The sequence below is a fragment of the Phodopus roborovskii genome, unplaced genomic scaffold (assembly GCF_943737965.1).
Source record: "Phodopus roborovskii unplaced genomic scaffold, PHOROB, whole genome shotgun sequence".
In the NCBI taxonomy this organism is placed as follows: Eukaryota; Metazoa; Chordata; class Mammalia; order Rodentia; family Cricetidae; genus Phodopus; species Phodopus roborovskii.
The window spans coordinates 19,828,124-19,900,212 of NW_026126485.1; the positions used below are offsets into that span (position 1 = coordinate 19,828,124).

The following is a 72,089-nucleotide window of genomic DNA, read 5'->3' on the forward strand; positions in this document are numbered from 1 at the left end:
GAGGACCTGCACTCAAACCTCAGCACTCCATCAAAGCCAGTAATAAAGTACTGAGCATCAGAGACAGGAGCACCCCTGGGCCTTGCTGGCTAGCCAATCTAGCCAAAGCAGGAAGCAAGGAACAATTGAGGAAGACACACAGCACTGACCTTTGGCCCCATGGGACCATGCACACATGTGTGAATGCACACTGACACACACCAAGTGTTAGGAATGCTACAAACAAGGAATAAGGAAATAGAATGGTTTAGTTTTAAACCTTTTAAATCACTTCACAAGTTGTCAAAGTATTCACATGTGCAAGAGAAGTTTGCAATGTGTTAGCCACTCACCACACTGAGAACAGTATCTCCGTGAACAAATGACAACACAGGCCACAGTGGTTTCATGGGTCTGCATCTAGAAATGTCCATTTAAACTACGCACAGGCTGAAGGAGGACAATTCCCCTTCATTGCTCTGTGATGGGTCATTTCTAGTTACTGTCAGAAAGCTAGACATTATAGCTACTTTTTTCCATACAGTCTGTATCAGTGTCCAGATTTACGAGACTGGAAATTCATAACCGAGAAAGGGGATGTCAGCATGGGTAAGAATTAGAAGGGAATCTGGGAGTGCATATCAGGTTTTAAAAACACATTAACAAAAATCAGGTTTGGTCACGAAGGCTGATAAGTTAGAAAATTTCAAATAATAGTAAAGAAATTTAGGTTGATGCTGGTTCTTTTTCTTTTTTTTTTTTTTTTTGAGACAGTCTCAGCATGTAGCTCTGCTGGCCTCAAACTTGAAATCTTCCTGCTTCAGTCTTTTGAATGTTGGGATTGTAAGTGTAGCCGCTATACCTGGCAGATGTCTGAGTTTTTTGTTTTTCTTTTATCTTCTTTTTCTCTGTTTGTTTTGGTTTTGGTTTTTTTGTTTTGTTTGTTTTGTTTTTTTTCTTTTTTTGAGACAGGGTTCCTCTGTGTAGCCCTGGCTATCCTGGAACTCTGCAGACCAAGCCTCAAATCCAAGTGCTGGTATTAAAGGCGTGTGCCACCACTGCCTGGCCAATGTTGATTCTTAAAGAGAAGTTAAAACAAATAAGGGTTCTTCTCAGTTATCCTGAGAGCAGAGCAGTGCAGGTGATACTGCTGCCCTAAAATCAGTCATAATTCTAGGAGTTCTTTGTTGGGATAAAGCTTGAGGGGGGCCTTGTGTGAGGGACCTTGGCAGATTCCATGGCAGGCGAGGGTGACTGAGTCAGAGGGACAAACATTCCCAGCAGACAGAGCTTAGTGAGTTTTATTAGAAAGGGGAGGGAGGGTGTAGTGAGATAGTCCTTTCGGAGGGGGCCAGGAAGGCGCTCTCTTTCTGGCGTGACTCAGACAGGAGAGGATTGGGTTGAATTTCCTGGTGTTCATCTGTCTAGGTTGTAAGTTATTTCTCCCTGAATAAACATCTATTCAGCCTGTTTATCCTGATCCTTATTTACCGCAATAGGAAGGGAAGGAAAGAGAAAAGAGATAAAGAGACACAGAGACAGAGAGAGGACAGAAGACAAGAGGGAGACAGGAAAAGCCCAGTCTGCCCCAGGGGAGCAGTGGGAAAGAGAGAGCGGAAAGAGAGCATAAGTGGGCAGAGGTCTTTTATTTAAAGGGGTCCTTTGCACCTGGGCTGACCAGGGTACTGCCCGAGTGCATTCTGCCAGGTAACAGGGGCAAGCCAGCATAATGCCTGAATCCTTATATGCCTGACACCGGAAATTTTGCACTGGGAGAAACAGTGACAGGACTTTCCTTGCAAAAGAATCGACTGAGTTCTTTTTTAGATGATAATTTTTATTCTTTGTACACTCCATGCAGTAGTACGAGGCACACTGATCATAACCATCTACTCGCCTCCAATTCTCCCTAATGTCCTCCCATCCCACCTCCCTCCTAGCTTCATGTCCTCGTTTCATTTACTTTTTTGCTATTAGTGACCTCCTAAGTCTAACCAGTACTGCCCATATGTACATGGGGATGTAGCATCCATTGGGGCGTGAACAGCTACTACTAGACACGGATGGCGAATGGTTTGCACTACCTCGTCAGCACTGATTGCCAATGCCTCCACCAACAGGGGTAAGCCTCAGAGTTCCCTCCCATCTGTGATGGAATTCTGACGGACTTGATCTTGTATACACTTGATCTTGTATGCTGTGTCGTGTCATGTCTAGAAGATGCTGTTTCATAGCACTCACTCATCCTCCTCTGCAGCTCTTCCGTTCTTAATGCCCTCTCTTCTGTGGCTCTCCCTGAACCCTGGATGGCTGGAGGTTAACAAGATGACTCACCCAGTGCTGGGCCTCCCAGCTATTTACTCTGCACTTTGAGCAAGTCTTTGTACTAACTGCTACCCACTGCCAAAAGAAGTTTCTCTGACCAGTTGCAAACAGCTCAAATTTACTGATTCCCTTTTCAAAATGTATTTTATCCATTCTTTGAGAATTGCATACAATATGCTCCGGTCATCTTCTCTTGCCCCCAATCCTTTCCTTCTCTCCATACTGAGTTTTTAAATCATGGCAAGTATGGAATTCAAATTTGGTAAAAGCCAAGTAGGACTTGTCCTGCCCATGCCGAGCCTGCCTTCTCTTATTACCGAAAGTAAGGGTTCTGGGGAGGAAGCGGCATATCAGACCTGGTGATCTCACAAGGCAGAGGACATTCCTGGGGCTTCAGCCACAAGGAAGGCAACAACCTTTCTCCTCCCTTGCTTTCTTCCTTTTCCTTTTCTCCTCTTTTTTCTTCTTTTCTTTCACTTTCTTCCACCAGTCTTTGCAAACCAAGAAGAATCAATAATGGCAAAGGGCCAGACTACATGAAATCTTGAATAATTTCTTCATGTTACCACTTCATGTTGCCTCAAGAATTCCTGGGCCCAGTGGAGCAGCAGAGTTGAAGATTTAGGGACTTGTGGGAAATTTTCTTAACCTGTTGACTGCAGTCACCACATGGAAATGTTTCTTGAAGTAAAAGGGGGGTAAAGAAAAGAAGAGGCATATCTTTAGATCGAGGTACTTAAGAAATGATGAAAACAAGTCTAGGCACGTGGGCTTACTAAAACCTGGCACTCTACACGTGAACGAGTGGGTCTCTGACTCCTGTGCCTTCTCTTGGGCTCTTTTCCTTCCGTTTGTTTTGTTCAATGCCAATTGATAGTTTTTGTTTTGTCTTATTATATTATATTATTATCCCTTGGAAGCCTGTTGTTTTCTAATGGAGTTTGATATGTAGACTAGGCTGGCCTTGAACTCAGTGATCTGCCTGCCTCTTTCTCTGTCTCTCAGACTGCTGAGATTAAAGTGGTGCACAATCACGCCCAGCCCTGTGGCATCTTTTAATCCAGCTAGCAGCTGGAGAGAGAAGTTTTCCGTTTAAATAATCCTTATATTAGAATTTGTATATTAGTTAAACTTGGCTGTGATTCTTTCAAAAGACAGAAGACAAATGCAGCTCTTACTGAAAGAAAAAACAAAATACCTTCCATTTGCTCTGGGCCATGTATTTCTGCAGCAATAGTTGGGATCTGAGACGAACCTTGGCTCCCAAGGCTTTCGTGGGCAAATGGTTCAACCACTCGTGTTTCAGGCACTGTGTGGCGCTCATCCTGCAGCTGTGGAGTCAAATGCAGTAGAACGTTTGAGTGGCACCAGCCTTTTAGAATCGTCTGTAAGTGTTCTTCTGGGTAGGGAGTCTGAGTTGGTGGGACAGGTTCATGACTCAGGCAGATTCATGCCTTGCCCCCTAGGCACTCACCTCCTCACAGAGCCAGAAAGCTCTATGTTTCCTGACCTCCAGGGAAGCTTATCCCCAGTGACCCACCCCACCTCTCCAGGAGGCTGGGAAGCTAAGGCAGAGTAAGGGAAGACCGATTTGGATTGCTCTTAGAATGTGATGATTGAACAAACAAAACCCATCTCTCCTGGTAGAGTCTTCATCTGAATTACAGGGTTTCCACTGAGAATGTTTCCACAGTAAGAAACTCTGAAGATCAGAGAGCAGTGAGCTTTCCCAAAGCACTGGCTCTTGGGCCTTTCTCCTGGAGGTGCCCTTTTATTGTCGTTGGTTATTTTCGATTGTTCAATGTCTGAGTATCAAAAAACTGAACATCTCCATCTATGACTTTGAGCTGCTGTGCCAGCTCATTTTAAGTCAACTTGACCCAAGCTATGGCTATCTGAGAGAAGGGAACCTCAGTTGAGAAAATGCCTCCTTAAGATCGGGCTGTAGACAGGCCTGTAGAGAGTTTTCTTAGTGAGTGATTGATGGAGGAGGGTCCAGCCCATTGTGGGTGGTGCCATCCCTGGGCCCATGGCCCTGGGTTCTATAAGGAAACAGGTTGAGTAAGCCATAAGGAGCAAGCAAGTAAGCAGCACTCCTCCATGGTCTCCGCGTCAGCTCCTGCCTCCAGGTTCCTGCCCTCACTGCTTTGGATGACTAAGTGTTATATGGAACTGTGAGTGAAATATACCCTTTACTCCCCCAAATTTGCTTTTGGTCATGGTGCAATCACCCTGAGACACTGTAAAGTCTAAAACGGTATTTGTGACCAAGAAGGGAGTACTCAGACCTATATTCTGAAGGATATCTTGTTATGTATCTTGTTATGAAATATCAGTTTAACTATGTAATGATGTGTTGCATTTGTTTACCTTGCCTGCCTAAGGTACCTAATTGGTCTAATAAAAAGCTAAATGGTCAATAGCTAGGCAGGAGGTATAGGTGGGATCTCCAGGCAGAGAGTAAGTAGGAGGAGGAATCTAAATTTGAGGGAGACAGAGGAAAAAAGAGAGAGACACCAGAGAGATGCTAGGGGCCAGCTAGCTAGACAAGTAGGAATCAGGATAGAGCTAGTGGGACAAGCCTAAGCTAAGGCCAAGAATTCATAATTAATAATGTCATTATTTGGGAGTAGGCCAATGGGTCAGAGAAAGAGCTGGGCTACAGTATCTCAACTTTTGTTCAGCATTAACTCCTTATAAGTGATAAGTTGAGAGTAAGACTCACTTGTAATATATACCACTTTCTATGACTCTGTCTTGCATGCTTGTTATTAGAGTGATTCTAATTGTCCTGTTGCTGCCCCTTTTAATGTTCCACACAAGTAACAGACTAAGAAATCCCCCAGGAAGAAAGGATTCAGCATTCCGGCTCAGCACACAGATCAGAGTCCACTGAGTGTCCAGCCACAACAAATACCTCTTCTCTTTGACCAGCAACCGGGCAACAAAGTCCTTGGCTTCCTCTGACAGCCCTTTGAAGGTGTCAGCATCGAAATCCCAGCTACAGTTCACAATAAAGTTCATGGTCTCTGCATCTGTTTCCCCTAGAAATGGGGACAAACCACTGAGTCTGTGGAGGAGAGAAAGGACCATGAGTGTGTGTGTCACAAGCGCTATTTCCATTACTTCTCCATGCACATGGTCCCACACGTTCTCATGAAGGAGGTGGATGGGGGAACATCTATCAAGTTAAACCCTTTCCTTGTCTCTAGAGCAACTGTAAACTGGAGTCTAACACAATGTGTCCACTTATCAAGTGTGTGTTTATTTATTGTTGTTGCTGCTTTTGTTTTTTGAAACTGTGTCTTTCTAGTTAACTCTGGCTGTCCTGTAACTCATTATATAGACCAGGCTGTCCTTGAACTCACAGGGGTCCCCTACCTGAGTATGCCTCCTGAGTATGAGGGTTAAAGGTATGCACCACCATGCCCTGCTTTTATTTCTCTGGTACAGCCAGGTTCTAATAGCTACTATTGTCCTTTAAGCCAATGAAATATTGGGTTTACTATGCTCAGGCTAAGGCAGGGAGACAAGATAACCTAACTGACTGATTCTTAGGCCTTAAGTTTCCCCAGCCTGGTATAGCAGACACAGAGTACAGCAACAGTACAATACAGTAAGAATAAGATAAGAAGCTAGGAGATCTAGTCAGAGAGAGAAAAGAGGCCGCTCTGTGTCGGAAGTGGCATAGTTAAACAGCACCGTAATGCATCAGCACCTGCATTCCTTCTCTTGATGTCTTTCCAATTGAAGCTTCTTTTCACCACCCAGAAATATCGGGAAATTAACCCAGGCCCCGCACTTGAGAACAACCCACAAATAAGAACTAGCTGTGGTTGTAAACACGCAACTCTTTCACCCCTCTGATAAAATAGCTCTGAGGGGTGTCCCGCAATGGATTCCTAGCTTTGCACAACTGCACCCTACTTCTGTGCTATTGACACCTGAGTTACTTTTAGTTGTTAATGTCAGGTCTCAGAGAAACCCTGGAGTAGTCTCACTCAGTACCTGTGGCTCCTCCCAGCACTTCTCACCCGGCCCCCTACCCTAACCCTCTTCCTCCTAGGGGCTGAGCTTCCTTTCTCCCAGCTTCTCTTCCCTATATAACTTGGCCATCTTGACTACAAGCTCTCTCCGCTCTTGGCTTCCTTCTTGCTTTTCTTGGTTCCCATGGACCCTCTTGGTCTCTCGGCTTGCTCTTGACCTCTAGGTGTGCAGCTCCTCTCTTGGTCCACAGGATTGGCATAAGTGAGCTCCCTTCCAAGGGACTCGGCCTCTCTAAACCAAGCTGTTGATCTGACTATCCTGTGGAGTGCATTGATCATTTGTTTCCGCTGGCTTCTGCCACCCACCGTGTTTGACTCCGAATTCTGGAGTCTGCCTCTTAGCTTCTGTCTGCCTGCTCTAACCATTCGCCTTCCTCGGCTACTTGGTAAGTGTTCTCTCTCTGGCCCCTGGAGTACCCACCACATGGGCATCTTTCTACTAAGAAGCTTCCTACACCCTCTGGGGCCCCACCAGCAACATTTACAGGTCTCCCTTTATTGGAACCTTCCTGTTTCCCAAAAGCCTCTCCCAGTCCACAGCTCCAGCTGTTTCCTCCTCTACTGGCTCTAACCACTCTTCTCTCCTCTTCTACTGAGTGGTCACCCTGGAGCTTTGTCTGCTATTACTACAAAGGCCACGCTGGTGTTCCAGGGAGCTCCTCTCACCCTACCCAGCCCCTGTCATGTGGACAGGGAGGGACACCTCTGCTCTATGTTTGGGGCATTTCTCTCTGACAAGTCTCTCGGTCAGCTTGGAGATGCCCTGGATTGAAATTCTTGTCACCTCAACACTTAACCTCCTCTGTTCCCTTTGCTCTCAGCTCTTTCCTGGAGCACCCTTACCTCCCCCTGGAGCCGCAGTCCTGCAGCTCCTCTACACCCTTTCGGCCTCTATGAGTCCTCACTCAGGCAGAGTCCCTGTTCGTGGACCTTGTCCCCCATGGCTATACTGTTCCTCATCTCTCAGCTCCCCTCTTGGAGCTTACTGGAACTTCATTTTCCAACTCTTTTTCCTTTCTGTCTTGCATTCAGAGGTTTTATTAAACCCTCACTGTCTTATTGCAAATAGCTTGGCCTCAGTACAGCTCAATCAATGACCAAAAATTGACACTCAATTTTCAAATTCTCCCAAGTCATAACAGCTTCTGCCACCATTCAAAGGGCCCCAAAATCTCATATATCTAAACTTTGTCTACTCTTTAATCCCCAAAGTCTCTACTTTCTACTCTTCAAAATCTCTTATCTCTACGATGTCTCTGCACTCTGTCCTCAAGAAATATTCTAAGGCTATTACTTTTCATCTCAGACTGTGTTTAAAAAAATCTGTAAAATCTGTAACAAAAAAAAATAGTTTAAAACTCATAACAAAAGGTTTAATATCAATTTGCTATATGTAATTCAAGCCTTATTTAGAAAAATAGATGTGCTTACTGTATATGTAACTTGAATTCAACTCTTGTTTAGGAAAGCAGACGTTTTTAAATAGCAACATGAGACTAGCTTCCATCTTGGCTGATGACCTCATTAGGATGGAAGCAGCCATGTGGCTGGCAGTCATCTTCACTAAGGTTAAAGGCTACATGCCATGTAACTTCACCACCATCTTCATAAGATGACCACGTGGTATAAACCAACTAAAGCAGCAATCCTTAAACTTCTTAGTCCTACTAGTCCCTCTGCTTATCACTGTATCTCCTTTTAGATGAGGGAAGCAACAACAAGTCTCCAAAATATCTTGGATTAGAATGGGATTTTGTATGATGATAAATCCCTATAGTTATAAAGGTCTACTCAGGTTGCTAAGCAGTGGTGCCTTTAATCCCAGCACTCAGGAGGCAGAGGCAGGCAGATTTTTGCCAGCCTGGTCTACAGAGTTAATTCCAGGGCTACACTGAGAAACTCTGTCTTGGAAAAACAAAACAAAACAAAATATCTACTCAGGTTAATAGAAACTGACTTAGAGATGTATGTGTAACAACTACGTATGTTTTTGCTAACTGTTCAACACCTGGCTTCTAGAAAATTTAAATAAAGAATAGTATGCTTGATAAATAAGGTTTATAAATTCCTAAGGTATATTTGGGTTGACAGTAACTGACTTGAAGATATATATCTAGCCTCTTTGTCTTTGCTAATTTAGTTAAACTTTAGCTATTTGGAATAACCGAGGCATACAAGAAACTGTGGTATTCTGTAATCATGCATTTCAAAGGATCAAGAAAATAAGGTCCCTAATCCCTCTGTGGATTGTATTTAAAGTCCCTAGTATCTCCATGAATTTTATTTATGGTCTAAAGTTTTATTTTGATGCTAAAGAATCTTCAACTCAAAATCTTAAGGCTCAAACTTAACAGGGATAAAGCTAAACTCTTAATCTTATGAAAGCTACTAACTTGTAAACTGTTAACAGTCAATCACCTTATAAAAATGATCAAATTCTTTCATGTGCTCAGAAGTAGGCTCATGGTCATGCTAAGTACAAATGTAATTCATTTAGTGGCAAGCTTTATTTAGTGTGCGTGTATGTTCTCAAGGTTAAGCCTAAAGCAAGTAACTAAAAACAAGTAAAGTTTGTTTAGATCGGTATACTTAATAGATAATGGTCCTCAAACTCTTCAGAGATCTACTGAATATGACCTTTAAAGTGTTTAATGAAAAATAGCTTCCCATAATGGAAATGCCAGCTCCGAGCAGTGACCTTAAGGTCTCCAAAGAAGACAATGGGGAACAGAGGACTCCACATGCACTGTGGTAACTCTGACCACTGGGGAAAAAATTGCCCCATGCCTTACCTGCTGCTCAGACCCTGCCCACACTGTGGACACTGTTGGGTTGATTGCCCTGGTCTGCCTTGACACAGCTAGTCACCTTTCTCAGGCTTCTCCTCCACAGGAAAATCTAAGACCTTCTGGATCTGGCAGCTAAAGATTCTGTGCTGTCCTGTATGACAGCCAAAGACCTACAACCACTGCTCCAAATGAAGCCATTGAGACCAAAGGAGGCTGGGGTAACCAGGTAGAGGTAAGTCACTGCCGTTTTAATGGGTACATAGGCCATTTGGATTATACTTCCTGCTGTAATTTATCCCTCTTTGACCTCTGATGATATTGACAGCTAACTGTAGCTTTATATGACCAGCAGCAAGCACCCAGATCCTCCCTCTAAGGCTACTGCTGCCTATTCTGCTCATTTCATATGTAAATCAGGCTTCATTTTTCTAGAGCTACTAGGTCTCCATTGAGAGGCGGACACAGTTTACCTTGCCCACAGACTTCACACTGAAAAAGATAAACTCACAAAAACAGGCTTCAGGATACTTTTTTTTTTTTTTTTTTAACTTTTCCTTGACTGCTCTCAGTAAGCAACCACTTATGTCTCATGGTAAATGATTAAATGGAAAAAGAAAAGGTTTAAAGTTTAGGTATGCTGTGAGTCTAAGAAAGTGAATGCAAGCTGTAGAAGTCCAAGTTATTTAAAAAGAGAGAAATGTTTCAGACTTCTTTCCCTCCCAGTACTTTGTCACACTACAACTTCAAAAGTTTAGAGTTTAGCATTAATCAATGCTATTAATCTAGCCCTGGCAAGCATTGCTACTATTATCATAGTCATACGCTCAAATTTCTAGATTCCTTTTGATTGTCTTCTAAGTACGAACTTAAAAGTGCTTCTCCTTGTGCTAAAAGCATCTCTGTCGTATCTATGTATCCAGCCCTCTGGACAGAGGAAAGAGTATTAATGCTTTAAAGCCAGAATAATTTCTTTGGATCCCTAAGCTTCTACTATGACTCAAAAGTGTGAGTCTATTGTTTTTTCTACAATATAGATCTCAGTACAGATTAGAGACAGTGGGAATGCTAATTAAACTTTTATCTCATTTTTGTAAACTTAAAAAGCTTATGTAAACTTCAGGAACTCAGTTTGGATCTGCCTCTCATAGGTCAAAGGGACTCCAGAGAAGCACTCCTATCAATCAACAGCCTGTTTCCCCACCTACCTGTTCCTGAGGGTAGGATTTCCTCTAACCCCTCTATCCCTCCCCCTCCTTCTCCCCCTCCCCCTTCCTCTTTTCGTCTCCCTTTGTCTCTCCTGGTCTTGGGACTTTCCTGCCCTAACTACCAGGACCATGGACCTGGAAGTTTCAAATGTACACCAAAGATAAGTATTTTCCCCCAAGCTCCCTTCCCTAGTCTGTATCTGTCCTGGCAGATTTACAGTCCACTAAAGAGTACAAACTGCTCCCACACTGCCTGCAAAGCAAGGGCCTCCGGTGTTCCTTCAGAACCTGCACCCAGATTGCTCCAGAGAGGCCTGCAGAACTTGGTCAATGAGTGAAGCAGATGTCCCAAGCCTCTCTCCTTTCCTGTTCTTTCATCATCATTCCAGCCCCTCTAGGCTCCTGACAGCCCCAATTTCATCCCAGAAGCAGTTATCACCAAAAAAGACTGGAATGTTAGGTCTCAAAGAAACCTGAATCAACGGCTAAATGAAGGCTAAAAGAATTGCCTATTTAACATATCTGAGTGGACTCTGGCCAGCTTTCCCAGCATCCCTCAGTACTTGTGGCTCCTCCCTGTTCTCCCAGCATCTTTCAGTGCCTGTGGCTCCACCCACTTCTCACCCAACCCCCTACACTAACCCTCTCCCTCCCAGGGTCTGGGCTTCCCTTTCCCCAGCCTCTCTTTCCTATATAAACTCAGCCATTTGGCTAAGCACTCTCTTGGCTCCTGGCGCCTCTCTTGGCCTCTTGGTCCCCTTGTCCCCCACTTCTTCTCGTCCTCTCTCACTCTTCATGCATTCCCATGACCCAGTTCAGTCTGGACTCTTGGATGTTCTCTCCCTCAAATCTGCACTCATACCCCTTCTCGTCAACCATACTTAGCAACAGTCACGTTCTGATTTTCATTCAGTATCTGGAAGTTAAGATCCATTTGTAACACACCCTTAGCTGACTGCCTTTCTTCAATCTCACCACCCTGCTCCTCTATGAATGTTCCTGAGAACTCTTCCCACGTTGTGTTTTCCTGCCAGCAAGATAGATGGCCGAAGCCCCGCCCAGAACGAGGCCCCTCAGTACTCACAGCATGTAGGTGATAACTCCCACACTCCACATGTCTGTCGGGAATGAGACAAACTCATAGTTAACAACTTCTGGGGCCAGGAACTCCGGAGTACCAAAGTTCACCTTTAGCTTCTCCCGAGGCTTGTATCTGAGAAAGAGAGTGCAGTGCACCATGGGAGAGAATATGTGAATACAGATATTGCCTGGACCTGACACTCACACTACAAACAAAGTTCCCCTGTACCCTCATGCCTTCCAGCCTTTTTAAGTTAGTGATAAACCAGAAAACTACACTCCTTCTAACCACTCACAATCTGAAGATGAGGAGACCAATATATCTTACTTGGCATGCAACCACATGAATGAGTACAGACAAATGGAGCAGAGCTTCGGGACAGTGACCGCTTAGTTGGTGTACACAATGTGCTGGAAGGGTCACAGTAGAGAAAAGAAACAAAGCTCATCAACCATCATTAGGGAAATACAAATTAAAAGCACAACGCGGTTCCATATGCACTTAGATAAATGTGTGAGGGGGGTGGGAGAGACTATGTAGAGCAGGTGCGGACTAGAATGTAGAGAATTCAGAACCTTTGTGGAATGTAAGTGAGGAACTGAAGTGGAGCAGACACTGTTGAAAACAGAAGAGTGGGCAGGGTGTGGTGTCTTAAAGTGGAATTCTAATACCCAGGAGGCAAACACTGCAGGATTGAGGCAAGGATGTGTTACACAATGAGCTTGAGCAAGCTTGGATGACAGACTCTGTCTCAATGAGGCGAAATCCAGAGGGGTGGCCAATCAAAAAATTAAAAACAGAATTATGTGATCTAGCAATTTTTGAGCATGAATTCAAAAGAATTAAAAGAGGAGCTCCAGGAGACAGTTGGGACTTTCCTGAGTCCCATTTCCACCCACTGTGTCCTGAGATATCATATTCCTTCCACTAGAAGTGGAAATGCCTTGCTCCATTCCACAGATGCTGGGGCTGGTCACAGGAGTAGCTTTCGTCAATGGCATTTGAGTAAAATATTACAATGGGTCAATACCCAGCTAGGCCATAACTGCTCCTGTGTTACCACCACAAGACAAGAAAGAGAGACAAGGCACATCTGACCTCACTGAGGGGCTGGAGAGATGGCTCATGGTCAAGAGACTGACTGCTCTTACAGAAGACCCAGATTCCCAGAACCCATATGGTGGCTCATAACCATTTGTAACTCCAGTTCCAGGGAATCCTTTTTCTGGCCTTGGTAGACACTGTACACATGTGCACAGGCATACATACAGGAAAAAACACCCATAGACAGACAGACAGACAGACAAAAGATAAAGCTAACTAAACTGAGCCAGCTCAATGATCTCAAACAGTGGTCTGTAGGTGTATGTTCAAAATTAGCTGTCCAGACTTTTTAAGACTTTATCTGCAGTAATCGCCAGTTTGGGTGCTATAAATCCTGATCTTCCCATGCTAGTGTCAAGGGGCCATAATGAAGTTACTGAGTGGTAAGAATCAGTGGTCTACCAAATAACATTCAAGCTTTCGAGCCCAGTATTCAGGATTCTTCCATAATGCTCTTATGCTCTACTGTGTACTCCTTAGCTTAGCCTGCTCATGCTCACACCTGTTCTCGGGTCATGACTAATACTGTCTCCCCTGACTTCCCTCTGCAGCTCCTGTTCACACTGGCTCTGGCTCTCAGGAGAGCACCAAAACTAATGGTTTTCACCAATTTGTAAAAACTGGAAAAAGTTACAAATCAACCTGTGTCCCCATGTCCCTTCCCTTCTGAGCTGGCAGCTGACCATTTGCCAGCATGTCACTCCCTGCACATGACAAGTCCTGTTCATGAGAGAAGCCTCCTTCCTGCCACGAGCTTCCTGTGGTGGCTTCTTACTCTGAACTCAGTATATCACTGTAAGTGGTCATATGACAACTGGCATTCAAGTGTATCCTGAAACTCTTATATTGCATGCCAGTAAGGATCCAAAACAAGGGACTTTGGAGGAATAAAAATATTTAGCTATTATGGCTTTGCCAGGGGCTACAGAACAAACACAAATACACAGTGCTTCTATGGCATTGCACTCCATTGAGGGGAGGACAATGTGAGTATGGGAAAAGATCTTAAAAGGCCAGCTGGAGGCAAATGGCAATGATGAGAAATGGGTTGAAAAGCACCACTCTCTTGTATAAGACACACAGTATATGCAAAATAATCCCAACCTGTGAGACAGGTTTTCTACATTATAGTTAGAAGATGATTTTCAACTGTGTGGGAGAGGGGTTTTATTTTGTTCAATGAAGGTTAAGTAACAACATGTGGAGAACTAAAATGTATCTTCCACTCCTATAAATAGGAACACTTCAATGGATGGAGAAGTAACCCCAAAAGACTGCCACTGCCTTCAAGATGTCTTGGCAGAAGACAGAGGATAACTGCAGGTGAGTAGCTCTGCTTCTGTTTGGGAAGGAGAGGAGAGGATACTTAGCATCTCTCAGAAAGCAACAAAGACAGCTCCTGAGAGAAACAGCCAGCAAGACTACAGAAAATCTTGCACAGAGGCACACACAATCATCTTAGCACTCAGGAGGCTGACGATGGAAGATCACAAGTTTGAGGCCTGCCAAGGGCTACATAATAAGACCTTGTCTCAGTAACAAATGGATAAACCAAACTATGTGGACTTAAAGGTCGAGGTCATCCTCACTGCAGAACCATTTCCTGTTGCCTGCAAGATGCACAAACTCTCAGCTACTTCTCCAGCACCATGTCTGCCTAAACCTCTGAAACTGAGCAAGTCACCCCAGTTAAATGTTCTTATACAGGAGTTGCCATGGTCATGGTGTCTCTCCACAGCAATAGAAACCCGAACTAAGACAGCTACTATATTCAGAACTCTCCAGAAACTATGTGATTCTCAAAGAAGAGTAATTCTTGGAGGAAAGAAAGCCAGAGGAGGGAAGCTTGGAGGATGGGATACAACTAGAGAACCAGTTTTATTTGGCATCCTAATTGAGACTAGAGGTTTGGTAGGCAGTCTTCCCAGAATCTACGGATTTGCTGCAGCCCCTTCTGGGAATTCCTGCTGCCAGCTGTGCCTGCTGTGGGCACGAGACTGCCAAGACTGGGAAGCAAAACTGGGCACACTTTAGGCTCTATGGATTTTGAGGGTCTTCAAGATATTCTAAACATTATATACAAGGGGGGACTAGAGAAATGCCCAGGCGGTTAAGAGCACAAGTTCAGTTCTTAGGACCCATACACAGGAAGGAAATATCAACCTCCCAGAAGCTGGCCTCTGACCTCCACACAGGATAGTAGCATCCTGCTCCCACATAATAAATGCAACAAAAATTTCCAATTGCATACAATATTTACTTAATGTACTGAAACGAGGATGTAATGGAGTTTGCAGTAGCATATAAGATCCCATTTAGCCATCATGACTGTGTCCATGTGAGCAAGAATGTCATTGTGTCACACAGTACTAAATTCTAATCTAGTCTTCAGTGGCCCCAGATCCACTTATCATGGCACCACCCTATTCTGTGACATATGTGTTTTCCTATGTAAGCTAGAGAATTCCCAGAGTGCAAGGATGGCCGTAGATGTGTGGCCTAGCGTGGCCCCTAGTCAAATGGAGAACTGACGGCATTTAGTCTACCTTGAACTGTGTTCAGCAGTCCCCTGTAGCTATATTCTTCTTCTCAGACAGGTGATTGGAAGTACAGTTAATCCTGCAATCTTTTAGGACAAGCAGGACCTGTACTACAACCCCACTGCATGAACAAGCCAAAGGCCACCAGTCTCTCTATGAGAACTTTCTTGCATCCATCTCAAAAAAAAAAAAAAAAAAAAAAAAAAAAAAAAAAGGCTATATCTCAGACAGGTAACTACATTCCAGACATTCCAGAGAGCTTTGGTGCCCCTGAAGAAGGAATTTTGTCAAAATACAGGAGCCTTACCTTCTAGCCAGTCCAAAGTCAATGATCTTAATTTGATGTCCTGTCTGGTTGACACACAGTATGTTCTCCGGCTGGAAGACAGAAGGAGTGGAAAGACATTTTATCCTTATTACCCTGGCCGAGGAAGCCTACAGCTCTCACACTTCTTTGTCCATAAACCTCATTTCCCCAGAATCCAAGGGAAGTAAATGACTTAGGGCAGTCATGTGGGGCTAATAACAATAAATGAGCCCCACCAACGAAACAGTTGTTGGCATAGAGGGGTGGAGAGATGGCTCAGTGGTTAAGAGCATGTGCTATTCTTGCAGAGAGTCTGCTCAGTTCCAGAACCTATGTTGGACAGCTCACAACCACCTGTAACACCAGCTCTAGTGCATCTCACATCATCTTGTCTCAAGGGAAAACTTCACTCACATGCACATTCACACACACTCACACGCACACACACACTCACACACACTCACACGCACACGCACACACTCACACACATGCACACACTCACACACACACTCATGCACACTCACACTCACACACTCACACACACACACACACACACAGAATTAAAACAAAACTTTTTTTCCAAAGTGTTGGTATGGACTGTGAGGAAGTAGGAGTTTTGTCCCACGGAAATGCGGACCCTGCTCAGTACCATTCACTTCTCACCAAGAAGGAAGCTGGACACAGCAGAAGAGAAGTTAAAGACCCAGATTTTGGGTGTGAAGATTCCAAGTTTTAAAATGTTGACATTGAAATAAAATGGAAACAAACAGGCATCATGTGAGAACCAAAGCACATGCCTCTGTGGTAGAGATTTGGCCCACAAACTGCTTGTATAAGATTGGTTTGGGGTAATGCTTCTCAACATGGGCTCACATTAGAACCAAAAGACCTATGTTTGTTTTATTTATTTATATTTTTGGAGACAAAGTCCTTATGTGTCCCATGCTGGCCTCCAATTTACTGTTTAGTCAATTTAATGTCTGATCCTCCTGTCTCTACGTGTGAATGCTGGGATTTCAAATGTATGCCATCACACCATTTCATATGGTACCCAAGCTCAAACCCAGGGCCTTGTGCATGCTAGGCAAGTACTTGCCAAGTGAGCCTCATTCCCAGATCCTCATCAGGGAATCTTCTGAATTCCCAGACCTTAGGTCCCTCATCTCAGGACTGAGGCCAAAGCAAGGTTGGCTTGGCCACAGAGCACAGGACTAGCCAGATGTGGTGTGCATGCCTCAATCCTGGCACTGAGAAGGCTAAAACATGGAGTGTTGCCAATTCAAGGCCCTCCTGAACTACATAGTAAGTGCCTCATCTCAGGAAAAGGAGGGAGGGGCTGTGATACAGATCAGTAGTAGAGCTCTCACCTAGCATGTGAAGGTACCATCCCCAGCAGGGAGGTGCAGCATCTGCAAGTTTGCAATGACTGTGACCCATGGGGCTGGGAGTAATGACCTTTACAGATTTTCCTTTTTAGGTCTTTCAGATCAACTCTGAGATACTGAAAGAGTCTAACAATGTTTGCTGAGTTGGGATGACAAGTTGTGGGGAAGGAGATGCTGAGTGAAGATGGAGAACTTACGATAGAAAGGACCTAGAAATCTAGCATCTAACGCCTAGTCCCAAAATCCAATTGCCTGGGTCCTTCCAATTCCTCAACCTCAGTGGCTACATCTTTAAAATGAAAACAAAGACTTTCTCCTTGTCTTCCTGGGAGGGTTTAAGAACCAAGTGATACAATATGTAAGATGTACCGTGATACAATATGTAAGATGTACCATGCAGCTTCTATAGCAAATCCCAGGTATTAATTCTCCCTGCAGAGGCCTTTGTTATAATGAGGCAATGGGGCTGAGCAATTCCTCGGGTGTAATAGAATGCCACGTGGAGCCTCAATGTCTTCTTTATAATGTCCAGAACAACAATAGCCAATAGAAATATAAGGTAAGAGTCATCTACAATTTAAAACATTCCAGTAGCCACATCAAAAGAGGAAAAGAAATATGAAAAAGTTTATATCAGTATTGAAATGTCATAATTATACTATAAAATTCACCATTTTAAAATAAACAATTCGGTGAATTTTAGACTATTCATTGCAGTGATACTTGCTACCAAAATGTAAAACATTTTAAGCACTTTAAAAAAAATGAACAGTCACTACTCATCCTTCCCTTAAAGTATTTTTATTTGGTTGAATTTTTGTTGGTGTTTTGTTGAGACAGAATGTTACTATATAGTCCTTGGCTGGTCTGGAATTCACTATGCAGACTAGGCTGAACTCACATTCGTAGAGACCCATCTGCCTCTGCCCCTGCTTCTGCCTCCCAAGTGTTGAGATTAAAGGTGTGCACAACCATGCCCAGCCCCTTAAAGTGCTTTTAAATGTCATTTTTTAAAAATTTATTTATCTTTATTGTATAAACATTAGTGTTTTGCCTATGTATATGTGTGTGAGGGTGTCAGGGCCCCTAGAGCTGTGGTTATAACAGTTGTGAGCTGCCATGTGGGTGCTGGGAATTGAACTCAGGTCCTCTGGAAAAGTAGTTAGTGCTCTTAACAACTGTGCCATCTCTCTAGCCCTTTTAATTGTCATTTTAATAATATTTTATTTTAACATAGTATATCCCAAATGTTATCATTTTAACCTTGTAAAAATACAACATAAATACATTATTTTCCTTTTTTCACATTAAGTCTAGAGTCGGTATCTGCACAGCACTTCGGGAAGAGAGGCATACCCCAGTACCCCATTTTGTGACTGATAAACTCTAGGGATTTCCCCAGGTCTCACAACCAGAAATGGGCCTCGGTAAATGCTGTTTTCTCTTCTACAGAGCTGTAGGTCCTCGATCCAGACCTCAGGTCAGAGTTCCAAGCTTTGAGGACTCTCTCCCAAAGGCCAGTCCTTGACCCAAAAGAGCAGATCAGAATTCCAAGCTTTCCCTAATTGCTCACCCTGCAGAGGCTCTGGTCGAAAGCCCTGAAATTAGCTCTAGTGACAGCTGAGGCCAGTTCCCCTCCCTGCCCAACATCTTTCTAAGTACTTAGCCTTAGATCTGATGCCTACCAAGAAAGGTGGTTGGCTGGAGTAGGTACAGCACCCTACCTCTCTCATCTTCTGAAAGAGAGTCACGGAAATGCATGCCTTTCCTGAAATGGGTGATGGAGAGACACCCTCTTGTGGGAATAGCATAGTAAATCTCAGAAAGGACCATATGTGCTATGCCTGGGACTGAACATACATGGCAGCCAGGGACTCCCCTAGGAGACAAAGAAAAGTGTAATGTGTTCATGTGTTCAATGAAATATCAGCCAGCTCTTTAAAAACATGGGGAAAAAAAGAAATATACAATTACTGTTTACAAAAAGAAGCAAGCTTAGAAATAAGGCGCAAGCCTACCAAAATGGCTCAGCTGGTTAAGGCTCATGCCACCCAGCCTGATGACTGGCTTTGACCCTGGAAACTACACCATGGAGTACAGAACCAACTCATGAAAGTTGCTGTCTGACTTCTACATGATGCATTGTGGCAATGTGTATCATGGAATATACACACCTGTACACACACACACACACACACACACACACACACACAGGTTTCTGTTCTGTTCATGAAGACTAGTTGGGAAAAACATATTTTGCATACTTTTATATCACCCGTACTTGCTACCACAAGTGTATATCCCCTTTTAAACTGTGTATGTGTGCGTGCACGTGTGTGTGTGTGTGCATGTATGTGTGGTGTATGCATATACGTACATGTTTGTGTGTAGGTGTGCATGATTGTATGTGTAGCCGTCAGAGGTCAACACTGAGTGTCCTCCTCTACTGCTTGTACCTTATTTTTTTGAGCAAGGTATTTCACTGAACCTGGAGCTCAACTACTGGCTGAAACTGCCTGGCCCCAGAATTGTCTGTCCCTAGAGGGATTACAGATGCAAGACACCACAGAATACTTTTTACACAGATACTGGAATTCTGAACTCAGCTCCTCATATTTTCATAGCAAGCACTTTGCCCACTGAGCCATCCCTTGAATTAAAAACCACTTTTATGTGTTTAGTTATGTGTGGGTGTATGCATACTCCTGGTCACAAGCACTGAACTGGAAGAGGGCATTGAATCTCCTCTGTCATTCCACCTGTCTTCTTTTAAGGCGGGAGTCTCTCGCTAAAAGCAGGACTCCTGTTTCCCCAGTTATGCTGGGGCCAGTAACCCCAGCAATCCTCCTGTTTCCACTCATCTCAGTGCTGAGGTACAGGCATGCCACACTGTGGTGTCTGGCATGGGACACTCAGCTTGTTATGTGGATGCTGGGGCCTGAACTCTTGAGTGTCATGATTGTGTGACAAGTGTTATTAGTACTGTGCCATCTCTCCAGCCACTCCAAGTGTTCTTATTTATTATTTCACAATTTTATACATGTATACAATGTAATTTTTCATTATATTCACTATCCCTCCAATTCCTCTGGGATTCTCCCCTTGAACTTTATTTTTTAGTTACATTTGTTTATATGTTTACTTATGTGTGGGGGTGAGGCAGGGGTACATGTGCACCCATGTGCTATGGTACATGTATGAAGGTAGAGGACCCCTTGGTGGAGTCAGTTCTCTCCTTTTACTGTGTGGAACCCAGGGGTCAAACTCAGGTCATCAAGCTTGGCAGCATTTCTGCCGAGCCATCTTATAGGCCCAGCCTTGAGGTTTTTAAAAAAGCAATTTTATAGATTTGTTTTCATTTGTATGTAGCTATGTCTGTGAGAGTGTGTGCCGTGTGTATGTAGAGACCAGAAGAGGGTATCAAACACCTCAAGCTGGAGTTATAGACAGTTGTGAGCTACCCAGCGTGGACACTGGGAACTGAACTCAGGTCCTTGGGAAGAGCAGTAAGGACTTTTAACTGCTGAGTCATCTCTCCAGATGAAAAATTAATTTTAAGACATTCCTAAAGAAAAAGGTTACTGTATTATTTAATGCTCAACACTTAAAGAGGCACAATTACCTACAAGTCACAAACAAGAGTAGAGAGGTCTGTTCTGGATATCAGAACTAGGAAACCGCAGAGGGAAGCCACAGGGAGCCTGGTGAGCTGGGCGCCTGCTGGCGCCTGCACGCCACTGACCTTGAGGTCCAGGTGCAGGATGTAGTGCTGGTGCAGGTAATGCACGCCCTCACAGATCTGCTTTGTGAACAAGACCACGTCCAGTTCAGTGAGGTGGTACTTCTCATCAGTGATCCGCTCGAAGAGTTCACCGCCATCCACACTGGCAGAGAAAAGTGAGAAGCAGGGTGTCAGAGTGAGTGAGACTTTCACAGGGCCTGAGAGCAGCCAGTCGAGGTGTGCCCAAAGTCAACAACAGCTCGCAAGTCCCCGAGGCTGATTACAAAGGGCCCCTGACGCTGCTCTATGGGGTCCTGTTGGGTCCTTTGTTTTGGCTTAGAACCTGGATCATCTAAATTAGGGTTATAAACTCAGCGGCTTGGGAGTGCCAATAGTACACACATGGCAAGAAGCCTAAGAGAGCCTGGCATGGTGACCCACAGCTATTATCCTAGCACTTGGGAGGTGGAGAACAGAGGGTCCAGAGTTCAGGACCATTCACAGCTGCACAATGTTTCAGATATGCACTACGTGAACCCTTGTCCCAAAAAATAAACCAATTAATGAGTTAATTAACTGAAAAATTAAAACAAAGCCTAAGTATGCAAATTAGATCACTTGTGAGACAAAAGTTTTCCTTTGTTTTTCTAAACATTTTGGCCAGTACTAGTGACTGAACCTAGGTCTCACAGCCCACTACCCCTGAGCTCACTGTTTTTCCCACTTTTAATTCATATATGCTACAACAAATGTTTTTCTCTATTATCCCTGTCAGAAGGTAAGAAGCAACACAAGCACAAAGATAAATGGCCCTTAGTGTATGGCTTAAGTGTTCAGAGTCTGTTTCTGAGCCAGAGAGAAGTCTCAACCCCACAAGGTGAGTACAATACACCAGTAGCTGCAGTATCCTCTACACAGGTGAACTGTAGTACACCTCTACACAGAGTGAACTGTAGTACACCCCTACACAGGTGAACTGTAGTACACCCCTACACAGAGAGAACTGTAGTACACCTCTACACAGAGTGAACTGTAGTACACCTCTACACAGGTGAACTGTAGTACACCCCTACACAGAGTGAACTGTAGTACACCTCTACACAGGTGAACTGCAGTACACCCCTACACAGGGCGGCACCCCACACAGACGAACGAGACACCTCACAGGTGAACTGTAGTACACCTCTACACAGAGTGAACTGTAGTACACCTCTACACAGAGTGAACTGTAGTACACCTCTACACAGAGGCTGGCCACCCCTCACAGGTGAACTGTAGTACACCTCTACACAGGTGAACTGTAGTACACCCCTACACAGAGTGAACTGCAATACACCTCTACACAGAGTGAACTGTAGTACACCCCTACACAGGTGAACTGTAGTACACCCCTACACAGAGTGAACTGTAGTACACCCCTACACAGGTGAACTGTAGCCCCCACACAGGTGAACTGTAGTACACCTCTACACAGAGTGAACTGTAGTACACCTCTACACAGAGTGAACTGTAGTACACCTCTACACAAGGTGAACTGTAGTACACCTCTACACAGAGAGAACTGTAGTACACCCCCACACAGGTGAACTGCAGTACACCTCTACACAGGTGAACTGCAGTACACCCACACAGGTGAACTGCAGTACACCTCTACACAGGTGAACTGTAGTACACCCCTACACAGAGTGAACTGTAGTACACCCCTACACAGGTGAACTGTAGTACACCTCTACACAGAGTGAACTGTAGTACACCCCTACACAGACTGAACTGTAGTACACCCCTACACAGGTGAACTGTAGTACACCCCTACACAGGTGAACTGTAGTACACCTCTACACAGAGAGAACTGTAGTACACCTCTACACAGAGTGAACTGTAGTACACCCCTACACAGGTGAACTGTAGTACACCCCTACACAGGTGAACTGTAGTACACCTCTACACAGAGAGAACTGTAGTACACCTCTACACAGGTGAACTGCAGTACACCTCTACACAGGTGAACTGCAGTACACCTCTACACAGGTGAACTGCAGTACACCTCTACACAGGTGAACTGTAGTACACCCCTACACAGGTGAACTGTAGTACACCCCTACACAGAGTGAACTGTAGTACACCCCTACACAGGTGAACTGTAGTACACCTCTACACAGAGTGAACTGTAGTACACCTCTACACAAGGTGAACTGTAGTACACCTCTACACAGAGTGAACTGTAGTACACCTCTACACAGAGAGAACTGTAGTACACCTCTACACAGAGTGAACTGTAGTACACCTCTACACAAGGTGAACTGTAGTACACCCCTACACAGAGAGAACTGTAGTACACCTCTACACAGAGTGAACTGTAGTACACCCCTACACAGAGTGAACTGCAATACACCTCTACACAGGTGAACTGTAATACACCCCTACACAGAGTGAACTGTAGTACACCCCTACACAGAGTGAACTGTAGTACACCCCTACACAGAGTGAACTGTAGTACACCCCTACACAGAGTGAACTGTAGTACACCTCTACACAGGTGAACTGAAGTACACCTCTACACAGAGTGAACTGTAGTACACCCCTACACAGGTGAACTGTAGTACACCTCTACACAGAGTGAACTGTAGTACACCCCTACACAGGTGAACTGTAGTACACCCCTACACAGGTGAACTGTAGTACACCTCTACACAGGTGAACTGTAGTACACCCCTACACAGAGTGAACTGCAATACACCTCTACACAGAGTGAACTGTAGTACACCCCTACACAGGTGAACTGCAGTACACCCCACACAGAGTGAACTGTAGACACCCTACACAGGGAACGTAGAGAACTGTAGTACACCCCTACACAGGTGAACTGTAGTACACCCCTACACAGGTGAACTGTAGTACACCTCTACACAGAGTGAACTGTAGTACACCTCTACACAGAGTGAACTGTAGTACACCTCTACACAGGTGAACTGTAGTACACCCCTACACAGGTGAACTGTAGTACACCTCTACACAGAGAGAACTGTAGTACACCCCTACACAGGTGAACTGCAGTACACCTCTACACAGGTGAACTGCAGTACACCCACACAGGTGAACTGCAGTACACCTCTACACAGGTGAACTGTAGTACACCCCTACACAGAGTGAACTGTAGTACACCCCTACACAGGTGAACTGTAGTACACCTCTACACAGAGTGAACTGTAGTACACCCCTACACAGACTGAACTGTAGTACACCCCTACACAGGTGAACTGTAGTACACCCCTACACAGGTGAACTGTAGTACACCCCTACACAGGTGAACTGTAGTACACCCCTACACAGAGTGAACTGTAGTACACCCCTACACAGGTGAACTGTAGACACCCTACACAGAGTAACACCCCTACACAGAGTGAACTGTAGTACACCCCTACACAGAGTGAACTGTAGTACACCCCTACACAGAGTGAACTGTAGTACACCTCTACACAGGTGAACTGAAGTACACCTCTACACAGAGTGAACTGTAGTACACCTCTACACAGGTGAACTGTAGTACACCTCTACACAGAGAGAACTGTAGTACACCGCTACACAGAGTGAACTGTAGTACACCTCTACACAGAGTGAACTGTAGTACACCTCTACACAGAGTGAACTGTAGTACACCTCTACACAGAGTGAACTGTAGTACACCTCTACACAGAGTGAATTGTAGTACACCTCTACACAGAGTGAACTGTAGTACACCCCTACACAGGTGAACTGTAGTACACCTCTACACAGGTGAACTGTAGTACACCCCTACACAGAGTGAACTGTAGTACACCTCTACACAGAGTGAACTGTAGTACACCTCTACACAGGTGAACTGTAGTACACCCCTACACAGAGTGAACTGTAGTACACCTCTACACAGGTGAACTGTAGTACACCCCTACACAGAGTGAACTGTAGTACACCTCTACACAGGTGAACTGCAGTACACCCCTACACAGAGTGAACTGTAGTACACCCCTACACAGAGTGAACTGTAGTACACCTCTACACAGGTGAACTGTAGTACACCCCTACACAGGTGAATTGTAGTACACCTCTACACAGAGTGAACTGCAGTACACCTCTACACAGGTGAACTGTAGTACACCTCTACACAGAGTGAACTGTAGTACACCTCTACACAGAGTGAACTGTAGTACACCTCTACACAGGTGAACTGTAGTACACCTCTACACAGAGTGAATTGTAGTACACCTCTACACAGAGTGAACTGTAGTACACCTCTACACAGGTGAACTGAAGTACACCTCTACACAGAGTGAACTGTAGTACACCTCTACACAGAGTGAACTGTAGTACACCTCTACACAGAGTGAACTGTAGTACACCCCTACACAGAGTGAACTGTAGTACACCCCTACACAGGTGAACTGTAGTACACCTCTACACAGAGTGAACTATAGTACACCTCTACAGAGTGAACTGTAGTACACCCCTACACAGAGTGAACTGTAGTACACCCCTACACAGAGTGAACTGCAGTACACCTCTACACAGAGTGAACTGTAGTACACCTCTACACAGAGTGAACTGTAGTACACCTCTACACAGAGTGAACTGTAGTACACCTCTACACAGAGTGAACTGTAGTACACCTCTACACAGAGTGAACTGTAGTACACCTCACCCCTACACAGGTGAACTGAAGTACACTCCTACACAGGTGAACTGCAGTACACCTCTACACAGGTGAAGTATAGTACACCTCTACACAGGTGAAGTATAGTATGCCCTTACACAGTGTGAGCTATAGTACACCCTCACAAAGTGAGCCATAGTACACCTACCCAGAGTAAGCTGTACTACACCCACATGGAGAGTGCTGCAATGCACCTGTACAGAAATTGGTGTGTATCCAATGTAACGAGATTCTTCATATTTTCATGGAATCCAGATAGAAAGATTTTCCAATTTCTCTCCACATTTCCCATTTCCAACTGTTAATCTCTCATTCAAAATCACTAAAAGTTGCTTAGGACAAACTTGCATAACCTCTGCAAATCAGATCAGACTTGCTGGCCACTGATTCGTTATAAAATGACTTTGTCCTCCAAATTCCATGCTCAGATTCAAAGCAGTAAACAAGGGTGGGTGGCATGACTCTGGGCACACCAGTAAGAGCAGAGAAGCCACCACCCCACCTCTGAGATACTCACTACTCCATGATCAAGGTGAAGCTGTTCTTGCTCTCAAAAGCATCGTAGAGTTGGATCAAGTTGACATGGCTGAGCTGGTTCATAATGTTGATCTCATTCTTCACATCCTCCTTGTGGGACCAGAGGAAAATGGTTTTCCAAGAAAACAGATCAGGAAGAGAAGACCATTTGCATCTCCCAAGATGTGTGCATGCCCACACACAGGCACACACTCATATCCATATACAGACATGCTCAGTTCACACACATTCACACACACACTCATTCACACATTCATACATTCACACATATACTCACACACTCACATGCACACAAATGTTATGCTTCTTCCGACTCCTGCTGCCACAGCAGGTCTCCTTGACTTGTCACACAAAGTGTGTTCTTATAACAGAAAGGACCTTGATTCAACCCACCCACTCATTACACAGGGGGCCCAAGAAGGAAAAGCCCTTGTGTCCAAGGTCCTGCCAGCATGTTGGCAGAGCCAGCCAGGCTGTCCACATACGTGAGGTCTGGACTAAGGAATGTGGGTGACTAGTGAGTGGTGTGTAAGAGTCAAGGTCAAGAGGAAGGGAGCACATCAAGTTTCCCGCTTGGCATGGAGAGGACTGGAGCACGGTGCTAGAGAGAAAATGAAAGATTCTGGGCTTGGCTAGGGGATCTGGCTGGCTCGGGGCAGTTGTCTTACCCGATCTTTGATGTTCTTCACTTTGATGATCTTGGCTGCCAGTGCTAGGCCTGTGGATCTCTCTGTACACCTGTGTACCTGGCCAAACCGGCCCCTGTAGAGACACAGGGACACAGTAAGCTATAGAGACTATGAAAAGCTCACCAAATTGGGGAGGACAACCATTCCCCTCCTCATACATACCATGTGGACTGTCCTGCACCACAGGCTATTGTCTTAGTCATCACTCACTCCTGGGCTAACCCAGCATCTAGAAAATCACTTCTTCACCACCCACAATCATGTGACATACTCTGCAACCTAAATGGAAACCTCCTGACCTTACCATGAGCTATTCTGGATATGGGAATGGCCCCCTACCCACTCTACATCATCCCAGCCTACTTAGGAACCCAGGCCTAGCACTCCTGTTCCCTCAGGAATGTTTCCCATGCCCTACTTTGAGGGCCTCCTACACCTCCCCCCTCATATGTGCAGCCACCTGCACCCCAGGGAGAGCCCTGTCCATTCTCTATGCAGGTAAGCCTCCATGTTCCAGTCCCTGCTCCCCGGCCAGGTGGATGCTGCACTCACCCTCCCAAGACTTCATGTTGGGACACTGTGTAGCCTGTTGAGATGGAGGTACCCTTGACACTCACTACCCGATGTTCAAAAGGGGCTGGGGGAGCGGCACTGTCATCTGTAGAGAAACAACAAAGAACCCTTGAGTCTCCTACAACCCTCCTAAACTCACTAAATGTCACTTGGGTTACCAGGTGGCAGCTAGTACTTGGAAAGACCACTGCGTCAGGACTGGGCTTTTTCTTTTTAATTTTATTACTCTGTGTGTGTGTGTGTGTGTGTGTGTGTGTGTGTGTGTGTATGTGCATGCATGGCATGCATGTACACATGGATGTCAGGAGCTAGTTCAGTCTTCACCACATGTGTCCCAGGCAGAAAATGCCTTTACCTGCTGAAGTGGCTCTGGGTTTTTATTTTAATTGGATAATATAAACACCCAGAAATGTCACATGAAATTATTAGAAGAAGAAGAAGAAGAAGAAGAAGAAGAAGAAGAAGAAGAAGAAGAAGAAGAAGAAGAAGAAGAAGAAGAAGAAAATGTGCAGCAGTCACAATGCTACAAAGCAGCACAAATGTCTGGCTGGAAGATTCTAAGGCTGGATCCTCGTCTGTTCATGCTTGTCCTGGGAGCATCCTGCGTGCTCCCTGAGTGCAAACAGTGCTCCACAGACTCCCAAATGCTTGGAGTGGAAGCTCTTTGTCATAGCCGAACACAGACACCTAATCCCCTCTGCAATGAATGACAAGCAGGTCAAAAGATCACCACTTCCACCCTATTGCAAGTGGCAGCTGGAATGGCTCGCTGTGTCCTACACCTGTCAGTGTCTTTTCTTATTTTTCTCCTCTTCTCCGCCCCCTGTCTGAGGGGAGAGCATTATATGTAATCTAGGCCTACCTCAAACTCATTCCATAGCCATGGGTGACGTTGAACGCATCCTCTTGCCTCCATCATCCACATGCTTGGATTAGAGACATGCAACACCACATTTGGTTTTATGCAATGTTGGGGATCAAACCCAGGGCTTCAGTTTTGTGCATACTGGGCACACATTCCAGCAACTGAACTATATCTCTAACCCTCATGCTTTTTTGCACTCTTGCCTGCCTTCATTTAAAATGACGCCAGTGGTGGAACCCTGAGGTAGGAAAGTTGCCTTGAGCAATCTACGTAGCTGGGCCATGGAGGTTTGAGCTGCCAAACCATCAAAGCCAATTCAAGACCCAAGTGTATTTTGGACTTAACTAGCCAGAGGCTTCCTCAGAACCTCATAATCTAGGGAAGGTGTTGAGCTGAGCCTTGGCCCCACTTACCTAGAACTGTGACGGCAGCCTCTGCAGCAGACGACATCCTCCCTCCGGCTTCAGTTCCCCCTGAACCCTTGGCTGCATGGTCCTTCCAGGGCTCAGGCTTTTGCGTTCCTGGATCTGTGTCTTGCTGCAGGTCTGTGGTCCCAACAGCCTCTTCTCCCCAGTCCCTCGTGGTCAAGCTTGGTCCAGCGAGAGGCTCAGACCCAAGCTCCACCTCCTCCTCTGTATTCATTCCTCCATTGTTGCTACTCCTCTTTGGCAGGGGTAGAAACTCTCTGGCTCCTTTAGGGATATGGTTTTCCAACTCAGTCCCAGGGTCTTTGGGATGTGGGTCATGCTCATCAGGTTGGGTAACTTCTAGAGCTTCTGTAGAGGCTGTGGGGCTGCCCCTTTGTGTCTCAAGCAGCTCCCCAGGAGTATCCATCTCTTGCACGTGGGCAGAGATCCTGGGCAGAGAGAAATATGGCCCTGAGGTTCAAAACAAGGAAGTTCAGGGGATGAAACTCAGCAGGACAGCATTGCTTGGTGCCACAGTTAGCTTCAGCTGTCAGTCAGCTTGACACAAACTTAGAGTCACCTGGAAATAGGAAACCCCCTATGGAAGAATTGTCCAGGTCAGATTGGCCTGTGGCCATATCTATGAAGCATTTTCTTCATTGCTAATTGATGTAGGAGGGCATAGCCTACTCTAGGCAGCACTCTCCCTACACAGATGAACCTGGACTATGTAAGAAAGGTAGCTGAAATGCAGAGACCTACAGCCAAACATTAGGTAGAGCTCAAGGAATCCTGTCAAAGAGGGGGAGGAAGGATTATAAGAGTCAGAGAGTCAAGGACACCATAAGAACATGGTCCATATAATTAACCAGGCTGGGCTCATGGGGCTCACAGAGACTGAAGGGACAATCAAGATCTCTGCATGAGTCTGACATAGGTCCTCTGCATGTATGTTACGCTTGTGTAGCTCGGTGTTCTTGTGGGACTCCTAACAGAGAGAGCAGGGGCTGTCTCTGACTTGTTTGTTTGTCTTCAGAGACAGGGTCTCTCTATATAACAGTTCTGGCTGTCCTGGAAATCATCCTGTAGACCAGACTGACCTCGAACTCACAGAGATCCACCTGCCTCTGCCTTCTTAGTGCTGGGATTAAAGGCGAGCATCACCACTGCCCAGTTTGTCTCTGACTCTTTTGCCTGCTTTTGGGACCCTTTTCCTCCTACTGGGTTTCCTCATCTAGCCTTGATATGAGGGTTTGTGCCTAGTCTATAACTTCTTATGCCGTATTTGGTTGATATCCCTGGGAGGCCTGCTCTTCTCTGAAAGGAAACAGAGGAGGAGTGGATCTAGGGAAGAGGAGAGGTAGGGGGAGGGACTAGAAAGAGAGGAGGGAGGGAAACTGCAATCAGGATGTAACATACGAGAAAAGAATAAATAAATTAATAAAGAAAAAAAGAAAGGCCGCTGAGCAAGCCAGAGGAAGGAAGCCACTAAACAACGCTCCTCCATGCGGTCTGCTTCTATTCTGGCCTCCAGGTTCCTGCCTTGGCTTCCCTCTGTGATAAGCCAAATGAGGTTTTCTTTCGTTTTTGTTTTTGTTTTTCTCCTAAATTGCTTTCAGGCATGCTATTTTTCACACAATAGAAAGCAAACTAAGACACTTAGCATATGCAAGTTCCTGGCTTTAATCCACTGCCTTATCAGAACTGTGTGTTCTCTGGATCATGGTAGTCCAGTTTTCCTAATAATTTTGTTTTGCTTTAAGCCAACTGATGAAAGGATCTGTTAGGATTTCAAAAGTGCTAGTAAAAAATAAGACAAATACAGATAACAAAATTGCTTCAATAATGTTACAGTGTTTGAAATAATAAGAATACTAAAGTATATTTTCTAGCCATAATTTGTACAATTTTAGGCCTGACTTATTTTTATTTAGTTAAAATATAGTTACATTATTCCTCCTAATATTTGTTGTTGTTGTTGTTGTTTTGAGACAGGGTTTCTCTGTGTAACAGCTCTGGCTGTCCTGGAACTCACTCTGTAGATCAAGCTGGCCTTGAACTCACAGAGATCTACCTGCCTCTGCCTCCTGAGTGCTGGGATTAAGGCGTGTGCCACCACTGCCTGTCCCTGGCCCATCTTAACCATTTTTTTTTTTAATTTCTTCTTAAAATTCTAAAACAGCCATATCTGTGTTTCATTTTGTAAACATTTTTTTAAACAAAGACAAATCTCTTTATCTATTTGTTTATGTCTGTGCATGCATGTGCACTTTTATTTGCAGGTATGTGTGCCTGTGTACATGATGTCAGAAGAAGACATCAAGCATCTTCCTCCACTGCTCTTCGCCTACTCTTTAGTGGCAGACCCTGTCCCTGGATCTAGAGCTCATGGAGTTTTTGTTGTCATTGTTGTTTATCTTTGTTGTTGTTTTACTTTTGCTAGACTGGAAGCCCCAATGACCCCGTTTCTGCCCCTGTAACAGCTGGAGTTATAGGAGTCATGAGGTGCCCAGATTGCTGGGTGCTGGGTGCTGGGGTATGAACTCCAATCTTTGATTGGCAGCCATTTCTCCAACCCCAATGTTTTTAGAGACACCTAATTTCAAACTTGGAGGCTAATTTTCCATAAAAGAATAAACAGAGAACTAAAATGTTATTGATCTTTCCTTATGGTTGTATAGCATTTACACTACAAACTCAAAGTTTCATCTTCTATTGCACATTAAAAATTATTAGTGGCCAGGTGGTTGTGCACGCTTTTAATCCCCACACTTGGGAGGAAGAGGTGGATCTCTGTGAATTTGAAGTCAGCCTAGTCTACAGAGTGAATTCCAGGACCCTGTCTCAAAACAAACAAACGAAAAACCAAACATAAAAATAATAAAATATGACTAAAATTCAAGTTTCATGGATGGGGGGTTGGTGCAGGATCCTGCCTCAATTTGTTATACCAGACTTGGTTGACTCTCCCAAAGGAAGCCTTACTGACTCTGAGGAGTGGATGGGCACGGGGTAGGTGGAGGTAGGGGAAGGGGGAAAGGGGAGGAGGAGGGAGGGGGAACTAGGGCTAGCATATAAAATAAAAAAAATTTAAGTAAAGAAAGGAAAAAAGAAGATGGGCGGGGTGAAGTGGCAGAGCCTTCATCTAACATGTACCGTAAGTTCCATTCCCAGCTACATACACACAGACTAAGATGGTAAATTGTGTGTTACATGTCCTTTATCATAATACAAATAATAAAGAAAAATATAAGTCCTCTCTCCAGCAGTTGAAAGCCGAGGCTCTTCTCTTAAGTTTAGAACTTTAGGTATGGAAGCTGACCCCAAGTGGTGCCGTTGCGAGACCTGTCAGCCCATCTACAGTTGGTTGAGAGACCTGTCAGCCCGTCTACAGTTGGTTGAGAGACCTGTCAGCCCGTCTACAGTTGGTTGAGAGACCTGTCAGCCCGTCTACAGTTGGTTGAGAGACCTGTCAGCCCGTCTACAGTTGGTTGAGAGACCTGTCAGCCCATCTACAGTTAAGCACTGAGCAAGAGTGCTTGGGGCTCGATGGGCTTCAGTGATGGCAGCAGGATGAAAGGTGGTACCCAAGTTAAGTCCCTTGAGCCTGTCTCAGACCAAGGGGCTCCAAAAATCTTGACAAGCCAGTCAGGTAGTGGTGACACACATCTTTAATTCCAGCACTTGGGAGGCAGAGGCAGGTGGTCCTCTGTGAGTTCTAGGCTAGCCTGGTCTACAGTTCGAGTTACAGGACAGACTCCAAAGCTACAGAGAAACCATGTCTTGAAAAAAACAAACAAATAAACAAACAAAAATTGGCAAGCCAATTGCTGGAGGAGTAACCAGGTGGTCAGTGGAAAAGGCTATTGGCCACTTCAGTCCTCTCTGGTCTTCTCTTTCAGTGGGGTAGGAGGTGATCCCAGTGCCACACAGCTCTATGTCATGCTTGGTATCCAAAGCTTCCTTACCTACTGCATAGCACACCTACCACAGGCATTGCCAACTGACAAACTCCATACTGCCAAGTTCAGGTATGGTCTCAGGATACCTACAGGAGCAGCCCCTTCTGGTCATTTTCAATCACTTTCCTCAAAAAAAAAAAATAACACATCTTGGGGAAGGAAGGGCAGGTGGTGGCCTCCCACTTCCTGAGGCATGCTTCAGGTCTGGTGGGTCTGAAATTCAGCTCAGGGGTGACACTGGGGTGGGAAGCACTTCTCACTGAGGGGATTTTGAGGATCCCTAACATGGTTCAGGAAATTCATCCCTACTGCAACAGTTGCTACAGTCAGACCTTTGGCCTGCATCCAGACACGTCTACCAGGAATCCCTCCTTCCAGTCTGTCAAGGACCCTGGGACAGAGGTGGCAGGGTGGGTGGGGCCCCATTTCCTTCCAGAACCTATCACCACAGCACAAAGGAGGCTGGATAATCTCCCAGTGCTAAGTCTTGTGGTCTCTGTGACAGGTTAAGGGAGTTCAGGCAAGTGCAGAGGACATCAAGAAACTACGAGAAGCCTGGAAAGCCAGGGCCCTCTCAGACTTTGGACACGCTAATGCTGCACCACAGCACTGAATACAGATGGGATACAGCAGCCAGATCTCCCTTCTACAGTTTCTACTTGAGCACCACATAAACCTCCCCAAAGCACCTGCCCCACCCTTCTCTCCTCAGGACTTAATGTTGGCCCGAGGAAGTGGGTGTGCAGTTAAGCACATTGATTGGTAAGCTAGTCTCAGATCCCAGCTTTGTGTGATGGTAGCATTCAGCCCAAATTTCACCATCAGTAAAATAATATGACAACCACCTTCACACGCCGGGAATCCTGGGAGAATAAAATGAAACGATGCCTGTAGAAGGCTAGGCCAATGCTTGGCATGTGATGAAGTGCTCTGTGAAACCCATTTGTTGAAGAATTTATCTAAGAGAGTGCTAGCCAGTAAGAAGCCTGAGCCATCGGCCAAACAGTATATAATTAATATAAGTCTCTGTGTGTTTATTGGGGTGGGGGGTAAACAGTTGTGCCACTGGTCCACTGGCCATGCTGCATGTAAATGGATGCAGCTGATTTCACCCATTGCCCAACACAGAAGACCATCCCTTACCTGGGATGTGCTTCACCACTGTGAGCTTCACTGGTTGGAGTTAGCGGTCCTAAGGGCAGAGGGCTGGACTCTGAACTCAGCCTCATGTCCTCTTCTGAGAGCCAACAGTCAGGCTTGCTGGACGAGGTTCCTTGTTCTGCACTTTGGGACATCTTGAGACTGGTGAGGACCTCGCTGATTCTGCCAAGTGCTACAGACAATCCCAGGGTAGTCCCAGGGTTCTCACTGGATGCCTCGGGAATCCTGGTTTCTACTTCTGTGGGTGGGGGTACTTGGCCCGGGCCAAGAACTTCAGCCCCCTGCCTCAGTGAGTCTCCTGCCTGGGTGAAGTCAGCTCCCTTCAGTGAAGTATTGAAGATGAGAGGCAGCCTCTCCACTGTCCCCACTGTTCTGTCCTCCTCTTGGCTCTCTGTAAGATAACAGGGAGCACAGAAACACATTCTAAGAGGCACGGATCACAAAGGAAAGACGAGCCAGCGTATATGTGTTGTTCCATGTACCACATCTATAAAAGCCAAACACCGGACATGACCCTTGGAGGATGTGTCTGGATGATAGAGCATCCACCCAATGGAGCCATTTTTAAAATGAGAAAATAGAAGCTTAAGAGATGGCTCAGCAGTTAAGAGCACTGTGTACTCTTCCAGAGAACCCAGGTTTGATCCCCAGCACCTACAATGTAGCTCAGGTGTCTGTGTCTCCATTTCTAGGGGATCTGGTGCCCTCTTCTGGTCTCCATAGACAACGTGCACACAAGCAGTGCACAGATACATGGGGACAAAGCACCAATACACATTGAGAGAAGACAGGAGGATGTCTGTGAGTGGCGCATGTATGAAACACACCGCTACTTATAAGTGGTTTGCACAGACTGGAAGGACAGACTTTTAAATGACCACAAATAGAGGTCTTAATGAGGAAGGGCATAAGCCAGACTTTTCTTAGCATATATAGTTTCATAAATTTGACTTTAGAACACTAAAAATATTATTTGAAAAAAGAGTTTTGTCTTCTTGAGACCAGGTCTCACTGTGTAGCCCTGGCTTGCCTGAAACTCACAGAGATCTGCCTACCTCTGCCTTCTGTGTGCCAGGATTAAAGGTACGCACACCATGCCGGGCATGTAAAGTTTTAAAAAAGAATTAACTTTTATAATAGCAATCCAGAACTCTGGAGATAAAGGCAGAAGGACCAGAAGTTCAAGGCCATCCTCAGCTACATCGTGGTGTTTGAGACCAGCCTGGGATCCATGAGACCCTGTCTCAAAAAGCCAAACAAGACTAAAACAACCATGCCACGCACGGGTGGCACACATGCTATTTTATTCTGAACCATTCTATGTGCGGTAGAAACCGCAGGGGGCCACTCACCTGCTCCTCGGGCAGTCAGCACATGCTTTGGCTTAGCTCCAGTAACTTCAGGTTGTTCCTTGTTCTAAAACAGCCACAATAAAAACACCCTCAATCACACATCCACACGCTTAAATGTAGTCAGTTTATTTCATACCATCCACAGCAGTGCCGCTGGACGTCAAGGCTGGATGAGCCTAGTTTCAAACCCAGAACCCAGCTCCTTTCCAGTACTTCACTGAATGGCTAGGGAGCTAGCTGGGTCTCCTGAGAGGAAGTTCTAAATAGCCTGGAGTGCAAGGGTCTTAGGCCAAGAATGGGAAAAAAAAAATCCTAAATCATCAATTCAGCTTACCTATTCATGCTGCTATAGTTCTGGTTGAGACTGGATTCTGAAGTCACATCCATGCTTGGGGATGGGGCCCCAGCCTTGGAGCTGAGGAACTACCTCCAGCTGACTTTTATCATTGGGCCTGCAATTGCCAGACTTTCTTTGTTTTTCAAGAGAAAGTGGAATTAGATTTTTAAATCAGACTTAATAAAGTGTAAAATTAAAATAACTTATTCAAGCATTGTTTGTGTACAGTAAATCATACATACAAACTATTAACTTTTTGTGAGACAGTGTCTCACTATGTAGTCCTGGCTGATCTAGAACTCCCTGTAAAAACCAGACTCACAGAATTTTGCCTGCTTCTGCCTCCTGAGTACTGACCTTAAAGGTGTGCATCACAGCACCAGTTCAACAAATGTATGATACATAGGATAATTCTGCTACCCCCCCCCACCAAGGGATTCCTAGAATTTTAATGTGAAGATTTAAATTTTCAGTGTTGGAAACCAATTAAAATCTTTTCAATGCTGCAGATAAAGTGTGTCTTCAGCTGTGTTTTTGTTGTTGTTTGTTTATTTGTTTTCTGGATTCCCATTAAGGACCTCTGTGGCTCCAGCCTGAGAGAGGCCTGTAACTAGTGAGTCATACTCCCTGGTGTACAGGGGCCCAGGGGCATGTTAACCAGAACTACTGCTGTGACTTAACACCAGGAGCCACATTTGGAACTTTACTCATCAAAAGTTCAAAACCCCCAGGGGTCCCAGCAGGAGATGGAAACCTTTTTTGCAGAGTTCCCTGACAGTCACAGAGTGACCAGGGCCAGTATAAGGCTCTGAGGATGTCTGTCAGGTCCTGGTCTCTAGCAGACCTTTAAGGTTTAAAGAAGAGCTGTGCAGCCGGGATTGGTCTGAACCAGCACTTAAGCATCCTCTGGACCAGCGCTCAGCATCCTTACACAGTGGGCTCCTTAACACTGGTCACTGTGTTTCAAAATAGCTATAGCTGACACAATTTTCAAAACATCTCAAGATTAGTTCCTACTGCTCCTGCCCACTCTATGAGATAATATTTACAAATGGGATGGTTCCTGATTTACACAGAAAAAGTGAGAAGCAGAGAGAATCAGAGGAGTAAGCCAAGTGCTGAAGGCAGAGTTAAAAGGGGCAAGTTTGACCCAAGAGGCAGGTTCCTGCCACACTGCTGTACTGGGAAGGGTGATGTGGGGTCCCCCACCCAGCTCCGGGGCTATGGTTAGACACTGACTGTGGTGTCCCATCCCCTAAGCATGATTTGACTTCTGAATCCAGTCTCAACCAGAACTGTAGCAGCTTGAATGTTGATCTGACTTAGGGTTTGTTTGTTTTTCCATTCCTGGTCTACATCTTTGTTTATCCCCTGGGAAGGTCCTCAAAGTCCTCCCCTCTCCCAAACGCCCCTGGCCATTTTACCTTTGCTTCACTCACTATTCCCAGTCCTGTTCCCTTCTCATTCCTTTGTTCCTGGGCGTCAAGTATTGCATCCATCCATCCATCCATCCACCCGTCCGTCCGTCCATCCATCCATCCATCCGTCCGTCCATCCATCCATCCAGTGTGTGTGTGCGTGTGTGTATGTGTGTGTGTGTGTGTGTGTGTGTGTGTGTGTGTGTGTAAGCATGACCCCACTCTTGGAGATCACATTCCTGGAAGTGGTCTCCTCCTTCTACCACTGGTTTTCAACTCAGTTTTCAGACTTGACAGCAAGTGTCTTTACCCACTGAGCCATCGTGCACGCCCAAGGACACTAAGTTTTACTCCACCTTTCTTTGCCTTCCTTCTTTGTCTTTCTGTTGTCCTTTTGGTGTGTGCACATGTGCAGGTCAGAGGACAACCTGTGGGAGTCAGTTCTCTCTCTGTTATGGCAGTCCTAGGATCAAACTCAGGTTATGCCGTCTGGTGACAGCCATTTTTACCCACTGAGCCATCTTGCCAGCCCAGTTCTGTTCTTTTAATAGTAAGGGCACAATACATGGAGAACACACAGCCCAGCGCATAAAAAAAAAATGCTAGCTGTTGCTATGATCCTCACATCATCGGTGTGGCCCAGACCTGTGCAGCAGACAGCCCCTCTTCCTCCCTCTCTCTGCAGGATCTATCCTGCCACTCCTGTTCAGGAAACTAGAGGCATTGTCACAGACCGCTTCATCAGTAGAGGCTGACTTGTGCACTGTTCTGAGGAAGCCCTTGTTGGCTCAGATAGTCCTTTCCCTCCGTTTCTCCAGTATAGGGAGCTTCCTGTGTCCACCCGCCCATGCAGCCTGGTGTGCTGGGCCCACCCATAATTGAGCCTGAAGCTAAAGGCTGCTGGCATCTAATGATAATCTAATTCATCGTTACAAAGTTCAGTGAGCACTTAGAGGATGAAGCAGATGATAGGTGGTGTGCTGGGGATGTAGACCAATGGCAGGACACCTGCCTTGTATATATGAGGCCCTGAGTTCAGTCCCCGGAATCACCACAAAAATATAACATAATCAAGGAAGACCTTGACCAAGTCCTGGCATAATTTCCAAATGTAATAGCCAGTGCTAGGATATAATGCAGTTCTACATATGACTACTGCACCCCTACAAATGGAGGGTCTCCAGAAGTCTGTGGAGTCTGGGTTTCAGCATGGGGAATATTTTCATCCCTGACAAGCAGAAGCATGTTGTGATCCAGTCAACAATCTAATGGGAAGACAGGACCCAAACCATCAGAGAGTCAACAATACACAAATTAAGCACAAAGACCAGAGGGCCGTGCAGACAGGTAACACTGCAAGAATGAAAAGACAGTCCCTGGCTTCCCCTGTTCCCCAATGCCTATACATTTACAACACAGGCATCAGTTAGTTCTATTATTCTGCAAAAAGCTCTTACAAACAAGTAAAGAAAGGGTGGGAAACAAAATATGAAAGAGGAGGACAGGTTGTGATCAGATTGTTCTCTGAAAATGCAAAGCTTTTGGATACATCATTCTGTCTGCTCTTGGTCATGTTTGAGGTCTTCCTTAATAAAAAGACAGATTTTTATGAATTCAAAAGATGAATCCATTTTATAAGACACCACCAACTGCTTCCTTTGGGTCTGACTTAATAAGGAAACTAAGGATTTTAAGACGTTTAAGACATTCGGGATGCTTGAATGCTAACTTCAAATAATACCAAAATTGTTTGCTTTAGGGATATTTTAACAGCAATATGATTATGTTTCTGAGATAGCTCTTATCTTTTAGACACAAGTGCTAAATTCTACTTGTTGCTTGTTTATTGCAGTTCTGGGTTTGAAACATGGACCTCAGGCATGCTGAGTAAGATCTCCCTTTGAGCAAAACCACTCATTCTAGCTTAGTTCCCTGCCTTATAGGAGACCTCTGCTTCTCAATAGCACATTATCCAACATATTAATTCTCTTCCACTATTCACTTCATTCTGATGAATGAAAAGTGGGATCTCATGTGCATTTTTAATATTTCAATACAAAAAACTTCAAAGACAAAACAAAACAAATCTCTTCAAGAACATTCAGGACACACAGGAAATGTAGTATTTGCCTGCATCCTCGATCTTCCTGTAAACTTAAAGTCATCTACATATTATACATTGTATACATTGTGTCATATAGTTCCTAACTTAAAGTGCTATGTAAATAGTTATTATCTTGTAGCAGAACTACCCCCCAGCAGGGGGTGGCATTTACTCCCCACACTGAGGAAAACTAAGGAGAAAGCCCTTTACGGAAGCCATAATGAACCTCTGCCCACAGTCCCTGAATGACTTATTATTTTCTTAGACAAGGCCTCATATAGCCCAGGCTGGCCTTAAGCTCCTGGTTCTCCTGCAGGCATGTAACACCATACCTTGCCTTAAATGACATTTTGAATGGCTGATTAGGCTTTATCCACACAATGTGCTCTTAGCTGCAGAACCTTTATCTGGATAGCTCACTGGAACCTGGAAACTGAGTCTCTGGGGTTAAGGGGAAGGTGTCAGGAAGAGCTGCTTTTCATATGAGTTTTTCTTGGATTTATCCTTGCTCTCTCTCTCTCTCTCTTTCTCATTCTCTCTCTTTCTATCTCTTTCTCGCTTGGGTGTTGGGGATTAATTCTAGGGCCTCCTATATAAAAAATGCTTTTCTTTTACTGTGTTAAATTATCAAATTAGATTCATTTCAGCTTAATTTTCTTTTTAAGGTCATTAATTTGATTTATTTTAGGGGTGTAATTAGATTCTTTTTCTTTCACAAAGTCCAAGCTGGTTATCAGTGGCCAGAGTGGCTAATTGTGTCCCATTTTCTCTGCAGGCCAGCATCTCTAGGGCTGCAGAGCAGGGAGCTGAAGGAGAGGTGTGCTCCAAGAGGGAGGAGCTTCATACAGAGAATAGAGGGGCAGCTGGGTGGCCTGGGACCTGTTAGGATGGGAAGGAAGGCATCTTCTTCAAGCACAGGCCTCATTAGACCCAATCCATCCCCTGCCAGGAACAACTGATAATCACAGAATCTTAAATGGTGGCTCCAGACTATCTGGTGTTGCTAAGTGGCTGGCCCTCAGCTGTTCCCAAACAGGATGTTCCCTACACACAGGCACACACACACATACACACACACATACACACACACGCACACACACGCACGCACGCACGCACGCACACACACGCACATCCAATGGACAAGCTTCTATTAGTCCATGAGTATGATTATACAACCCTTGGGAACAGCCACTCCCAGAAATGCCATCTTTCACCTTGGGGGGGGGTCAGGCTTCTGCTTGTTTCCCCCTGTGAGTCACTATCAACATTTATTTCCCCAAAGGCAGCTACACACTTTGCCCACTCTGGCACAAAGGACAGTGTAGGGGGCAGTGAAGGCTGTGGGGTAAATTGACCATGTCTCTTATTCCAGGTATAAAGGGACAAAAGGGGGCAAGAGAGAAGTCCTAGGGATGTTAAGCGCAACACCCTGTTCTTCCTCACAGCTAGTTTGTCCCTAACATCTAGGTGGCCTGGAGTTGCCAAGGACCTGCATTCTGACTGGACCACTACCTCATCCTTTGTTAGACAGAGTGGGGATTATTGGGCTATATAGAAATCCATCTATAGTCTGTAGACTCCCTCTTTCATTTCCTCATAGGCAGGACACAGAATACACGATAAGAAAACAATGTCCCCAGCTCGTCTAGGAATCTTTTCTTGCCCAGTCTTCCCGCCAGGGTCCGGGAACCCCCTCTAGCCAGGGCAGGGAATACAGAACCAACCTCCTCAGAGCGGTCAGCCAGACTGCCTTTCCTCCAGGGCACGGTCCCTTGGGCGATGAAATCGTCCACCTTTGAGTTCTGGAATGTGGCCCCCACCAAAGTAACAGCCCTGTCCACAGCCACCATGGTCTTGAAGAGGGCTTCGAGCCTGGCACCATGCTGGGCACCCTCCTGCCGCACAGCCCTCACCAGCTCCAGGACCTCGGGCCATGCAGCCTGAGCAGTGGCTGGAGGAGGGTTGTCAGACCCTGCCAGACCCAACTCTCGGGAGGCCTCCAGCCGGTGCAGACCTTGTTCCAGGTGGTCCATGCCTCGGCACACACACTGCAGCTTCTCTGTGACATCGTCTTGGAAATGCAAGAGTCTGTCGACCTTCTCACTCAGCACACTAAGTTTTTTGTCCATGGTGACTAAGCAGACTCTGCCCAACGCTGGCAGACCCAGGGAGCCCAGACCCTCGGGATCCTCCTCTGAAACCCCTGACATCCCAATTCCGGCTTGGTAAGGACAAAGGCAAGGAAAAAGAAGCACCACAGGCCTCTTTCTCACTTGGGTGGTAAAGTCTGGAAGACCATTGTCCTGGTAGGAGCCTTGCTGCACAACACCAGCCTACCCACCCGCTGCCTGGGCTGTTTGGGGAACTGAGAGCGCCAGGTTCTCTGTGTGTCTGCTTCGCCTATCTCCCACTCAGCCTCTGCCAGAGAGTGACAGGCTGAGTTTGGCCCAGGCCCTTCTCTTGGGGCCTCTTTGACATCATGGTAACAATTAACATTCCCCCTTAAGAGGCTGCTGATGGCAGATATTTTAAGAATCTGCCAGGAGAAGGCTGGGGTTCACACAGCTGGTGCTAAAGGTTGGGAGAAAATGTAGTTAGCATACCCCACCTCCCAAAATAAAATACAGAAAAGCATGTTCTCATTAACATATAAATTCACTTTGACCTTTTAAATGATAAAATCATATGTATGCTAATGAATTGTCTTAAAATAAAGTCCTTTGTGATTTATTATTAGCAAAAAAAGAAGAAAAGAAAAGAAAAAGAAAGGAAGAAAGAAAGAAGGAAAGGAACGGAAAGGAAAGAAAAAACAATTCCCTAAGAGAGAGTATCTGTCAGCTGGACTATGCAAGGTGATTTACAGACTCCCAGACACTGAAGAGATGGTGTTCCACAGCCACACATGCATTTAATTCACAACAAAAGGCAAGAGTGAACTTCTGCCTTTTACCATCATGAAAAATTTAATGTTTCTGCAAACTAAAAGCAGACTTCTTGTTGCTATCTGCCACTTGAATGATACATGAAATGTGGATTTGTACTACCTGTGTGGAGAACCTACAGAGTTTGCCCCTACCAAACATGCACATGGGTCCCTACTTGTACCTAAAACTAGATCTGAGAAACAACTTAGCAGTGACCCCCTGGCTCCCTGTAATGATGAACACACCAGACAACCAATGGCTAAGTTTCCAGGCTCTATTGTGTCCCAGAGGACAATGAGAGCTGTGCTTCTATGGTTTTTCAAACATTTTATCTTCAAAACTTCGTAGCTTGCATGAGACTCTTACAGAAGAATCAGTGTCTGAAGTGGACACATTCAGGTCAACACTGGGAGGGACACGAAGGTGAATTTGCACCTCAGAATGCCAACGATATCACAGAGCAGTCTGACGACTCTCGTCCAGTCCATTGTGGGAAAGAACAGAGCCCAGAAAGGAAAAGGTGTCCAGGGCACACAGCCACATGAGCTCTGAAGGTGGTTTTGCCAAGACAGGGAAGTGTCCAGGGAAGGCGGTTTTAATGTCCCTCCAGGTCCCCTTTACTGAACACAAGCAGTTTTGTAAACTGACCTGGAAATTTGGCACTCACATGCACCGTCAAGCCATTTTGCTATGTTAAGCCATAGGTGGCCTTTCAGTAGTGACCTTGCTATGCTTGATCACAGCCCCTGCACTCATCCCATCCCTCTTCAGGACACCTGTTCCTCAGCATGGGCGGGTCCAAGCTCGTTCCTGGGAGCAGTCCTGAGTGTCGGTGATGAAATGAGCTCAGTAAGGTCAGAATGGGCTTGGTCTATCCTATTAGTGAGATTAAAGACAGATGCACAGAGTGGAGGTGCGGCTCAGCTGGTAGAGTATTTACCTAGCTTGCACAGAGCCCTGGACTCAATTCCTGCCAATACATCAACCAGGTAAGGTAGTGTACCAGTCTGGCAAGGATGACGATTTCCTGCAGAAACTCTCGTGTCCCTCACTTCAGCTCTCAGACCATTGAAATGATGGACGTGTGAACCACAGTCTCTGAGAAGAAACTGTGTGCAGAGGCTGATTGTTCTAAACAAGAAGGCTGGGCAAAGTTTGGAAGGTTGCAGCTTCAGGCTAAATTATGGTTTATGTTGGGTGATCTTTAGCCTACCAACAGCTATCCTTAGCCACCTGTGTCAACCCTAACATCCTGACAGATAAAAAACTTGGGAATGCATTAACTTAGCAAAACCCTCCCCTCCACAAAGGGAAGAGCTAAGAATGTTGTCTCAGGGCTGGAGAGATGGCTCTAGATGGCTCAGAAGCTTAGTTGCCAGTGCTCACAGGGTGGCTGACAACATCTGTAACTGCAGCTCCAAGTGACTTGTTACCCTCTCTGACATCTGCTGACACCACAAGTCATGTGTGATGCCATGAATCATGTGATACATGCAAACTTGCAGACAAAACATACACAGAGAAAATAAATACACCTAAAATAAAATCTTTTCAAAGAATGTTATAAGAAAAGTCCTGAGGCCTGTTGAGATTCTGCCATCTTGCTATGATGACCTCTCTGATGTTTCCACCAAATGTATTTTAAAAGTTCCTTGATTTGTGGCTTTCTTTGTTCTGCTCTCATAAAAACTCCATGAAATTATTTTCATGTTGGAACGCTGTATTTGGGAAGACCTAAAGCTATGTTCCAGGGACCATGGTCAGGTGTATCTTAGCGCTAAAGGAATCTATCTCTTGCTTCCTCTGACTTGAGAGCTGTGTTTTTTGTGTTAATCTCACATTAGAGTGCCCTTAGGAGTTGCATGGCTAAAGGAAGGAAGGCTAAAGCCAGGGCCAGCCTGAACAAAACTTCTCCCAGAGAGAGAATATTATATTTCTAGATCACCTTGAGGCAGTGTGGAGCCAGAGCATGGATCAGAGCTGTGCAGCTTTTGACCAGGACTGCTTAGATATGTATAGTTCTCACCTCTACCTAACCCTAATACTTAGGACCGTGAAGACAGACCTGGGTGGGGCTCACTGGGTCTGTTTGTCCTCTTTCCCAAAATGGCCACATTGACTAATTTCCCTTTTTCTGAGCTTTGCTTGAATTGGGTTCTTTTAATGGGCTCATTGAGGACAGGTGAATGATCCTACCTTCAGGCAGTGACCCCATCTGGTGAAATCATAAAACTATGAAGGAACCAAAAGGCACATTTGGAGGGGGGCACCATCCACAGAAAGTTGGCTTTGGATGGAGAGGAAAGGCTAGAAGGTTCTAGCAGTTGCTAGTGTCATATTATTTCAAGGGCATTTTTCTATCTTATGCCTTCAGGAGGCATCAGCTGCTTTTTCCATGGTAAGACTTTATGTCGCTTCTATTGGATTATTGCTAGATTTTGTCCTCATGATAATATGAGTGATACGTATATTTATTGAGGCCTGTTGTAGAATAATCTGTTTGTACACTGTGAAAATTTGTCTCTTGGATTAGTTTAATGAAAAGCTGAACAGCCATTAGCTAGGCAGGATTTTCAGGGCAGAGAGGACACTGGGAAGAAGGCAGAGACCTGGGAGTCACCAGCAAGATGGAGAGGAAGGCACATGGGCAGTGCAAAGTAAAGTTAAGCCACACGGCAGGAAGTAAATTTTAAAAATTGGGTGAATTTAAGTTGTAAGAGCTGGTTAGTAACAAGCCTAAGCTATGGGCCAAGCTTTCATAATTAATAAGTCTCTATATCATGACTTAGCGACTGGCAAGAGGCACAGAAAAATCCACCTACAGAGGCTGTGATATAAAATGCTTTACTTGCATGTTTGTAAAATGTCCTTGTTAACTTTCCTTCAGGGGCTGGAGATGGCTCCATGGTTCAGAGCACCTGCTACTCTTGTGAGGACCCAAGTTCAGTTCCCAGCCCCCATGTCAGGCAGCCCAAACTGCCTGGAACTCCAGTTTCAAGGGATACAATGCCCCATTACCACTTCAAATGGCAATTATAGAAGACTTAATACTACAAATAAAAATTCTGAGGATCTATATTAGCTTACTGTGTGAAATGTTTAAAAGGTCTGTTTCATTGAGTCATAAGAGGGAGACAGATTGATGGCTTACATTTAATGAATTACTAAATTATTAAAATATAACTTCATTAAGTGGTCATAAAAAATATCTAAACTTGTTTTTTTGGTAGATAAATGTAATATTTGGGGGAATCAGCCTGTATTTAAAGATAGTTTTACACGGTTTTAGTGCCTTGGTCTATTTTATTTTATTTTATTGAGACAGGGTCCCACTATGTAGCCTGGTTGGTCCCAAATTCACAGAGATCTGCCTGCCGCTGCCTCCTGGGTGCTAGGACTAAGGTCATGCACCTGGAAATAGAGCCAGAAGGGTCTGATTCTCAAGGGTCCTTTTGTTGGAGTTTGAGAACAGGGAAATGGGACAGGCTAAACATCTGGGCAGCTGAGGAAATGGGACAGACAAGATAAACATCTGGGCAGCTGAAGGAAGAAAAGAGATTAAAAGGGAGCTATAATAATAATAAATAAATAAATAAATAAAAAGATTTTTGTTTTGTTTTTTCAAGACAGGGTTTCTCTGTAGCTTTGGAGCTTGTCCTGGAACTCTCTCTATAGAATAGGGTAGCCTTGAACTCACAAAGATCTGCCTGTCTCTGCCTCCTGAGTGCTAGGAAAAAAAAGAATTTATTATTAAAAAAGACACCAGAAACTTTTGGGGTATATATATGCATACATACATAGTACACACGTGAGCACGTGCACGCACGCATGTGTGTGTGTACACATATTACCAGCATACAGTTTCAACATCAAATCCATTTAGAAGCTTGCTTTTTCTTTCGTTTTTTTTTTAAACAAAACAGTTCTTTCATTGTAGTACAGAGAATCAGTGCCCCATTCCCCATCTTTATATGAATATTTCTTCCATATGTACCTTTGTTCAAATAATTCTATTTCCTGGAACTTGTCTGTTAGGAGTCTTGGTGCTGCAGTAGACTATGCTGAGTGATCTGTACTCTAAACTTGGCTGGGTTGTATCTCAGTGGGCAGATGATCACCAACCTACCAGAGGCTCTGGGTTCCATCCCCAGCACTGAATTATAGGGCAGTGAAGGCACACAAGCCTATAATTACAGGGGAGAGGGATCAGGACTTCAAAATCATGCTTAGCCTCAGCCAGCTCTAGGCCCTCTTGGGCTCTATTAGACCCTGTCTCAGAACAAGAGAAAACCACATTGTCTATTAAAAATTGTAATGCTGCTATCTTCTCTTTTCTGCTATGACTCTGATTATTGAGCTATTATTAGGTCAGTGTGGTGGTTTGAACGAAATTGCCCCCCCCCAGACTCTGGCATTTGAATGCTTGAGGAGGGGGCTGCTTCAGGAGGCTTGGAGGTGTGGCCTTGTCAGAGGAAGTATGCCTCTGGGGGTGGGTTCTGAGCCTTCAAAAGACTCCCTCCATTTCCAGTTCAGTTTCTGACAGTTCAAGATGCAAGCTCCTAGCTCTTCCTGAGCTTCCCCACTGTAATGGTGATGGACTCTTGTCTCTCTGGAGCCGGAATCATGAGCCCACCATAAGCCCTCCCTTCTATAAGTTGCTTTGGCCATGTGCTTTACCACAGCAACAGAAAAGGAAGTAAGACAAGGAGCATTAAGAGGAATTTAAAAACGAGTTTATATTTAAAAACAAAAACATTCCCCCAAATCAGCATGCTTCCACCACCTCACACCCTTTGTCTTATCATAAAAGTCTACAGCTGAACTTGAATTCATCAGTTTTCCTTTCTAAATGAAACAATGGGCAGGCCTAAGAAACAGCTATAGTTTCCTTTTCCTCTTTGCACAGTTTGAAAAGACATCTACCTTAGTAACTAGACATTGGATATACTGCCCAGTTATGTTTGCATGGGAAAAGCAGAGCAAAGGCAGAGGTCTGTGAATGCTTTCCCTTTGTTTCCGACTATCTGCTGCTGACCAATCTTCCCTAGTCGATAGCATTTTAATACTTTGCCCTGCTGATTGACTTGGAAGAATTTCTGTGCTTGTGTCTTGAGTTTTTATCTTGCCTCCTAAGTGCATGATTTAGGGAATTTCAATAGAGGGAACAAGCCAATTTTATAAGTTTTCATTTTGCCAAATAATATAAAAGTTTTCACTCAGTTAAGAAGTTCATCCAGTTATTGTTACAGAAAAAGTATACTATTTTTAACACTTTGATAAAGGTCTTAAAATACTTGTGAGTTAAAAATTAGACATAATTCAATCTATTAATGTCCAAAATACATTCAAAATTTGGTTTTCCTTTCTAGTTATCCATTAATTATGTCATCAACAGTTCAGAATCACAAGGATGCTGAGGAAGTAGGCTGTGCTGCTTGCTAGCTCTTAAAATGTGGGTGATTATTTTAAATAATTTGGGTGCTTGTATAGCATTGTTTGTTGGAGACCTTGGAAAATTACAAGGCAGTCTTTAGCCATAGATAGTTATGCCATCTTAGGACATTTTAAAACTGAAGTCCATTGTACTGTTCTTAATCACACTTTATATGTAACCTAAAAGACAAGATTTGATGTCTTGGTAAAAATTGATTATGTTCCAGATTTGGGCTACTTGGGAAATTACCACACCACAGTCCAGATTCATTTAAGATGTGGCTAAAGGGGGAACAATAGCAGGAGCAACCCGAGCAGTGGGCGCATCAGGCCACAGTGTGGTCCTGTTTCCCCTTGGCCTCGAGCCAGGTTAAACCAGGCATGGAGAGATGCAAGGCAGCCACAGCAGCACCCTAGACCAGAAAGAGTGAGCAAACATGGGGGTTGTGGTCTATGGAGGGCTGATAAGACAATGCCTCCCATCCACAAGCTGTAGCTAACATTGCTCTTTAAAGGGAGTTCCAGACCCAGGAATTGCCAACAGCCTGTAATTACAGCTCCAAAGGATCTAATACATCTGGCCACCATGGGCACCAGCTTACAGATGTGCATGCCTACACACACACATACACTTTAAAATAAAATAAAGTTTATTTATTTGTATTTCATGCATAGTGGCCTCTAGAAACTACGAAGTGCCTCTAGGCCCACTGGAACACCGGCATCAACATCATGTCAAGCCTTGGCAACAGTTGCAGCCAGCAGAAACTATCCAACCACCAGAGACTCAGCCTCTGTCCCCGCCTGCACCTAGAGGAGCATTACTGGATCCTCAGCATCGCCTGCAACTGGAGGAGTGAACACGGGAGCATGGCCCAGCCTGCACTGAGAGACTACCTGCATGTGGGCCCATCTACTCCTGGAGGAGTAATCCCCAGGGGGTCAGCCCTGCCTGCACCTGAAGGAGCTTTCAACAGTGCCACAGACTCCAACTACACCAATTGGAGAAGAGGGACTCCTGAAGCACAGGCTCCACCTGTACCAATTAGAGGAAGAGATGCGTAGACAGTAAGGTAAGAATACATTCAACAACACAAAGAACAATACAGCAACACCAGAAACTAGTGATTCTACATCAACAAGACCTGAGCATCCCAATGCAGATGAAGCAGAAGAAAAGCATATTTAAAAAGGCTTTATGAAGATGACTGAGGCCCTTAAAGAGAAAATGAAAACTCCCTTAAAGAAATGGAGGGAAAGACAAACAAAACATTGGAAAAAACCACCAGGTAGTGGTGGCTCATGCCCTTAAATCCCAGCACTTGGGAGGCAGAGGCAAGTGGATCTCTGTGATTTCAAGACCAGCCTGGTTTGCAAGAGCTAGCTCCAGGACAGCCTCCAAAGCCACAGAGAAACCCTGTCAAAAAAAAAAAAAAAAAAAAAAAAAAAAAAAAAGGAAAAGATCAACAAATCCCTTAAAGAAAACAAAGAAAAAGGAATCAAATGGGTGAAAGAAACAGTTCAAGATTTAAAAACTGAAATAGAATCAATAAAGAAAACACAAACCAAGGGAACTCTGGAAAAGAAAAATCTGGGTAAACAATCAGGAAATACAAATGAAAGCATAAACAATGGACTACAAGAGATGGAAGACAGTATCGCAGGCATTGAAGATATGACAGAGGAAATAGAATCATCTGTCAAAGAAAATGTTAAAGCCAACAAATTCTTAACACAAAACATCCAGGAAATCTGGGACACCATGAAAAGACCAAGTCTAATAATAATAGATAAAGAAGTTCAGCTCAAAGGCACAGAAAATATATTCAACAAAATCATAGAAGAAAACTTCCCCAACCTAAAGAAAGACATGACTATGAAAGTGCAGGAAGCTTAGAGAACACCAAATAGACTGAAACAAACAAACAAACAAAAAGTTCCCTTGCCACAAAATAACCTAACCCTAAACATACAGAATAAAGAATAGTAAGAGCTGCAAAGGAAAGGTCAAGTGATATATAAAGGCAGACCTGTCAGAATTATACCTGATTTCTCAATGGAAACAATGAAAGCCAGAAGGTCCTGGACAGATGTTATGCAGATACTAAGGGACTATGGATGCCAGCCTAGACTACTTTATCCAACAAAGCTTTCAATAACCATAGATGGAGAGAACAAGATATTCCATGATGAAACCAGATTTAAACAATACCTATCCACAAATCCAGTCCTATAGAAAGTATTAAAAGGAAAACTCAAACCCAAGGAAGTTAGCTACATCCACAAAAACACAGGCAATAGATAATCCCACACCAGCAAATCCCTAAAAGAAACACACACACAATATTAACAACAAAAACAAAAACAAAAATAACAGGAACTAGCAATCACTGTTCATTATTATCCCTTAATATAAATGGGTTCAATTCACCTATAAAAAGACACAGGGTAACAGATTGGATACAAAAACAGAATCCATCCTTCTGTTACATACAAGAAACAGACCTCAACTACAAAGAGAGATGTCACCTCAGAGTAAGAGGATGGGATAAGATTTTCCAATCAAATGGACCTAAGAAAGTAGTTGGTGTAGCTGTTCTAATATCTAATAAAATAGACTTTAAACTAAAATTAATCAAAAGAGATGAATTAGATCATTTCATATTCATCACAAGAAAAATCCATCAAGTCTCAATTCTGAACATTATTCCCTAAATACAAGGGCACCCTCATTTGTAAAAGAAATATTACTAAAGCTTAAATCACACATCAAGCAACACACACTAATAGTGGGAGACTTCAACACTCCCCTCTGACCACTGAACTGGTCTCCCAGACAGAAACTTAACATTGAAGTAAGGGAACAAACAGATGTTATGACACAAATGGGCCTAACTGACAACTGTAGAACATTCTACCCAAACACAAAAGAATATACTTTCTTCTCAGCACCCCATGGAACCTTCTCTAAAATTGACCGTATACTCAGTAACAAAGAAAACCTCAACAGATACAAATATATTGAAATAATCCCCTGTATCTTATCGGATAACCATGGCTTAAAGCTAGAATTCAACAACACTAATTTTTAAAAGCCCATAAACTCATAGAAATTGAGCAAGGCTCAACTGAATCACCACTGAATCAAGGAAGAAATAAAGAAAGAAATGAAAGATTTCCTAGAATTCAATGAAAATGACAGCACAACATATACAGACTTATGGGACACAATGAAAGCAGCGCTAAAAGGAAAGTTCCCAGCACTAAGTGCCTACGCAAAGAGTGTGGAGAAATCTCACACTCTGACGTAACAGCACACCTGAAAGCTGTAAAAGAAGAAGATGACAGGAAATAATCAAATTGAGGGTTGAAATCAAGAAAATAGAAACAAATAAAACAATACAAAGAATCAATGTGACAAAGAGTTGGTTCCTAAAGAAAATCAACAAGATTGACAAAACTTTATCTAAACTAACCAAAAGACAGAGAGAGAATACCTAAATCAACAAAATCACAAACAAAAAGGGAATATAACAATAGACACAAGGAATTCCAAAGAATAATTAGGCCAAACTTCAAAAACCTGTACTCCACAAAATTGGAAAATTTAAAGGAAATGAACAATTACCTGGATAGGTATTACTTATCAAAATTAAATCAAGAACAGATAAACAATTTAAATAATCCCAGAACCTCTAATGAAACAGAACCGTCATTAAAAGTCTCCCAACCAAAAAAAAAAAAAAAAAAAAAAAAAAGCCCAGGACCAGATGATTTCAGTATAGAATTCTACCAGAAATTGTTCCACACAATAGAAGCAGAAGGGTCATTGCCACGCTCTTTTTACAAGGCTACAGTTACCCTAATACCCAAACCACACAAAGACACAACTAAGAAAGAGAACTACAGACCAATCTACCTCATGAACATTTATGCAAAAATACTCAATAAAACACTGGCAAATTGAATCCAAGAGAACATCAGAAAAATTTTCTACCATGATCCAGTATGTTTCATCCCAGAGATGCAGGGATGGTTCAATGTTTCAATGTATGAAAATCCATCAATGTAATCTACCATATAAACAAACAGAAAATAAACCACATGATATATATATATATATAATTATATACTGAAAAGCCTTTGACTAAATTCAACACCCCTTCATTATAAAGGTCTTGGAGAGAATAGGGATATGAGGAACATACCTAAACATAATAAAGGCAATATATAGTAACCCAACAGCAAACATAGAACTGGAGAGAAACTCAAAGAAATCCTACTGAAATCAGGAACAAGACAAGGCTGTCCACTTGTTTCCATATCTATCCGATATAGTACTCGAAGTTCTAGCTATAGCAATAAGACAACAAAAGGAGATCAAGGGGGATACGAATTGGGAAAAAAGTCAAACTTTCAATATTTGCTGATGATATGATAGTTTACATAAGTGACCCCACAAATTCTACCAGGGGACTACTACAACTGAGAAACACTTCAGTAATATAGCAGGATGCAAGGCTAACTCAAAAAAAAAAAAAAATCAGTAGCCCTCCTATATACAGATGATAAATAGACCGAGAAAGAAATCAGAGAAACAACACCCTTTACAATAGCCACAAATAATATAAAATATTTTGGGGTAACTCTAGCCAAACAAGGGATAGACCTATATGTCAAGAACTTTAAGTCTTTGAAGAAAGAAATTGAAGAAAACATCAGAAAATAGAAAGATCTCGAATGCTCTTGTTTAATAAGGATCAGGATAAACAACAGAATTATATCTAATACAGTGTCTCTGTGTATTATTTGGGGCTGGCGTGGCAGTGGGACCAGAACGACCAGTGGAAAATCTATTCATAACAATGGCAGCCAACACGGACCGAAGAACTTCCACTTAAAACTTAACAAAAGCTTAAAAAGGTGTTTTAGAAACAAAAGAACAGAGATAATCAAGGCTTCTTGGTAGCAGCATTTTCCTCAGTTGGACTCTGTTTTGCTAGAGACAAGCAGAAATTTGCACAGCTCCTTTAAGGGAGATTTCCTGACTCAGCATAAGCGGCAAAAAATAGCAAGGCTTTTAAAGAGCTCTGCTAACGACTGAATGGTGTGTACTAGAGCTGGCAATGGCAGTGACCACATTTCCAAGCCAGCAACATGCTGCTGCATGGCAGGGTAGACCAAGGCAGTGAACACAGCTCTCAGTTCTGGCGATAAAAGTACCTGTTGCCATCTTTGATAGACCGCAGCTAATACAGCTATGGCTTTCATTTTAGCAATGTTGTTGTTTACCAGATAAAAGACTCATGGCCACAAAGACAGATTCACATTAAGAAAAACTGCTAGGGGTTTCCAGTGTGTTTTAAAATACATGTAGGCTTTGGAGAGAAAAATAATAAAATGGTTTTAAAAAGACAGAGAGCAGCTGTGTGTGGTGGCACACACCTTTAATTCCAGCACTTAGGAGGCAGAGGCAAGCAGATCTCTGTGATTTCAAAGTAAACCTGGTATACAGAGTGAATTCCAGGACAGACAAAAGTTTCATAGAGAAACCCTGTCTCAAAAAATTAAAAAAAAATAGAAGTAGAAGAAATAGAGTAATAAAAAAGCCACGTAAAGATGGAAAGCACAGAGAAACTTTGGATACTATACACTATTCTGTTGTCTTTAAATTGTTTGACTGCTGAGGAAATAACAACTACTGTTAAAAGAAATGCTTCTGACAAAGACATCTGCTCAACTATGTTCATAGCAGCATTATTTGATATAGCAAGAACCTGGAAGCAACCTAGATGCCCCTCAACTGAAGAATGGACAAAGAAGATGTGGCACATCTACACAATGGAATACAACTCTGCAGAAAAAAAAATAATGGAATCTTGAAATTTGCAGGCAAGTGGATGGCACTTGAAGAAACCATCCTGAATGAAGTAACCCAGTCACAAAAAGAGAAACATGGTATGTACTTGCTCATATATGGATTTTAGACCTAGAGCAAAGGATCATCAGCCTCTAATTCACACCACCAGAGGAACTAGGATACAAGGTGTATTCTAAGAGATTCACATAAAGTCCCTCACAGAAGGGGGAAGGGACAAGTCCCCCAGAGCACATGGGAAGTGGGGGGGGGCAGTGAATGGAGAGAGAAGTAGGAGAAATTGCAGGCCTTGAAAGGCCAATACTCAACTTCACATGGAAAAACCAAAAATCAAGGTAGCCAAAACAATCCTGTACAGTAAAGAAACTTCTGAAGGCATTGCTATACTTGACTTTTAAGTTCTACTCTACGGTTACGGTAATGAAGACAGCTTGGTATTGGCATAAAAACAGACAGGTGGACCAATGGAATCAAATCAAAGACCCTTATATCAATCCACACACCTATGAAATCCTGGTTTTTGACAAAGAAGTCAAAATTGTACAATAGGAAAAAGAAAGCAACTTCAACATATGGTGATGGAATGCTGACATGTAGAAGAATGCAAATAGAACCATATCTATTGCCATACACAAAACTCAAGTCCAAATGGATCAAAGACTTCAACATAAAACCAACCACACTGAACCTTGTAGGAGAGAAAGTGAGAGATAGCTTTGAATGCATTGGCACAGGGTGCTACATCCTAAATATAATAGCAGTAGTGCAGACACTAAGAGCAACAATGAATAAATGGAACCTCCTGAGACTGAGAAGCTTCTGTAAGGCAAAAGACACAGTCAATAACACAAACAGGCAACCTACAGAATGGGAAAAGATTCTTACCCACCCCATATCTGACAAAGGATTGTTCTCTAAAATATACAAAGAAGTCAAGAAAGTAGACATCAAAAGACCAAATAATCCAATAAAAAATTGGGGTACAGATCTAAATAAAGGACTCAAAACAGAGAAATCTCAAATGACTGAAAGACACTTAAGGAAATGTTCAACATCCTTAGTCATCAGAGAAATGCAAATTAAAATAACTCTTAGATATGATCTTATACCTGTGAGAATGGCCAAGATTAAAAACACCAAGGACAGTTTACGCTGGAGAGGATGTAGAGAAAGGGGAACACTCCTCTATTTCTGGTGGGAGTGCAAACTTGTACAGTCATTTTGAAAATCAGTATAGCGGTTTCTCAGAAAATTGGGAATCAATCCACTTCAAGACCCAACAATACTAATCTTGGGCATATACCCAAAGGATGCACATTCATACCACACACACACTAACATACTCACATACACACTCACACACACACACATATTTGACATCTGTTCAACTATGTTCATAGCAGCATTATTTTTAATAGCCAGATCCTGAAAACAACCTAGATGCTCCTCAACTGAAGAATGGATAAAGAGAATGTGGTATATTTACACAATGGACTACTACTCAGTGGTAAAAAAAAAAAAAAAAAAAAAAAAAAAAAAAAAAAAAAAAAAACAATGACATCTTGAAATTTGCAGGCAAATGGACAGGACTAGAGAAAGCCATTCTGACTGAGGTAACCAAGACCCAGAAACACAAATATAATATGTACTCGCTCGTAAATGGATATTAGACATAAAGCAAAGGTCAACCAGACTCCAGGCTACAACCCCAGAGAACCTAGATAACAAGCAGAGACATACATGGATCCACCTGGGAAGGGAAAAAGACAAAGTCTCCTGAGTAAATTGGAGCATGGGAGCAGGGGGAGAGTGGAAGGGGAGAGGAGAAGAAAAAAGGAGAATGGGGAAAATGTATAGTTCAATAACAATAAAGACATGACCAAAAGAAATAAATAAAAGCTTCTGGAAATTAGAAACAAAACCACACAATGAATAACCAAAGTCAGACATCAGACTTCTCATCCTGACAACTGGACAGCAGAAGACAGTGGAGTCAGACATAGACTTTTAGATTGGAAAGCATTTCCCTTCAGAATATTGACTACATTGCACCCGTGCCAGAGAGTTCTGTAGCTCGAAAAGACCTAGAAACATGGGCGCTATAATTCCTTTTCTCACCGCACCCTCACTAGGGGAACTGCTTTAAATATGAACTCCAGTCAAAGTAGGGAAAAAACAGTTTCAACACAGTTGAAACAGGAGGATGAGGAATCCCCCAAAAGAATAGCTCTAAGGGAGTGGGGGCCAGTATGTAAAATAGCTAGGTGTGGTAGCCCATGTCTGTGATCCTAGCACTTGGCAAGTAGAGGCAGGAGGATCAACAGTTCAAGCTGGAAGTCACTGGAACTACATGAGACTGTGAACCCTAGTCTCAAAATCCAGCAACTAGTCCCTACCCTACACACACACACACACACACACACACTAACACACTCACACACTAACACACACTCACACACTTGCACACACTCACACAACTAACACACTCACACACTAACACACATACACTCACACACACACACACTCACACACTCACACTCACACACAATCACACACTCACACACTCACACACTCACACACTCACACACAATCACATACACTAACACACACACATACACACTCCATACACACACACAGTTTTTCGTTTTCTTGTTGGAGGTTGGGGGGTAACTTATACATGCTAAGCAACAGACACACACTCACACATACACACACATACACACGAACACTCACATACACACACACACTCACTCACACATACACAGTTTTTCATTTTCTTGTTGGAGGGTGATTTATACATGCTAAGCAACACACACACACACACACACACTCACGCTCACACTCACACAGTTTTTGTTTTGTTGTTGTTGGGGATTGGAGGAGTGATTTGCACATGCTAGCCAAGCATTCTACCCCTGAGCTATACTCTCAGTCCTAAGCTATGTGAGAAATGTTAAGAGCTTGGGGCCCCAGAGTCAGAATGACTAGATTTAACTCCTGCCTCTCTATCTCCCAGTTATTGGCTAGAAGGATGGCCATAGGTTACCTAACTTCTGAGTCTGCCCTTCCTGCCTGTTCTGTGACATAAAAAAAATTACTATATATGTATCTCATGGCATTGTGGAAGGTTGAAGGGGTGTGCTGAACCTTACAAGGTTTATCGGTGATTGATACATTGAAAGTACTCAGCAGTTAGCCTGATGGTTGGCAAGCATGGCAAACAGAGAACAAACGGAAACAGAAGCCCCAAAAAAGTCTTACAAGAAAGAATGATGCTAAAGTACAAGCATTGATGTAGCAATGAATATATATCGCTATAATGAAATAAAAGCTCTATTATGGAAGAACAGAAATGTCTCGAGACAAAGATGAGCTTCAAAGCCTGAATGAGAAAAGCCCGTCTCCATTTATCTAAGAGGAAGTTCAGGGATGAAACTAACAACAAAATAACAAATAGAGGAGCAAAGAAAAAATAAATAAAAACAGCTGAGCCAAGTGTGATGGCACACCCCAGTTAATCTCAGCACTCGGGATGCAGAGAGAGCTGGATCTCTGTGAGTTCAAGGCCAGCCTGGTCTACAAAGCAAGTTCTAGGACAGCTAGGGCTACACCACAGAGATCCCTGCCTTAAAAACAAAAAACAAAACAGCTGAAAATTTTCCACAGCTGTCTGTGGGAAAAAGAGATCAGTTTTGGGGAACTAAAGGCTCACGTCTAAAAACCAGAACATGGGGAACCCTCCTTTTTGTATATTTATAACAATATTGTATATGGCAGAGATGGGTCCTACTCTAACAAAACCAAATATTAAGGCATTTTTCCAAGAGAAGAAAACAGATGTCCAGAGAGTGCCTCTCAGAGACAGCTACAAACAAACATGAGAAGTACTTCACCCGTCTGCCTGGAACATTCTTCCTCCTCATAGGAGGCTTGTGATACAACGTGGTTGACAATGAATGTCAGTCCAACACCTGCACACTGTCTAGCACAATGTTAGTACTTTTAAATTGCAGAGATTAAGGCTGCCATCCCCGCCTTCTGCCTGAAGCTGTCAGTCCAAGAAGGCAGCTTTGGATTGAGGAAGAGAACACATTTCCTCAGTCTCCAGTCAGTCTGGGCTACACCTCTGTACTCTCCACATACAGCATTAGACGTCATGCTCAGAAGACACACACATGTCCTCTGTGGAGCCAAGCTTAGGAGAGGAAAGCAAATGGAGATCAGTCCCAGGAACCCACACAGGGCTTGGTGTCCACTGAAGAGTTAGTTGACATTTGACATTGCCTGTCCTTTATACCCTGCTAGTAGCTAGGAAGGCCCAAGATGGCTATCCACAGACTGTACCCATCAAACAAAGTTTTCTACTGACTACATTTCTTTGTCCAAGAGGGCCCAAGCCCTGGGAACAATTGTCATTGTCTCCTTTAGTCCTTCAACCTTACCGATTGTTCCTTAGGCTCTAACTTCAAAGCATAATGGCTTGACGCCACCCTTACCGCAAATATCTGGGTGTAATCTGATGCCCGCTGCTGGCCTCTGGTGCTGAGCCTGCACAGTGCTGGGACAGGGCACAGAGTTCCCATCCTGTGTCCACAGTGGCCAAGTTGTGTTTACTTTGCCTGGAGATAGATGTTGCCCAACTATGTGGAGCCCTGGGAATGAGGTGGGCTGGTTGGCTGGGTGTCTCTGGAAGAGCTCAGGCTTAGTGATAAGCCTGGTATTTCCGCTTATCTTTGACCCTCTCCAGGCCCCAGAAGCTTCCAGAGGCTTCACTCAGTTATCTGCCTTGCTGGGCTGTATCTGCCTTCCCAGGAGGCCTACTTCCTGCATCACTTAGCAGACTAATTGTGAAACAAACACCATGCGGTCCAAAGAGGGCAGAGGGAAGGGAAGGGAGTCCTGAGGCTGCACAGGCTTAGAGGAATTGGGAATCCTTGTCTTCAGCCTTTCAGGTCAGAGGAGGTCCCAAGCAGCCCCAGAATGGGTCAGAGGCCCTAATTTTCTTCTATAGGGTTGCTCACACTCTGGCTGAAAGCCTAACTGATCACCTCTGGGCTGGGAGGTTACAACAAATACCTTCTCAAATAAGGGACACAGGAAGCCATAACTAAGTATAGATTCCATAAGAACTCAAGCATGCTGCAGCTGGGAGAAGGCAGTGACTCAAGTCTTCTGCTAAACCTCATGCCAAGGAGCCAGATCTTTCCCATGGTACCCTGGAGTTGGGGGTGGGTTTGGCAGGAGATGATTTGAGGAATCTCCCTTGGTTTTCAGATGGAAAATCTGAGGACTAGAGAAGGGAAGGGAGTTTCTGTAGATCACACAGCAGGTGATCAGCAAAGCAGAGCCAGATGCTCTTAGAGAGGCCATGGGACTCCCCACCTGTTCTGTGGGCTGAGAGACCTCAGGGCCAGCTACAGGGGTCAGACTGGCCTGTGTCCCACAAGGCTCAGCTCCAACAGTCATTTAGGATGTCAGGAAGGGGATGAAATGCAGGGACTTCCAGATACCAAGATTGGTTGGATGCTAATTCTTCCACAGGGGAAAAAAAAAAAGTCTATAATTTGTCAGAGTGGCCCCAGAAAGAGAATCGAAGCAGCCCCAAATTCTGACAGGATGAATCCAGAAGCTGCCTGGAAACAAGATCCAAACGAAGAAGACCCAAGAGTGGGAGGAACAACTGTGCTGAGAGACCTTGCCTGGCTGTGGCGGCCCCTCCCACCCATCGCTGTTGGTAGATTTGCCTCCAGGCAGCTGCATTCGGCTACCTGTTGGGAATCTGTATTTGTCTCTAAAGGGCTGTATTTGCCAACTGTCAATTCAGAAAACCCAAATAAATTCACAAGTGAAACCAGGCCGACTGTTTCCATGCTGGCAATTGCGTGGTCTATCCTCCTGCCAGGGTCTATCCTCACACCTTCAGGGAGCTCATTATCTGTGGCATGTTTTCACATGTGCCTCATGCTTGCTGCTAGTCTGAAGAGGAGGGATTAGGATCTCTGACTCTTGAAGAGGCTCACAGTGCGGAGCTGGGCCTCTACACCCCTGAAGCCAGTGTTCACTGTCGAGAGGAGAGTTTCTGTAGACCTCTACACCCTCACACACATTGCTTAAAGACCTTATCTCATCTCCTAGAACCAATCCTAGTCACAGTAAGATCTGCAGACCTTTTGTATTAGATTATTTTAATTGCAATATTATTTAAGCTCCTTGGCTGTGTTTACTTGTGAGCTCAGAGTGTTCTGTGTGCCACAAGAAACCCCAAAAGTCTGGATGGGAATAAGGGTCACATAGCAGAATAACAGATAAAGGTTGATAAAACACTGACCAAAAGCAACTTGAGGAAGAAAGGATTTATTTCAGCTTACAGGTTATAGTATATAATGGAGGGAAATGAAGATAGGAACTAGAAGTAGAAACCAATGAAGGAACGACTGCTCTGCTTTCTCTGCCTGCTCAGCTACCTTTCTTAAACAGCCCAGACCCACCTGCCCCAGAGTGGTCTGGGCCCTCCAGCATAAATTAGCAATCAAGAAAACATTCCACAGACATGACCACAGGGTCATGATGTGGGTAATTTCTCAGTTCAGACAACCAAGGGGGTGGTTAGCCATCACAAATCCGCCCCTCACCAACTTGACACACAAACATCTCACTGTTAAATCATAACCTTTCCTTGTCCCCTCAAGCTCTCATATTGATATCACAGTATAAAATACAGTACAATTTCAAAAGTTACTCAGTCTTTTAAAATCTCAACATCTTAAAAATCTACTGTCTCCTGGGTGTTGGTGGCAAAGGCAGGCAGATCTGGATGTTGGAGGCAAAGGCAGGCAGATCTCTGTGAGTTTGAGGCCAGCCTGGTCTACAAGAACTAGTTCCAGGACAGCTTCCAAAGCCACAGAGAAACCCTATCTGGAAATAAATAAATAAATAAATATAAAATCTACTGTCTCTTAAAAAATCCAAATTCTCCTAACTGTGAGCTCCCATAAAATCCAAAGTGAGGACATATTTTTATCCCTAGAGGATAGAACCAGGGCACAGTTACAATCAGATCAAAGCAAACCCAAACCCAAACCCAAGAGTAAAGAAAAAGCTGTGTCCAATGTCTAGGACTCACAATCCTCTGGGATTCAAGGACTTGGGCAGTCCCACATATCTGCAATCAGCAATACATGCATCTTGTTTTGTAGGCTCAAGCTGATTCTACTCCACACTTGTTGCTGTCTTTGGGGGATGACCCTGTCTCTCTATTATTCTGGTGTCTCCTCTGGAACTGAGGCAGTAGTTTCAACAGTGGCATTCTGGCTCTCTGTAGGGACTCCAACCCTGCCACATGATGCTAAGTTCCAGCTTCTCTCCATGACCTCTTCATGCCTTCAAAACCAGTATCATACATGTGGGAAACTCTTCACGCCTCAAGTTTGGCTACTTGATTGAAATGCAGCCCTGGTCTCCTCTGGACCACAGCTTCTATGTTCTGAGGAAATACTTCCCAGAAGATTTCACGCCAGGGATTCTAGTCTCTCATTTATCATAGCTGGCATTTCAGGCCTAGCTAACTAGCCTTGATCGTCCAGTCTCACTTCAGTGGTGCTGGTCTCTTGTTAATCACACCTCATTCTTCAGCCCCAAAGGACCAAACACCATAGATTCTTAATTCAAAATATCACATGAATGGCCCTGATAGATTCTTTAAGGAACTTTCAAACTTCCCTCTGGGACATCATTATCCAGGCTTCCATAATTTGTGTTGCTGTCAGCATCATCTTTCAAGCTCCCACAACAGTTCATTAGGTCCTGAGGGAGCAATGGCTTTTCCAGCCCAAATCTTCAAACATTCCCACAATCCTCCCTGAAAACAACAGGTCTGTTCCAGCAACCCCCAACTTTAGGTGCCTATTTCTGTCCTAGTTTCCTTTGTGTTGTTGTGTTAAATAGCATGACCGAAACTGATCTGTGGGAGTAAAGGGTTTATTTCAGCTTACAAGTTACAGTCATCACTGAAGGAAAATGAGGCAAGGTAGGAAGGAGAATCACGGAGGAAACACTTCATACTGGCTTGTTCAGTTACTTTTCTTATGTAACCCCCGTTCACCTACTGAGTGGTGGCACCACCCACAATGAACTGGGCCCTACTGCATTAATTAGCAACCAAAACACTGCCCCCACTGAAATGTCTACAAGCTGATCTGATGGAGGCATTTTCTCAGTTGAGGTTCTTTTTTGTCAGGTGTGTAAAACTGATGACCAAAATTAACCATCACAGTCACTCACAGATACACACAAAGGGCATAAATGTGATGGTGTAGAAGCATACAAGTGTTTCTAGCCTGCCTGTATCTGATAGAAAGGAATTGTATCTTCATTCCTTTACAATCTCTCCCTCCACCTCACCTCTGCTCTTTACCTGGACCTACGTGTGTGTGCTCTGAGGGACCTGAGGGAATATAGAAGAGACTCCTAGCTTGTCCTGGTGACAAAGTCTTAAGAACAGGGAAAAAAAAAGACAAAGACAATAACACACCAAGCAAGTCTGGGGTTTGATGACTTACAGACCCTGCCATGAGAGGGAGGGAGTAAGGACAGGGTTCAGAAAGCAATTGTAGCAGGAAACAAAAGGGTCATCCAGAGTCAGGAGAAGGAATGATGCAGAAGTTGGCTGTACTCCCACAACCATCTTCTGGAAACTTAGCCACAGCTAGCTTTAAGCTGGGCCTTGAAGGATACGTGATATAAGGCGCCAAGGAATGGCCATTCTGGTGAAGACAGAGCTAACAAACTCCAAGAAGAGCCTGGCAACATCAGCTGTCCATTGTCCTAGGGTCAAGGTGTCAGGGAAAGCTTGGCAGATCCACAGGATGAATGGAAAAATTAGGAGAAATATTTGAACTCAATATTCAAGGGAGACAACCATTCATGAAATTTCTTGAGGTCGGAAGTACCGTGGTAAGGTCACTGCAGGGAATGGACAGGAGTGATCAAGATAGCATGACACAAAGCCATTTCTAGGATGCAGAAGACATTTTAAATCTTAGATGGTAGTCACATATGAGATCAATTGATGGGTCATGGCCAAAAAAAAAAAAAAAAAAAAAAAAAAAAAAACCAACTCTTCAAAGGTAGCAAATCATGGGAGAAAGAGCACGGATTTGGGGGGTTTTGTTGATACTTTTTATTTTTTTTTAATCACTCTATAGCCTAAACTAGCCTGGAACTCACTATGTGGCCCAGGTTAACTTCAAACACAGCAACTCTCCTGCTCCAGTCTTCCAAGTACTGGTATTGTAGGAGTGAGCCATGATACCAATCATGTTGTTTTTGCTTTTATTTTGTTTTATTTTTTAATAGACTCCCATTCAACTTAGGAAGAAAGGTTCTTAACTTGCACAATTCATACCCTACTAAGTAATATTAATTTGGGACTTTAAAAAAAAATAAAACAAAGTTAGTGAACATTTGGGAGCAGCAACAACATTCTCTGATGACTTAAATATCTGTGTTACTAATCAGAGAAACAGGTTTGAAAATCATGCTAGAAACTTTAAATTACATGTGCAATTTCCCCAAACCTGGTCAAACTAAAACTAAATATATGCATCCAAGACTAACAAGCTGTTCGTTTTGTTGTTGTTGTTGTTGTTATTTTAAAAACCAAACTCTAAAAAACATTTTCTAGAGGGTTTACATGCACCCAATACACTGCTGAAAACACAAACACAGTAAATTATCACCTGAACTTGAATAGTGCCTCCATCCGTGGTCCCAAGTGGCCAGTCAGAAACATTGTCTTCCTAAGTCTCTAGTAAGATGTGTAAACATCTCCATCTTGCAGATGCCCTTAGACCCAGGCAGGTAAGCAGCTTGTCAACAGTTATAACCCCAAACAAGATCTGTGTAAGCTGTCCCCTGGGCTGCCTTCTTCAGCTGGCTGTCCCTTTGTGTCTTTTTCCTGGCCCTAGTATAAATCATGCACAGACCGATTTCACTGGTGAAGGGGACATTCTATTTCCTGCCCTGAAGCTGGCCAGAGGCCCTGGCCGCACCACATTTAGACACAAGTGCATCAGCCATGTGTGAGTGGGGAGTTTGGCTCCTTGGAAACCTAAGTGGCATGTGTCAGCTGGCCCCAGCCCACTGAGAGCTCCTCTGGACCATGTTGCTAACTCCTCCATATCCAAACACACGACCTAATGGAAATGTAACAGCATCTCTTCATACTGAGTAAATAAATGAGAACTCCTTACCAGCAGACCCACTGCCCCACACTCCACCACCTGAGTAACTCATAGGGAGAAATGGTTCTTGGCTCTGGGAGACTCAAGCCTACAGTTTAGGATAGTCCCCCATCACTTATTTCTGGCCATTGATTAGTTGCATAGTTAGCAACTGAACGCACATGTAATTCCCAGCTGCAGAATTGCTTTTACTTACTAAACTGTCATAGGATGACCGATCAGAATCAGATCCAGAATACTAAGGAAGTTGTTGAAGTATTTACCAGGTACTCAGGACCACTACCAGTGTTTCTCTGATAGCTGCAGTCACTATCAGAAATCAAAGGTGGGCTACTCAGTCAGAATACCAGCCAAGCCTGACGAGACCCTGAGATTTCTGCAAGGCAGAAAAACAGAACAAAAAGAATGCTATGTACAAGGGCTTAGTGTGTGAGGAACAAATAAAAAACAGTACTTCAGGAAACTAACAGTAGGGGACACAGTTTTTCAAACTCGGGTATTGGATAGGAGTGTCTAAGCAAGTGTAAACTAGTTTGTACCCTAAGCAAAATAAGTGAGATTTGGTTCATCATCCTGAATGAGCTAGAGTAAGACAACATGAATTTTAATGAAGTCTTGGCGTGTCAGATGCGGCAGGTTGGAGGGGGAAGTGCCTAGCCAATCGTGTAAGCCAAGCAGTCTCTGACAGAGTAACAGCAGCCATTTGTTTTTCCTTCCCTGACTTTCAGTCACTCCAATCATAAGTAAGCCTGTATCTGACACGATTGTCCTAGAGAATCTCAGGGTTTCAGCCATCAGAGCAAAGTCCTGTCCATTCAATCAGGTGACCTCAGGCTAAAACTGAAGGGTCTGCTGTCTATGATGCCCCCACCCATGACTTGGGTTGTGGGAGATGCTCCTCTATGCTCTTTCACCTGAGTATTGTTTTAGCCGGAGTTACCTAGTGCTGTCCCTTCATCAGAACCCTGTCTCAAGTATAAAATGCTTCCCCCTTAACTCTCAGTACCACCTCTGGCCTACCCCTGCAAAACATGTCTCAAATCTTAAAAAAGAGGAGCCCTAACAGAGCTAAATGATAATACCATCCAGGGGTTGCAGAATGTCACAGGCGGGGGCATAGAGGAGGAAATGTAGGAGAGGGAGAAAAACTGGATTGGGACTGGAGTGTGCTAGATAAATGTTCCCTGGAGCCACAAGTCCTCAGGGACATCTGAGAGGGAGTCCCAGTCAGTGTCAGGTCCTGGCTTCAAATGATGGCCATTTTGAAAGTCCTTAGGGAAGGATGGGACAGAATAGTGTTCCGGTCAGTTTCCTTGGGCTGTTCTGGGATGGAGAGGAGCTCAGTTTTAGTGCTGTAGGTCCAGTTCTGTTCTGGGACAGAAGGGATCTTAGTTTTGGGACTGGAGAGATGGATCAGCGGTTAAGAACACTTGTTGGTCTTCCAGAGGTCCTGAGTTCAATTTCCAGCAACCACGTGATGGTTCACCACCATCTGTAATGAGATCTGGTGCCCCTTCTGGCCTGTATGGATGCATGTAGATAGAACACTGTATATATAATGAATAAATGTGTCTTTAAAAAGGTGGGGATCTTAGTTTTAGTATTGTAAGTCCAGTTGGGGATGCTCTGTACGAGCAGACAGGTCTTTTAAGGTGGAGAGGTATATCCAGCATGAATAGTTTTCTAGTTTAGTGGATGGGAGGGGCAGGAAAATAATTTTGTGGGATCCTGTCCATTTGGGGCCCAGGGTGGAGGGGTAGGCATCTACCAGGTAAACCTCATGCCCTATTGGGAGATCTGTGTCTCTTTCCTCAGTGGGGAAAGAGGCTGAGGAAAGGAGGTGAGTTCTTTTTCCATGGCTGCTGCCTGAGAAAGGGTTGGAGTTGAGATGGTAAAGGATTGGTGGGGGTTAGTGCCTCGAATGGGATTTGTGGGGGGAGGGAGAAGATTCTCAAAAGGGCTAGAAGAAGCTTTCTCCTTCAGTTCTAGGGAGACTTTGGTCAGTTTCCTAAAGAGGTCAGTTAGTTGTCTCACCTTTCCAGAGAACTGTGGTGATAAGGAATGTAGAACTTGTAGTGTGTGTCAAGAAAAAAAACAAGGTGTTGGGAGATAACTGAAGTGTCAGACTGAATAGAGAAGCCAAAAAGGGGAATTCCCTTCCAAACGGGAGAATCATTGCTGAGAGAGGGAGATGGGTAATAGAGGCTCTTGTTGGAGATAGGAAAAACCTCTACCCATCCTGAGAAAGTGCTGGTTAGAACAAGAAAAATTTGTGTCTTTTACCACAGGTATTTGTGTTAAGTCACCTTACTGCTAGTAGAAGCCCTCTCATCCAATTGAGCAGTGAATGAGGAAGGTGATGACTTAAGGTTGGTACAAAAACAGAAGTCTCAGGTCTGGGAAAGCTATAGAAAAAGAACCTCAGCTTCCTGTTTTGGCCAGACTGGGTATTGTTAGAGGAATGCAAAAGTCTGATTAGCTGGGTGGAATTTGGAGTATGTGAGTACTGTAAGAATCTCAGGTGTGAGATGAGGTGGGGGTTGAGCCTTAACGTATGTGTTACCATTATAGGGTGTGGGGATTTGTTTTCTGTGTCTTCAGGTCCTGATGGGTGTGAACAGTTTCCTTGGCCAGTTTATCCATCACCTTATCAGCCCCAGAGATACAGTGTCTATTCTTATGGTGTTCCCTGCAGAGAACCATTGACACCGGATGGTGGGTAGCAACATTGTCTCTGGGAGTTTCTGTGTATGAGCAACACTAACACTGGCAAAGGGTGTCCCTCTTTGTGTTAGCAATTCCAGCATGTTGGAGTGGATGATGTTGTAGGCATACTTGGAGTCAGATAGATGTTAACTTGTTTATCTTTGGCCAGGATGAAGGCCCTGGTGAAAGCTGTTAGTTCTGCTATTAAATCTGAGAACAGGAGAGAAAGACAGGTTCCATAACTTTTAAGCCAAATTTTAAGCACGCTTTAATTAAATACTGGCCAGGATGATGGATTCTGGCCAGAACCATTCTGGGGTTCCCAGAAAATGGTCATGAGTCACATTTTGCAGAGGCTTAAAAGGGCGAACCCACAGGTCACTATATTTCCCAACAAGTCCAATCAGAGGCAAGGACATAGTGTGACGTGTTTCCTCTCTACCTATTTCTCACCTGCAACCAATCATGCAAGCGTACATCTTGATGTATCTCCTACCCAAATACTTACCGCCTACATATGATCAACACATCCAGTGCAGTTGGGTCAAACAAACTTGTTTATGGGAGCAGTGAAAACATGTGCCTTGTTGTCTCCCACAAATGATAGTTTCAAGCATGTCAGGAACTATCTGTCCTTGGGAAAGAGGCTTACAGGTTAGAGGCATTTTGTTTCATGGATCTCTTAGACACAGCAACTAAACCTTAAAACACTGCCTGTGGAGAGGTGGTGTGTGTGGTGTGGGGAGATTTGGCCTCCATGAGAATGTGTGAGGTTGGGGAGTGGGGTGTACTCGGATAATGGCATATCCAACTGCATGTGTGTGGGCGTTGTTGGGACTGCCATATGAAAACCAGTTCATGGTCTGTGGGGAGAGGCAATCAAGGATGTGTGAGAAGGGATGCATGGTGAGACCGAGGATCTCAAAGCAGAGGTGATGTGAGCCAGTGGCTGAAGAGGTGATGGATAAGGGTTGAGTGTAGGGGAGGGTTCAGAGGTGAGGCTGAGGTCCAGAAGAAAGGCATGGAGGATCAGCACCCCAGATGGGGGTAAGGAGAGGAAGGTCCGAAGACTTAAGAGATCCCTGAGTAACTATAAAGTGGGTAAGCACATGAAGCTGGTTGTTCAGTGAAATTTTGTTAACTTTGGAATTTGGAACAAATCGTTAGCCAAAGTTTGCAAGCACAGGGCCAGCCTGTTGCAACCGTATCCAGGTGTTTCAACAAATAAGCTCTGGGAGAATGGGTACCTCCTGCTGTTTGAGGAATAACTGTTAGTGGTCTGGTCGCCTGCCTGTGAGTGGAGTGAAGGAAAGAAGAGTCTGAGGGGTCCCGAAGCTACAGGGTGGAGACCCAGGACAGGGCATGTTTAAGCTGATCTGTGGAACTGGGGCCCTATGGGCCCCTTAATGGCCTCACAGAGGGGGTGTACTATGCATGAGAAGTTAAGGACATAGATATGGGGAAAGTTAAAGAGGACCAGTAAAGCTACGAGCCCTCCCCGTGAATTGGGTAACGGATATGAGAGAGCTTCTGAACCCAAGGGGGGATGGAGACCTAAGGAAAGGTCCTAGGGAAAGGAGACCTAAGTAGTGAACAGTGCGGGTGCAGGCCTGCACCTTCTCTCTGGACACCGGACAGCCAGAGCACTGAGGAGGGTTGTGGGTTGGCAGGGTTAGTGGGAAAGTGGGGACTGTGGGAAAGCGGGGACTGTGGGAAAGCGGGGACTGTGGGAAAGCGGGGACTGTGGGAAAGTGGGGACTGTGGGAAAGCGGGGACTGTGGGAAAGCGGGGACTGTGGGAAAGCGGGGACTGTGGGTAAGTGGGGACTACAGGGAAAGCGGGGACTGTGGGAAAGTGGGGACTGTGGGAAAGCGGGGACTGTGGGTAAGTGGGGACTACAGGGAAAGCGGGGACTGTGGGAAAGCGGGGACTATAGGGAAAGCGGGGACTGTGGGAAAGCGGGGACTGTGGCCTCATAGTCCCACCATGTGTTTTCTGATGGCCGTAGATGACCCTGTGATAGCGTCGTTCCACTCCAAAGGGGTTGAGACTCACAGGTTGAGAACCACAGTTCTAAGTGGTCAGATCCCACAGCCTGAGAAAATCAGCCATGCCCCTCTGAAGCGCTCCCTCTGTCCTGCTCTCCTTCTGGGACAGGGAGTTAAGAAGGCTTCTGTGCTATGGATCCACTGTACCTAGTTTATGATCTTACTCTTCCCCCCTCCCTTGTCACATGGACCATCCCTGACTACATCACATTGTGTGGGACTTCCTGCCACCCCTGAAAGGATAAAAATGTCAAATGTTTCCAGAAGACTCGTTAGCAGGCTCTCATGTCACCCCGCCCCATTACCTGCCTGAGGATGTCACTGCTTTTACTTTAAGCAGTTTTTCTTTTTATTAATTATCATCACTTTCCTTGTATTCGTGTGTGTGTGTGTGTGTGTGTGTGTGTGTGTGTGTGCGCGCGCGCGCACGTGCTGTGAGAGTTTATGGGCACCCCATGGGCACAGATGGCCACGGAGACTGAGAAGGGCATCAGCTCCCCTGGAGCTGGAGTCATAGGCTGGTGTGAGCTTCCTGATTCCCGTCCTAGGAACCAAACTCAGGTCTTCTGCAGGAGCAGAATGTCTCCAGGACACATTCTAAGATCTTCAAAACAGAAAGATGACCACTACAGCTGCCATTCAATACAAAACTGGAAGTTGCACCAAGAGCAATCAGACAAGACAAAGAAAAAGGCATTTAAATCAGAGTATACTATGTCTCATTTGCCGATAGCATGATTAAAAACTAGAATTAATGAGTATTTCCAGTAAAATTAAAACGTACAAAACCAGATGGGCTTTTGTTGTTATTTTAAACACAGGATCAAGGTTCTTTGCTTTTATTTAATGTGTTTGGGTGTTTTCCTGCACTTACATCTGTGTACTATGTGTGCCTGGTGCCTGTGGAGGTGATGAGTCAGATCCCCTTCACCTGGGGTTACAGACAGTTGTAAGCCACCATACTGGTGCTAGGAGTCCAAACCCAGGTCTTCTGGGAGAACAACCAGTGCTCTTAACCTCTAATCCATCTCTCCAGGCTCTAGGGTCAAAGTTTTGACAGTCTGACTTCAAAGTCCTGATCCTTTTGCCACTATTGGCCAAGTGTTGGAATTCCAGACGTGGGCCACCACTCCTGGCTCAGGTGTTTCTTTGCACCAGGAACAATCTATATGAAAGAGAAGGAAAAAAAAAAAACCAAACAAACAAACACTGAAATAGTATAAAAATAATGAATGAGTTAGGGATAAATTTAGTCAAGAAAGTAAAAGATCTGCATTCTAAAATCTGGAAAACACTGATAAAATTGAAAAAGTCACAAAAAATAGATATTTCATGCTTATGCATTTGAACATAATGGATTAGAAGCATACTGCTCAAATATATCTACTACATAAAGTAGATAGACACAGTTCCTATCAAAATTTCAATGATATTTTGCACAAAACTGAAAATATTCTTAATATGGAAGCGAGAAGACTCCTCCCAAAGCCAAAACAATGTTCAAACACGAAATAAAACAAATAAAAGGTATCACATTTCCTAATTTTATTTCATGTGTATGCATGTTTTGCCTGCATGGATGTCTGTGCAACACTTGTGTGCCTGGTGCCCCGAGGCTAGAAGAGTACGTCAGACTCCCTGCGACGGGAGTTGCAGAGGGTTGTAAGCTGCTGTGTGGGTGCTGGGAACTTGGGCTAGGGTGCTTTGGAGGAACAGCCGGTGCTCATGATCACTGAGTCATCATTCCAACCCCAAGATTTCATGTTTCTTGATTTCAAATTACATTACAAAGCTGCTGTAACCTTTGTACCACTAGCACAAAACACTGGTAAAGGAACAGAATACGGAGCCCCAGGACTGAAGTGATTGTCGGCAAACTGTATTTGCTTTTTGTTTTTTATTGCACTTTACAGATTGCCCTGACCAGCAGGGCAGCAACGTGGGCCTGAACCCCAAAGGACCTGGAATGAAGGACAGGAGACACGAGAAACTGACCAGACAGGCTTTCTGATCAAGCTGCAAACTTTTATTTTTCTCAAGCATGTTATATAGTGAGAGGTTAGGGCGGGGAGCTAGGTGAGGAGTGGGGAGGTCATTGCCTGGTAACCCGACCACAGGATGTTCTTAGTCATAGGTCATTGAAGGTGAGCAGGATATCGACTAAGAGGAAATGCAGGTAGAGATAAGCAGGTTGCTGGGGGGGGGGGGAAAGAGGTCCCAGAAGTTGCTAAATACCCTAACTGCAGAAGGAGGGGTTACCAAGTAAACTAACTGCATTCCTGTAAGCCCTAAATTCTACTTCTCAGGCAGTTGGGGAGTGGGAGAAGGCACATTGGGACTGAAGGTAGCAATCTTCTAATTCAATGGGCTAGTCTAAGAAAAGGCTGGCAATCTCTAAGGCTTATGCCACGATCGCTCCCGGCAACAGATCTTTATTTTTTCAACAGGGTCTAACACAGCCGACTGCAGGTTGGCTTGAAACTCACTATGTAACCTAGAGTGGACTAGAGTTCACAGCGGTCTTTCTCTCTCAGACTCCTAAGTGCTAAGATTACATGTGTGAGTCAGTGTGCTTTCATGCTTATTATTTGTATGTGTAGTATGTCCACACATGTGCAGGTGTGCCCACCTGTGTGCAAGTTTAGAGCCCAGAGAACACAAAGAGGAGGGGTCCTGCTCCATCACTCTCCACCTTATTCTTAAGACAGGGTCTCCCACGAAAACTGGAGCTAGGCTAGCAGTCAATGTGCCTGAGTAATAATTCTCTTTCCCTCCACAGTGCTGCTATCAGGCATTTGCAGTCATGCCCAGCTTTTACAAGGATGGTTGTATAGCAAGGAGTCATCTCCCTAAGATTTGAGGCAGAGATGATGACTGGGTCAATAAAGTATCTGCAAACAAGCATGAGAACCTGGATTTGGATCCCTGCCCTCATGTGAAAGTCAGGTGTGGTGGTTAGGGTTAGGGTTAGGGTTAGGGTTAGGGTTAGGGTAACCCTGGCACTTGGGCCACAAAGACAAGTAGACTTGGGGGTACTCATTGACCTGTCAGGCTCCAGAAAGGGTGAGTTCTGGATGTAGTGAGAGACTGTCTTAAAAAATAAGGATGGTCAGTAATAACATACCCAATGCTGGGCTGAAGAGACAGCTCAGAGTTTAAGAGCACTCCCTGCTCTTCCAGAGTTCCCAAGTTCAATTCCCAGCAACCACATGGTGGCTCACAACCATCTATAATAATCTGGTGGCTTCTTCTAGCCTGCAGGCATACATGCAGACATAATAAAAAAATAAATCCTTAAAAAAAAGACACCCAATGCCTACCTGTGGCTTCCACAGATGCACATACATGAATACATATATCAACACCCTCATATGTACACATATATGAACATATAAACAACACATACAGGCAAGTGTGCCCATATATACACATGCGCGCGCGCACACACACACACACACACACACACACACACACACACACACACACACATACACTGAAGATTCATTGCAGCCCTGTGGTGAATATGCACATCTTTTGTCAAATGTTGGTAGCTTGGAATATTTCAAACTCTGTCAATATATTTATCTGTTGGGGTAATCTGTGATTTTCACAAGCCACATCTACACAAGATGTCAACAACATGTGTGTGCTCTCTAACTGCTCCACTAACTGGCCTTTTTTTTTTTTTTTCAGTCTCCTTGGTCTTATTTTGAGATGGCATTGTAATAAGACCCATTAACAGCTCACAGTGGCCTTTGAGTCAAGAGGAAGATTCATGCATTTCTCTAACTAAATAAAAAACTAGAATCGATTTAAATTCAGATGAAAATAGACTCGTGAACTAAAAGTTGGGACTCTTAGAACACCAGGAGTTAGCCAGACTGTACAAGCCCAAGGAAAAGTTCCTGGAGTAAGAAATAAGAAAGCTGCTTAAGAGAAGCCCGAAGCCAGCAGAGGTGGGATCCTATTCTAGAAGACAGGGGTTCAGTTCCCAGCACCCACGGCTGGTGACTCCAGAGGACCTAACTAACCTCTGATCCCCATGGACACCTGCACTCAGAGACATGCACATATGTTTCTGGGTCCTAACAGCTCCTTCGGGGGGAAAAGTGAGTTATAAGAAACAGGGAATCGGGTAAAAAGCAAACAGCAGACTTGTTTATTCAGCAATATGGAGAGCCTTATATACCCTCCTCCCAGTACCCAGGCTGCATCCAGATTCAGTGATTGTGTTGTCTAGGCACTATCAGGACCTCTGACAGCACCTGTTGCTAGGCCCTCAGGC

The 72,089-nt window shown here is 44.3% G+C and overlaps 1 protein-coding gene across 2 annotated transcripts; it reads right to left on the minus strand.

Moving 5' to 3' along the window:
• Window positions 1–2,721: 2,721 nt before the first annotated feature.
• Window positions 2,722–57,486, minus strand: Mylk3 (myosin light chain kinase 3). 2 transcript variants are annotated; one of them, XM_051195033.1, is made up of 13 exons: window positions 57,306–57,486; window positions 34,716–34,779; window positions 33,346–33,394; window positions 28,247–28,689; window positions 26,948–27,053; window positions 26,375–26,468; window positions 25,687–25,796; window positions 20,504–20,645; window positions 15,377–15,447; window positions 11,429–11,557; window positions 5,222–5,374; window positions 3,503–3,635; window positions 2,722–2,985 (listed from the first exon to the last, which is right to left on the minus strand). In XM_051195033.1, the coding sequence occupies exons 1-13, from the start codon at window positions 57,390–57,392 to the stop codon at window positions 2,926–2,928; spliced, it is 1,641 nt and encodes a 546-aa protein (XP_051050990.1). In that variant the 5' UTR covers window positions 57,393–57,486; the 3' UTR covers window positions 2,722–2,925. The 2 variants fall into 2 exon arrangements, with proteins under 2 accessions (XP_051050990.1, XP_051050989.1); XM_051195032.1 differs by lacking the exon at window positions 57,306–57,486 and adding an exon at window positions 40,299–40,931.
• Between the last annotated feature and the right edge of the window lie 14,603 nt (window positions 57,487–72,089).

Coding starts and splice junctions, on each gene's coding strand:
- Mylk3 (XM_051195032.1), bottom strand. CDS start 40,784: ATGTCAGGGGTTTCAGAGGAGGATCCCGAGGGTCTGGGCTCCCTGGGT. Junction 11,558..15,376: donor GACTTTGGACTGGCTAGAAG/GTAAGGCTCCTG, acceptor TCTCTTTCTCAG/ATACAAGCCTCGGGAGAAGC. Junction 5,375..11,428: donor GGAGTTATCACCTACATGCT/GTGAGTACTGAG, acceptor TCTCCTCCACAG/ACTCAGTGGTTTGTCCCCAT.